Here is a 70,805-nt window from a genome sequence, read left to right on the forward strand (position 1 = left end):
GGATTGCAAATTTTCTGCAACATATTACTGACTACTTGAGCTATTTAAAATGCACTATTTAGTGTATTAAGTAATCCACACTGTTGGGTAGCCATCACCACTATTTCCAAAACTTCTCCATCTTCCTACACAGAGACTCTGCACCCATTAAACCCTGTACCTTTTCCATTACCCCCAACCATTGTACTAGCTTTCTCCTTAGCCTTGTCTATTCCAGATACCAAACATACAGGCACCTATACATTAGCTACTACGCCTGTGTAACTTGGTGCCACATTTTCAAGGACATTCCATGCTATTCTTTTCAATCCTTTCTCATGTTTTTGTTTTTCCCATAGAACATCATTCCCTTTTTAAAGGCTGGAGAATAGCCAACTGCACTTACATACCATATGTTGTTTATCCACTCATCTGCTGATGAACATCCGAGTTGTCTAAGTTTTGGCGAAAGTGAGTAGGCCCTGTGGATATTGATCCAGTAGTGTCTGTGAATTGCTGTTTTCAGTTCTTTCGATTATCTGCCACCAAGCAGAACTGCTGGATCACCATTTGATACTGTGCTTCTGTTTCAGAGGAACTGCCAAACTGTTTTGTCCAAAGTGGCTACATGATTTGATATTCCATCACGAAAGCCTTAAGGTTCATCAGTTTTCCCCACATCTTCAAGAAATCACTTTCCTTTTGCTTGAAATAGCCAATATAGTAAGTGTGAAGTCATGTCTGATTTTTACAATTTTTTTAAAAGATTTATTTATTTATCGGAAAGTCAGATATACAGAGAGGAGGAGAGAAAGAGAGGAAGATCTTCCATCCGATGATGCCGATCCAAAGCCAGGATCCAGGAACTTCTTCCGGGTCTCCCATAGGGGTGCAGGGTCCCAAGGCTATGGGCCGTCCTCGACTGCTTTCCCAGGCCACAAGCAGGGAGCTGGATGGGAAATGGAGCTACCAGGATTAGAACTGGCACCCATATGGGACCCTGGGGTGTTCAAGGTGATGACTTTAGCAGCTAGGCCACGCCGCCGGGCCCTTTTTTTTTTTTTAATTTGGGACACAAGGACAGAAGCCCTGGCCCCATCCTTCAAACACACATACCGCTACCCAAATCCTACAAAAGCCAAGAGCCCATCACTCCATACAGGTCTCCCAAGCGGGTGGCCGCAAACCCTAGTACTTGAGTCCCAAATTGTTCTCTACCAGGCAATGCATGAGCTGGAAGCTGGAACTCTACAAGCGCAGCAGGATTCCACGAGGCCTTCAGCCACAGGGACCCAGGTGACCCAAGCAACTAGTAACCACTGGGCCACAAGGCTTGGCCCCCTGTGCCTGTTCTCGGTTTGGTTTCTTTATTGTTACATTACGGGAGTTCTTTCTATACTCCGGGTATCAATCCTTTATCAAACAGATGACATGCCAGTATTTCTGTTATGCAATGAATTGTCTTACATGTGCACCGCTTTTAATTCTGTAAAAGCAGGCCTCTTCCAGTCACCTTTGTATCGCTGGGAATAACTTTGTAAAATGTCTACTGACTTGCAGAATAGAATACCAAAATTCAACCATGCTTGCAATCATTATCAATGTGAAGAGTAACAGAAGCGGCTTGAACAAGTACAAGACCCATGGGAAAATAGAAAGCAGAAATCCAGAGACTGCGATCACACGCCGAGCTCACAACGTGATATCGGAAGTCGCACTCCCACAAGTTCCAACCCACAACCCCAAAGCCGCCCCAATAGGATTCCCCAGCCCCGTTCCGGGCACTTCCGCCCCTGCTTGGCCAACCCCAAGTCGGCTTCCAGCCAGCTGGCGCGTGCGCCGTGAGGGCAGCACGGGCGGAGACTACGTGTTCCGGCGCGGAAGTGAGATTTCCCAATCCCCGGCGCTGAGCGGTGACGTCAGCTCCGGTTGCCGTGCGGAGTCGGAAGTGGGAACCTTTTGGCCCTAGAGACTGTCGTGTCGCTGCTGGCCCTCAGGCTCTGGTAAGAGAGAAGGCAGCTGGACGGGAGGGGTTGTTAAGTCTGCAGTGGGGTTTTTCTCCTGTGCCGTGCAGGCGTGTGCTGCCGTCCTTCCTCCAGATTCTTTATGCTTTCCCAGCCTGGCACCTACCTTCTAAACTTCCACCTGCCTCATTAGGAACCCCTGAGATGACTCCAGCTTCTGGGGTCCTCGCTTCCCTCCCCTGCTCTGTGCTGTGTACCCTCCTGGAAAGGCAAGGATACTGCATTGCTTGATCTTTGCACTTTCCTGGAACCTGCGCCTGGCTGGTGTGCCTCCCCCTTTCCCATGAATCCCTTCTGGGACCTAGAAAGATACAGTGTAGGAGGTAGACGACAAATCGGTAAACGCCAGAAAGATACAGTTGAGCACCAGACATGGTAGTCAGGCAACTGGATGCATGTGTTTGTGTACACGTTTCTTAAGGTGAGCAGTGGCTTCCCCACGCAAAGCTCGTGGTAGTCAGCTTCCTCTTCTCTTGGGTTTGAAAGACACTCTGTCTGGGATCTGGAGCGAAGACTCAATGGCTAAATCCTCACTTTGCAAGCATCGGGATCCCATATGGGCGCCGGTTCATATCCTGGTTGTTCCACTTCCCTTGCAGTTCCGTGTCTATGACCTGGGAAAGCAGTAGAGGATGGTCCAAAGCCTTGGGACCCTGCACTCGCGTGGGAGACCTGGAAGAAGCTCCTGGCTCTTGGCTTGGGACCGGCTCGGCTCCGGCTGTTGTGGCCACTTGGGAAGTGAACCAGTGGATGGAATATCTTTCTGTATCTCCCATTCTCTGTATGTCTTTCCACTAAAAACATAAATATTAAAATAAAAAAAACTAACCTGGCTGCTCCACAAACGTTTTCATCAAGTGATCAACCCTCTTTGTTCCTGTAACTTTTTTATGAGTGTACAGTTTTAGCTCTTCCTAATATATTTATTTTTGTAACTTTTTCCATTTGTTATTTAATACTTTTTAAAGGATTTATGTATTAATTTTAAAGACAGAATTATAGAAAGAGAAGGAAACTCTCTCTGTATGGAAAGACAGATCTTCCTTGCACTGGTTCACTCTGCAGATGGCCACAGCTGGGTTGATAGGAAACCAGGAGCCCGAAGCTTTGTACAGGTCTCCCATGTAGGTGCACAGATCCAGCTTGAGCTGTCCTCTGCTGCTTTCCCAGGCACATTAGCAGGGAGCTGAAAGTGGAGCAGTGGATTTTCAAACCAGTGACCATGTGGCATGCCAGCTCTGCTGGTAGCAGCTTTACCCATTACACCACAGCACTGGCCTGAGTCTGAGCTTTCTCTTTTCTATTCTTTCTTTCTTCTTCTTCTTCTTCTTTTTTTTTGAAGAGTTTATTTTTTATTTGAAAGTCAGAGTGATAGAGATCTTCCATCTGCTAGTTCACTCTTCAAATGGTCAGAGGGACCACAGCTGGGCCTGTCAGGAGCCAGGAGCTTCTTCCATATGTCCTATGTGGATGCACAGATTCATGCCCACTGCTTCCCAGGCCATTAGCAGGAAACTGGGTTGGAAGCATAGCAATTGATTGCCAGTGCCATGGGTTGATACTACTTGTTATGCCACTGTGCTAGACCTTAGCCTTTTCTATGAAAAGAATTTGTGTGCAGATGTGAAGTGAATATGAAAAAGATTATCCTGATGATAAAGAAAAAAAACCTGGAGGAGGCTTCTGGCTCCTGGGTTTGGATGGGCCAGGCTCTGGCCATTCCTGTCATTTGGAAAGTGAAGTGGCAGATGGAATCTTCTAATCTTGGAATCTCTTTCTCTCTCTCTCAGATTATAGGAAAAGATAGAATAGAATAAATCTTAAAAAAAAAAAAACTGGCTTCTGCACTTAAGGGAGTTTTATTGATTTATAACTGAAAAGTCCAAAAGATGTTCTCTATGTCGTAATATATTTTTTTTAACGTTGACTTAGTTTTGGGTTAGGTGTTTCTTCAAGGCTGTGAGGATGGCAAGTCTAGGTTTGTATCTTGCCAGCTAAGCAGTCTAAGCCGGAAAACAAATTTTGTTTTCTTTCTTTCTCTGTTATTATTTTTTCTTCTTCTTTTGAGCTTTATTTATTTACTTGAAAGGCAGAGTTACAGAAAGGAGGGGGAGAGAGACAGAAAGGTCTTCCAGGGTCTCGTGTAATGGATTGCCTTGGATGCCCGGGATCCGCTTCCAATCCAGCTCCCTGCCTGTGGTCTGGGAGGGCAGTCAGGGATGGCCCAAGGCTCTGGGACCCTGCACCCATTTGGGAGACCTGGAAGAGGCTCCTGGCTTCGAGTTGGCTCAGCTCTAGCCATTGCGACCATTTGGGAAGTGAACCATTAAACAGAGGATCATCCTCTCTGTCTTTCCTCTTCCTTGTATATCTGCCTTTCCAATAAAAAGAAATAAATCTTAAAAAAAAAAAAAAAAGAAAGAAAGATCTTCCATTCACTGGTTCAGTCCTCAAATGGTTGCATTGGCCAGAGCTGGATCAAAACAAAGCCGGGAGCCAGGAACGTCATCTAAGTATCTCATGGGAGTGCAGGGTTCCAAGGACATGAGCCACCTTTCACTGTTTCCGCAGCCTGCTAACAGGTAACCGGATTAGAAGTGGAGCAGACAACACCATAATCTGGCCTCTAGAGTTTTTTTTCTTTGGATCCAACCAAAGCCTTGAAGTCTTTGTGCATTAAGTCTCAAAGGCCTCAGTAGGGTCTTTTGCCCCATCCTGGTTTAGTTGCTTCAGCCAGAAAATGCTATACACTTTCTGATCAGGACAGAATCATTTGCCCATTCCTGGATCTAGTGAGTGAGATCACCCCTTCTGTACATGTGATCTCAGAGGAGTAGATATGCAAAGGAAAATGTAGGGTGTCATGTTGAAATAGCATGATGGTGTTTCAAAACAGAGCAATAGTCACTGCACATTCTGCATTCCTTGGATTCAGAACACCTTATGATAAAGGTTGGGTGGTGATCACCTGACAAGGAGACACTTGTTGCTGCCTCTAAGTGAGTTAGGGGCCATTAGTTAAGCTGATACAATAGTTACATGGGGGAAAGCCCTCTCAAGGATTATTGTTAATTTTTTTTAAGATTTATTTTTTATTTTTATTGGAAAGTAAGATTTACAGAGAGAAAGATCTTCCATCTGCTGATTCACTCCCTAGGTGGCTGCAATGGCCAGATCTGAGCCCGTCCAAAGCCAGAAGCCTGGAGCTTCTTCTGGGTTTCCCACATGGGTGCAGGGTCCCAAAGCTTTGGACCATCCTCAATTGCTTTCCCAGGCCACAAGCAGGGAGCTGGAAGGGAAGTGGAGCAGCCAGGACATGATCCAGTATCCACATGGGATCCCAGTGCATGTAAGGCTATTACTTCAGTCACTAAGCAATCGCACCAGGCTCAATTGCTATTAATTCTAACACCAAATAAAATGCTTTCCTTTTTATGCAGTATTAAATCCAAATATATGATAGATCAATAGGTTCATGGAAATTGAATTAAAAGATGTTATTTTTGTGCAAAGTATTTTTAAAATTTTTGTGTTTTTTTCTTAATGCATGTTGTCCATTCAGTTGTGAAAATCTAATATATAGCAAAAAATAAAAATACCATCTAAGAGTCCAATTGCTAGGATTAGTCTTTGGTACAGTAGTTAAGACAGTATGCCATGGCTGCCCACATGTTACATTGGAGAGTCTGGCTCATATCCTGGCTACTCTGCATGGAATCCAGCTTCCTGCTGATGGCATCCTGAGGGCAGCAGATGATGGTTCAAGTATTTGGAACTCTGCCATCCTCAGGAGAAACCTGGGTGGCATTCGAGGCTTGTGGCTTCAGCCTGGCTCAGCCCTGGATATTGTAAGTGAGGAGTTAGCCAATACAGGTGGAAGTCTCTCTCTCTCTCTCCCCTTTCCCATCTTTCAGATAAAACAAGAAATAAATAAGTTGCTCAAAGGATTTCTATTCCTTGAAGCAGTAAAGTGTTACACCACACTGAGAGGAGACCAGATGCTCTGCCCAAGACATTGGAACTATTGATTTTTAACCAGAAAATATAGTAGAGGAGTGTGAAATAACTGGTGCAGATGCCTCAGATTTATTAAGAAATGTTCTTGTCTCTTTAGCTTTTCCTGCTTGCACTTGGTTTTATTAATACTCTGTAAGGTAGATTGTTTTCTTGTTTGTTTTTCTTCTTTTGTATGCCTCTACTGTTTTTATGCAGTGGCTTTAAAAACCTCTGAAAGGGGAGAATGGCCTTTAGGGAGCTGCGTTTTTCTTGTTGTACCACTGAGTCTGGTTAGCTTTGAAAAACAGCACTGGAGCCACAAGAATGTAAATGCAGGCTCAGTCAGCTCCACTAAATACCTTGGAGCTATTTATTTGTTTTATTTTTTTGTGGTTGTTTTTGTTTTTATTTTTTATTTTTATTGCAAAGTCAGATATACAGAGAGAAGGAGACACAGAGAGAAATCTCTTCCATCCAATGATTCACTCCCCAAGTGACTGCAACGGCCAGTACTGCACCGATCCGAAGCCGGGAGCCTGGAGCTCTTCCAGGTCTCCCATGCAGGTGCAGGATCCCAAGGCTTTGGGCCATCCTTGATTGCTTTCCCAGGACACAAGCAGGGAACTGGATAGGAAGCGGCACTGCCAGGATTAGAACCAGTGCCCATATGGGATCCCGGCACATTCAAGGCGAGGATTTTAGCCGTGCCAGACCCTATTTATTTGTTTTATGTGAACATTTTGGGTCTGGCAGAATTTGTTTCTACAGTATTATTTTAAAAAATGAAAAGGAAAAATCCGAGACTTGATGAAATTTCAATTAGAATTAAGCAAAAGTCACTATGTTTTTGTTTTTTTTTTATTTTTTTATTTTTAATATTATTTACATAGTTCAGAGAGATACAGGCCCATGTGGGTCTTGATTAGGGGTGGGGAGGGTCCAGGTATGGATGAAGGTTAGGTGGGACAAATGTGGGGTTTTTTTGTTTGTTTTTGTTTTTTTTTAAACCTAATATACTTTAAAAAAAATTATTTATTTTTATTACAAAGTCAGACAGAGAGAAGAGACAGAGAAGAAGATCCTCTGTCTGATGATTCACTCCCCAAGTGAGTACAACGGCCAGTGCTGCGCCGATCCGAAGCCGGGACCCAGGAACCTCTTGTGGGTATCCCACGCAGGTGCAGGGTCCCAAAGCTTTGGGCCATACTCGACTGCTTTCCCAGGCCACAAGCACGGAGCTGGATGGGAAGTGTGGCTTCCGGGATAGAACCGGTGCCCGTATGGGATCCCGGCGTGCCCAAGGCGAGGACTTTAGCCGCTCGGCCACGCCACTGGGCCTGGGACAAATGTTTTCATTGCTTTTTTCTACTGTGTCTACAGTGAGTAAGAGAAGGGTGCCACTCCTTGCTGTCAAGTTATATGAGCATTAGGGCACAGGGAATAGTCCTTTGATAACACCTTAGAGACCCCAATATAGGATGAGTATTCTGAGGGTGTTGCTGGAGTAGTTTTGATAGTTCTGTTATTGGCTTCATTGCTCCTGGGTTGAGAATAACTTTCCGAGACCTATTGGCTGACCAAGTCCACCTTAGCACATCCACAGACCTAAATGCTTGCTTCAGAGCTTGGCCAGAAGAGTTGTCCAATCTGTTCTTGCCATCATCTGATGAGTCACTTGACATCCTAGATGAGCTTGTTGTCATGTCCCCCTTGTGAATGGGCATGCTGTCCACTGCACAGGCATCAGCAACTGAAGAGGCTAAGTCCTGACACATGCACTCTAAGGTCATACCACGTATTGTGATTTTCTCTGTGGCCAGAGATTAAGTTCAGTGGTCTAGTTGAGAATTACCCCAAGAAACCTCTCATCTGGGGGAATCCCAGACTTGACTTGCATGTGCCCGCCAGTAAAGGGTCAGGTTTGGTCCATCACCTGCACCAGCCCAGCATACATACTGGTGGATGCAGCTGCCTGGCCAGTTTCAATCCTATCTCTCAAATGAACTGATAGGTGTTGCAGCCTAGCCTAGCCCAGCCTGCCATAGGCCTTGTCTTCATGAACACCAGTGGGTGCCACAAGCTAATCAGAGAAACCCCCATTAGCCTCCCCCAGCCCTGGTTTTTGCAGGTACTGCAGTCCAACCCAATCTGTCCTACATCCCATCTAGCTCTCATGTGCAACGATGGATTACATGACTTAGCTCAGCCTGACCTGCCCACATTCCTGGCTCACATGCTCACCAGAGAGAACTGCAACCCACCAGAGGAGTGCCCACAGTTCTCCTACCATGCTACCCTGATCTGGATTTTGCCCTTGCCAGGGGATGCTGCATTCCAGCCTGACATGACTTACATCCAGTCCCAACACTTGCTAGAATGTGCTATGTCCTAGCCCTGCTGCACAATACCCATTCTGGCTCTCTGCACGCCACCAGGTACGGCATCCTAGCATAACCTGGCCTGCCCCAGAGCAGCCCTCCCCCAGTCCCAGTTCTCATACTTACCAATGGAAGCAGCAGCATCCAGGAAGGGAGTCTCTGAGGTTCCCCTACCAGGCCTACTTCCAGCCCCAGATCTCAGGCATTCTGACTGGTGTGACAGTCCTGCTTAATACAGTCTGCCCTCAGTCCTGGCCTTTGCATGTGCTGGTGGGCACTGCAGCCTGGCACAGCCTGGCCCTCTTCCAGCCCTGACTCCTGCAAGTGTCAGTTGAGTTCCATGGTATAACCTGGCTCCTCACCGCCCCCTAGCTCACCATGCAAACTGGCAGATCCTACAGTTCCACAGAGATAATCCTGTAAGTCCCCTAAGGAATCTTCCCCCAGATCTGGTTTTCTCATGTTCTAGTGAGTGCTATGGCCCAGCCTGACATGGCCCACCTCCTGTTCATATACTCATGGGCACATACTGTGGCCTAGCCCAGCTGGGCATGCCTCCCAGGCTCAGCTTTTGTGAGTGCCAGGAGGTGTTTGGTGATGCTACTTAACCCAGCCCAGGTCTCCCACGTGGGTCGATGCCTTGGCCTGAGCAAGAATGCCCTCTAGTTGCCCCCTCTAAACTAATCTGTCTCAGCTCCCTCTCCTACCTGCAAGTACAGTGATCCTTGGAAGACCCTAAAAGTCATTTCTCCCCTGTCAGATATGCCCTCAAGTGCTCCTACCTAGTACTCCCCTTCCCCAGGCAATCTACAACCCCCTACCTGGAGACCAGGGTGGTGTATCCTGGCCCTGCAATCCCTGCTTTCCCCACATGTCTTTAAAAAAAAAATAGAATAAGCTGGCACATTGGTATAGTTAACACAAATTTGGCATTAACTATACCCAGGCACAGGATGTCCACCAACTATTAGCTACTTATCTCCCAGCAGTATAATAACTTGCCTAATTATGAGGCAGCCTAGACAGTTGCCTACAACTGGGAGCACTTCATCTTACTTCAAAAAGTGTCAATAGTTTTAAGCCCGTAAATAGAGATAGATTATTTAATGTAGATTTTTTTAGAGTCTTTTTTTTTTAAGATATACTTATTTTTACTGGAAAGACAGATTTACAGAGAAGAGAGACGCAGAGAAATCTTCCATTCGTTGATTCACTCCCCAAGTGGCCACAATGGCTGGAGCTGAGCTGATTCAAAGCCAGGAGCCTGGAGCTTCTTCCAGGTCTCCATGGGAGTGGAGAGTCCCAAGATTTGGGCTGTCTTCAACTGCTTTCCCAGGCCACAAGCAGGGAGCTGAATGGGAAATGGAGCAGCTGGGATATGAACCGGCTCCCATATGGGATCCCAACATGTGCAAGGTGACGATTTAGTCATTAAGCCATTGTGCTGGGCCCTACTTAATATATGTTAAAGATACATACCATTGGGCCCGGCGCGGTGGCACAAGTGGTTAAAGGTCCTCGCCTTGCACGCCCGGGATCCCATATGGGCGCCGGTTCTAATCCCGGCAGCCCCGCTTCCCTTCCAGCTCCCTGCTTGTGGCCTGGGAAAGCAGTCGAGGACAGCCCAAAGCTTTGGGAACCTGCACCCGCGTGGGAGACCCGGAAGAGGCTCCTGGCTTCGGATCGGCATAGTATCGGCCCGTTGCGCTCACTTGGGGAGTGAATCATCGGACGGAAGATCTTCCTCTCTGTCTCTCCTCTCTGTATATCCGCCTTTCCAATGAAAAAATAATAAAAATAAATCTTTAAAAAAAAAAAAAAGATACATACCATATAGCTACTCTGGTTCTGGTTGTGGTTTGCTGTTCTGTAAGGGTCCAAAATCGCCCCTCCGTTGAATAGCAAAGAACCAGACGTGGATGCAATCAGCATGCAGAGTTTATTGAGCTGGCTAGCCAGGGTCAAGCTCCTCACACGGACACACAGGACCAGTAGATGAAGCAAGACCCCGAGGTAGGAACAAGCCAGATTCTTATAGGCCACTTTGGCCGTTACAGCAAGGCCCGCGCCTGCGAAAAGCACTCCAATCATTTTAAAGCAAATATGAAACACTCCAATCAACTAAAAGCCCGCGAAATGCCTCAAGTCTCTATTCATCATGACAAGACAAAACTGTTCTAAGGGGTTACAGATGCAAAGCAATAGGTAACATATCTGTGAAATACAGACCATGGGGCTATTTTACCCTTATCAAGGTCACTGACCCTTACTTGCATTCTGAGCCTGGGTGCAGTGGACAATGGGCTCTTATTCTTATCAGTGCCTGCAAAAGACCCACTGACCCTTACAGCCTAAGCCTGGGAGTGGGGCCCAAGTTATTTGTAGAAACTTCTTTTTACTTTAAATTCAAGTTGCTTTTGACTTACTCAACCCACTTCTAATATGTAGACCTTTTAACATCTTGGTTGCCTCTAACAGTTCTAAACCTAAACAGTGGAATTACAGTTCATCTTTATGAAGCTGAGGAAGTCTGAGCTCTAATCCTAGGTCATAAGAGTCTGAGCAGATGCCACTTTTCCCTCTGCACAGTGAGTAAAAGCAAGTGTGCCAGCTGAGAATCTTACAGGAGATGCATAGGTTTTTCTAAGTGCCACATTGTTGTGACAGTTAGTGGGTTCTTTATGCTTAACTTGCATTCTTGAAGGAATAGCCATAGAATATATTAGGGAGAAAAGAAACATGGCAACAGATAAATGTATTCCAACTAAATGCTCTTTTTAGGTTTTTTGGTGTTTTACTGTGTCCAAATTAGGTCCTTGTGTCTACTTGGTAGGTTTATATTGATTGTGCCAAAAAATTGTGTTAAGCTTTGAAGCAAAATTTGTGAAGTATTAACCCAAAGCCTTGTGACATGTTTTATGTCTGAGAAATGGGGAAAGAAATAGGTGTGGGTGCCTCATAGCTGTTTTCTGTTTGCCCTTCTGTATTTGATACCTGTCCCTTGTATAGCCCCTCACCCTAGGTCTGGATGGAGAATACTTTAAAGTGAAATGACAGACCAGGAGAATAACAACAACATCTCAAGTAACCCCTTTGCTGCTCTTTTTGGCTCCCTGGCTGATGCCAAGCAGTTTGCAGCAATCCAAAAAGAGCAGCTGAAGCAGCAATCTGGTAAGTATAAAAGCCAGTAGTAGCAGATGAGCTGACCTGGAATGGGGTCTTCCCAAATGAAGTATTTCTTGGGTTCTTAATTGCAATTGGAATCTAAGTGTGAGAAAAAAAATTGCTTTTGGTCATTTGGGGAAATTGTTTCTGTTGGTGATTTTTAACGTAGGCTTCTGTGTATGAAGAGACTGGATAGTGGGTGGTTCCATAGGAATGACTGTCAGTTGGGCCCTCAAAGCTGTCGAGCCATTTCATTTTTAAAAGAGGGGAAAAAAATCACTGAGCAAAAGACACATAAGTAAATATTTTTAACATAGTAAATTGAAGAGGTAAGTGAGGATATGGAAAGCAAGTCTTAGGCGGCTTTAGAAAGCATGTGTTAAAGGAAGATTACGAGAGCTTTTGACCTGAAGACAAATGGAATTTGTTCTTGTTAAGCTCAGAGCTTAAGAGGCTCTCGCCAGTAAAGTTCCTTCTCAGTGGCTTCTTCTGCAGCAAACTGATGTTTAAATCAACTTCTGGAAAAGTCTGCCCCTTATTAGCCTTAATGTGAAAAAAGAGTAATATTTCATTGATCAGAAAAACGATTGTCTTTATGTGGAACCAAGTTTAAGACAAGTCCCGCTTCCTCCAATCAGGAAACACATAGGCTAGAAGAATTCCAATATACAGACCCCAGGACATTCACAATGCTGAAAACTAAACATTGCACCCTTCCTCCTGTGTCCAAGAGAGAGGAGAGGAGTTTGTCTTTGAGAAATAGAAAAGTGTTTATGTTTTCGTTTTAAAAGGTATATGTATTTTTTAAATGCATTGCTGAGTTGTAATCTTGCTTTCTGGCTAAAATTAAATAGGGTGACAGAGCTAAGACAGAATAAACACAGTGCTGACTTTTTAATTGACTGTAAACAGATCTAAGCTTGGCTAGTGCTGGGAGAGTTGCAAGCAGCAGGAACATGCCCTTCTGTTTCTATTTTGGCACCTCACTGCCTTAGCTTGTTTACCCTGAGTTTAGCAGGACACCAGGTCCAACCTGTTTGCCTTTAGCAGTTAGTCCTCTGCCAAAACCTTTGGCCTCCTATACTGAGCTTTACTTTTACCAAACTCACCACAGGAAGCAACACTTTGTTCTGGCTATTATTTGGACTTTCAAAATAATCACCTTATCAATAGAGAAATGCAGGTAGCCTCGTGTGACTTACAGTGCATAATAGCATATTTGTAGTCATTATGTGAGTTCTGTTCTGAAAGAAACTACAGAAATTCAGTCAGTGGGTACAGAGTCCCAAGGCTTTGGGCTATCTTCTGCTGCTTTCCCAGGCGCATTAGCAGGGAGTTGGATCAGAAGTGGAGCAGGCACAGTGGTGTGATTACTCAATAGCTAAATCCTCACCTAGAGGTGATCCCATATGGGTGGCAGTTCATGTCCTGGCTATTTCACTTCCCATCTAGCTCCTGGCTCTTGACTTCGGATCCACTCAGCTCTAGCTATTGTGGCCATTTGGGGAATGAACCAATGGATGGAGAATCTCTGTCCCTTCTCTTTAAATCTGCCTTTCAGATAAAAATAGATATTGTTTTTTTAAAAAAAAAAAAACATTAAAAGTCAAGTAATGGAGCTCAGTGCAGTAGCTTAGTGGCTAAAGTCCTTGCCTTGCATGCGTACTGGTTTAGTTACCAACAGCCGCACTTCCCATCCAGCTAGCTCCCTGTTTTGGCCTAGGAATGCAGTAAAGAATGGCCCATTGGGACCTTGCACCCACGTGGGAGACCTGGAAGAAGCTCCTGGCTGCTGGCTTCAGATTGGCTGAGCTTTGCCATTGCAGCCACTTGGGGAGTGAATCAATGAGTGGGAGCTCTTCCTCTCTGTCTCTCCTCCTCTCTGTATATCTGACTTTCCAATACAGATAAAATAAATCTTTTTTAAAAACAATGAATGTTAGCGCTGGAATAAGAGGGGAGAAATTCTGGAACATCGAGAAAATAAGTGTTGCTTATAAGCAATTGGTTAGAGGAAACTTTCTGCACTATAGTTTCCTATAATTTGGAATTATTAAAACAAAAGTGCTCCAGATACACACACAAAAAAAACCGTGGAAACAATGGTCTTACCCACTTTCCTGTAACTGTTGACCCTTTGTGCCCTAATCAACTGTGTAAAGATTATCAAAATAAAAGAATAATTTTTTTAAAAAAAAGTGCTACCCAGGAGAAAGCTAAGGATTTTGACCTGCTAAGTAATTCTTTGTTTACTAGCTGTCTGTTTGGAAGAAAATTTGCTAGTTTTGGCAGTGTGGAGTACAATTAGAAGTAATAAAACTTCTGCCTTATAAAGAATGGTAAGATTATAGTCATGGATTTTGCAATCAAACACTGAACTGGCCTTACTTACGATGTTCACTAATTAGGTGTTTCACTTGTTTCACATTGAAATTATCCTCCCCTTGGTTACTTTTATCCATTTTGGTGACATGTTTGATTCTTTGTAAGAATGTAAGATTTAACAGCTTACATGTTCTGCAGATGAACTCCCAGGTAGCCCAGATGACTCAGATAATAGCGTGTCAGAGAGCCTGGATGAATTTGATTATTCTGTGGCAGAGATCAGCCGCTCATTCCGGTCACAGCAAGAAATATGTGAGCAACTCAACATCAATCACATGATTCAAAGAATCTTCCTCATCACTCTGGACAACAGTAAGTTTAGACTTGGGACTAACCTGATTATCATTTTACCTTTCCTACTTGGACTTGTTCTGGAAACTTGCTCTTAGAAAAAAGTTGCATCTGATGGTTAAAAAAGCCTATTTTGCCCCTCCCTGGAATACAGGGTTTGTATTTCAGTGAAGCTTAGGACTGACTTTTGATGCTGACTGGGCCATGTAGCTACTTGGCTTTACCACCTTAAATGGGAAATGTGAACGGTGGTCAAACCCAGTTTCTTCTCTGATGGAAGCCTTGAGAGATTTCTGTGTTTTCCCTGTGTACTCTCTCTGTGTAGTTAAATCCCAAAGTTAGAATAATGGCCAGGATTTGCTCTGAATGTTAAGATGTCAGAGCCATGCTCTGTGACTGAAGGGAAAATACTTACCTTTCCATAGTACTTTGTATATCAGTATCATCAGCCAAACTTGGGAGTTCAACAAAAATATTGGGGTTCTCATAAAATCCATTTTCTATATAATATAGACAGGAATGTTATCCTTAACTTACCTGATTATAATCATTTCCCAGGTGACCCAAGCTTGAAAAGTGGGAATGGTATCCCCAGCCGCTGTGTGTATTTGGAAGAAATGGCAGTAGAACTGGAAGATCAAGACTGGCTTGATATGAGCAATGTTGAGCAGGTGCCAATCTTCTGTTTCTAGTGTTGTGCCCTCAGCAAAAAATGAGCCCTCTCCGATGGCTGAACACTGCCCACCCTCTTCAGCTGTGGTTTTGCTGACCTCTTTCCCTCACAGTGTGTATGGTGTTCCTCTTTTGTAGTCTTCTCATCTACCTCATGTCTAAAGTCATCTGTCCTTTAAGAACCAGTTAAAGTTCCATCTGTGTACGAAGCTTTGGCAGGGAGAAGTTGGTACTCCCACCTGCAAGTTCTTACAGTAATTACAGGAATCGTCATTTTCTGTCTGATATTTTAGCTTTTTTTTTTTAATGTACCTGACTCATCTGCTTTATTACATTTTTGAACTTCTTTCTTTGTTTTTTTTTTGTGTGTGTGTTTGTTTGCTTGCTTGCTTGTTTTTAACTTATTGGAAAATCAAATTTACAGAGAAAAGGAGAGACAGGAAGATCCTCCATCCACTGACTCACTCCCCAAGTGACCACAACAGCCAGAGCTGAGCTAATCCAAAGTCAGGAGCTTCCTCTAGGTCTCCCACGCGGGTGCAGGGTCCCAAGGCTTTGGGCCGTCCTCTACTGTGTTCCCAGGCCACAAACAGGAAGCTAGATGGGAAGTGCAGCAGCCAGGATACAAACCATTGTCCATATGGGACCCCATTGCATGCAAGGCAAGGATTTTAGTAGCTAGGCTACTGTGCCAGGCCCTCTTGAGTTTCCTTAGGGCAAAGCCCATCTCTTTTCAGCTTTATATCCTTTCAAAATTTAGAGAAGTGCATTATTCCTTGCTGGTGCATCATTACAACTAAAGGAATAACAGCACGGAAGGGAAAACACATACCATCTTGCAGTTTAACATTATGCACTTAAAGTAACCGTAAGGGACCAGGAGATGAAAGAGTGGGCTGTGTCTGTCTTTTCCTGTCACTGTCCCTTGTAATTGAAGCTTGAGTTAGGATAGCTTTACATCTGTCTCCTGAAGTAATAAAATATTGGGTCCTCTGTTTTCCCTTCACTCTACACCCAGATCTTATTCTTGCAATAACCTGTGTCAGAATTGTACAATTAATGTTCTAAGATTACAATAGGTTTTTTTTTTTGTTTGCATGCTTTTCTTTAATAGGCCATCTTTGCTCGCTTGCTACTTCAAGATCCAGGCAACCATTTGATTAACATGACTTCTTCTACAACGTTAAACCTATCTGCTGATCGAGATGCAGGGGAGAAACATATATTCTGTTACCTGTATTCCTGCTTCCAAAGAGCCAAGGAGGAGGTAAAGAAATAATCTCATAGGAGGCTATATTATCCTCTTGGAGTTAACTTTAGTGTGTAAGCCAGAGTTGGCAGTTGCATCAGTTTATATACATTATATTCTATCTGGAACTGGAAATCACAGGCGCTTTTAGTTTGTCTTCTAATTAGAAACTTTAGTCTCTGTGGCTTGGAATCAGCCCTCTCCCACATGAACCAATGGCTCCTATTTTCTCTACAAACTTCTTTCAAAATCACATCTTTTAAAAAAAAGCCCAACTTCATTTTCATGGGGTGGGGGATGGTAAATGTTAGAGTAGGGTAAGCTTGATAATTTCAGGATTGGAATTTTATCAGATACATTCTTAGGCATAAGAGTAAACCCTATGGATTTTGATGGAGCCACAAGAACCCAGTATTACTTTGGAACTCAGTATGCACTATGTCTGCCCTTGCTCCCAGTTGTCACAGAGCTGGACTCTCCTCTCTTCCTTGTGCTGTTGCAGATCACCAAAGTCCCAGAGAATTTGCTGCCATTTGCAGTGCAGTGCAGGAACCTCACTGTGTCTAATACCAGGACAATTCTCCTTACCCCAGAGATCTATGTTGACCAAAACATCCATGAACAACTGGTAGAGTTGATGTTGGAAGCCATCCAAGGAGCCCGTGAGTAAATGAACAAAGAGTCATGAGTTTCTACCTCTGGATTTTCAGATTTTAAATTCCTTTAATTGCACTAGAAAGTCTGGAATCATTACAGTTCCAGTCTAAATTAGGACAGAGGGCTCACACTTTTACACTTGGGTTTAAATACCAAGAGATTTATCAGATACACCAGAAAAGTAAAAAGCCAGTGTATACAAGCATTTCAAAAATCCCAATGACCTCCTTTGTCTCTGCTCTGTCTTTGGTTAGATTTTGAAGATGTTACCGAGTTTCTGGAAGAGGTCATTCAGGCCCTGATATCAGATGAAGAAGTTCGAACGTTTCCAGAGGTCATGATTCCCGTATTTGATATTTTATTGGGTCGAATAAAAGATCTTGAGCTCTGCCAGATCTTGTTATATGCATATCTGGATATTCTCCTCTATTTCACCAGGCAAAAGGACTTGGCAAAGGTAGGTCTTGAAGGTGTTACAAATGCAGTTACACTGGAGATTTAACACTTGGTTTCCCTTTTCTGAGAATACTATTATGATGCCTTCACCTTCATCACACCAAACAGATCACTAAGTAAGGTTTGTCTTTACAGGTTTTTGTAGAATACATTCAGCCCAAGGATCCTAGCAATGGACAGATGTACCAGAAAACCTTGCTAGGAGTAATTCTGAATATTTCCTGCTTATTAAAGACTCCAGGTGTGGTAGAAAATCATGGCTACTTCCTGAATCCATCTCGCTCCAGTCCACAGGAGATCAAAGTCCAGGAGGCCAACATCCATCAGGTGGAACTGTTTACTGGGGTATCCTAGCCCCCTGAGCTTAGATTAAATAATTTCCTCAGGAACCAGGTACAGATGAGGCTGCTTGAGTCTATTTGGGAAAGCAAATGGATCTGGTTGGCATTTAGCATAATTATGGGGGAACACTAGCCTCTTTTTAGCATATGCTAAGAACAGAGGGTAAAGCTTTATGTAAGATAGAATCAACTGCCAAAACTCTGCCCTGGCTGTAACATCGCAACTTCCCTTAACCCCCCTAAACCTCACGACTCCTAAAGTCACGTGAACTCCATCGTATGCCCATATCCCATTTATTTTATCTATGCACTCTATTTGGGCTTTTTAGCCTAAGTTATAATAATTAGATGTCTGGGCCAACATAAGACATTTAAATGGTTGAAGCAAGGAAAGTTTCAATCTTTCATTCACCGCTTCAGCACAATTCTCTAAAGCAGGTGTTGGTAAATTACAGCAGTGGCCACATCTGGCCTGCCACCTGTTTTTGCAAATAACCTGTGATTAAATACAGCTATGTTTATTCATGTATTGGTTATGGCTTGACTTTATTCAGTGACCAAGTTGAATAATTACTTCAGAGACTTAAAATAAGCAAAGCCAAAAATAAGTATCAGCTAGCCCTTTGCAGAAGTTTGCTAACTACTGCTCTGAAACTCTAATACTAACTACAGTTTGGCAGCTGATCAGAAAAATCCCCTTCCTAAGTGCGCAGAAATGTAGTTTTTAGAAATCAGAAACAGAGCCTAAGGGGTAGGGACACCAAAGAGAAAGATTTGGATTAGTATATTTTTAGAAACTGCCAGTTGTTAAGGTTTAGAAGTGAAAAAATATTAGGATTGTGAAACTGGAATGTTCTGTGGTTGTGTTTTCTGGTTAAACAGTTCATGGCTCAGTTCCATGAAAAGATCTACCAGATGCTGAAGAACTTACTCCAGCTCTCTCCAGAAACCAAACACTGTATCTTGTCCTGGCTTGGAAACTGTTTGCATGCAAATGCAGGACGCACCAAGATTTGGGCCAATCAGATGCCAGAGATCTTCCTACAAATGTATGCCTCGGATGCCTTTTTTTTGAATTTGGGTGCTGCTCTCCTGAAGCTCTGCCAGCCATTTTGCAAGCCCAAATCTTCTCGGCTCCTCACCTTTAACCCCACTTACTGTGCCCTGAAGGAGTTGAATGATGAAGAACGAAAAATTAAAAATGTACACATGAGAGGTAGGGAGGTAGGGGAGAACTGGGCCTCTTAAACTGTGCGTGTGTGTATGTGTGTGTGTGTGTGTGTGTGTGTGTAATATGCAAGATGTTCACTTCCTTCTCTCTCTCTCTTTTTTTTTTTAGCAATACAATCTTTCTAAAAAATGATAAGGTAGAAAGAAGGGGGTTTGTTTTGTTTTATTGAAGAAGAGCTTTAAAGATAATTGAGACTTTAAAAAAAAGATTTTTTAAGGTGTTTTTGGGGTTTTTTTGTTTTTCTTATTGGAAAGTCAGATATACAAAGAGGAAGTTCTGCATACTGGTTCATTCCCCAAGTGGCCACAATGACCAGAACTGAGCCAGTCTGAAGCCAGGATCCTGGAGCTTCTTCTGGGCCTCCCATACAGGTGCAGGGTCCCAAGGCACAGTGCCATCCTTGACTGCTTTCCCAGACCACAAGCAGGGAGCTGGATGTGAAGTAAAGCAGCCGAAACACAAACCGGTGGATATATGGGATCCCAGTGCAGGCAAGGCAAGGCAAAGACTTTAGCCACTAGGCTAGCATCCCAGGGCTGACCTGTGCATTTAAACGTTTAAGACAATACCTGACAGTCCTCAGGGATCCAAGACTAATTGCCTTTCCATGCCATTAGTGGGGAGCTGCCAGGCTGCAAACCTTTGCCCACAGGGGATGCTGGCACCATGGACTGAATCTTAGCCTTAGATGCCACCACACCAGCTCCATTCACTCATTTTTTTATAAAAATGAATAAAGCATAGTCCCAGTTCATTTTTTAACTCAGAAGCTCCAGGAGAAGGCAGATATATTAGCTGATTATCATAATATGGCATGGGACTAAACTGAGAGAACAAAAAAGGGGTAAAGAGTTCTGCAGAAGGAGAAGGTTTTCTTTTTTTAAGAGCAAAGCTCTTTATAGAGAGGATAACAAATGAAAAGGTACAAGACCTAGAAAACTTTTGACTGAGCAATACTGAGAAGCTCAGTTTGGGTAGAACAGGAAGCAGATTGGGGTTGGAAGGTGGGAAATGGAGGAAATGGTTCTGGGAAGGAAGAAAACTGGAATCAGAACATAGATGCAAAATAGTGAAAGCAAATGACTCAGATCTACTCACAGTGAATCACTTTCAAAAATTGGATTGTATTACCTTCAAGCTTTTTTTCCTTAAAGATTTATTTTTATTGGAAAGGCAGATATACAGATGGGGGAGGGACAAAGAGGAAGTTCTTCCATCTGCCAATTCACTCCCCAAGTGGCCACAACAGCTGGAGCTAAGCCGATCCCAAGTCAGGAGCCAGGAGCCTCTTCCAGGTCTCCCAAGCAGGTGCAGGATCCCAAGGCTTTGGACTATCCTCCACTGCTTTCCCAGGCCACAAGCAGGGAGCTGGATGGGAAGCGTGTCTGCCAGGATTAGAACCAACACCCATATGGAATGCCGGCACGTTCAAGGAGAGGACTTTAACCACTATGCTCTCACACAGGGCCCTCCTTCAAGTTTTATAATTCTTTTTTTTTTTTTTTTGTCTGTTTGTTTTATTTAGTTGACGTGCAAAATGGCAGAGATCTTTCATCTGCTGGTTCAATCCCTAAGTAGCCACAGTGGTCTGGGATACATCAGACTGAAAACAGAAACCTGGAGCTCCATCTGGATCTCCCACGTGGGTGGCAGAGACCCAAGTCCTCTGCTCTCTTCCCAGGCGTATTAACAAGGAACTGAATCTGAAGCGTGGCAGCCAGGGTTTGAACCAGCACTCCAGTATTGGACACCTGCATTGCAAGTTTTGGCATAGCTCACCACAGCACAACACTAACCCCTGAACTCCTTCTAAGTGTGAAAGTGATAACTCTCAAAAACATATAGTCTTAAATATAGAAAGCCCAAAATAAAAGCAAACCCATTGCCTTTCACTTGAAAATCCTGGTTCTTGTGTTTGTAAGTTTGGTGATTTCATGATCAGGCAAAAGAAATATAGCTATTTCTGTAGACAAGGAAGTAATATGCTAAGATTTGTTAAAGAGAGATCACTGGGGGGCCCGGCGCGGTGGCGCAAGTGGTTAAAGGTCCTCGCCTTGCACCCCCGGGATCCCATATGGGCGCCGGTTCTAATCCCGGCAGCCCCGCTTCCCTTCCAGCTCCCTGCTTGTGGCCTGGGAAAGCAGTCGAGGACGGCCCAAAGCTTTGGGAACCTGCACCCGTGTGGGAGACCCGGAAGAGGCTCCTGGCTTCGGATCGGCATAGTATCGGCCCGTTGCGCTCACTTGGGGAGTGAATCATCGGACGGAAGATCTTCCTCTCTGTCTCTCCTCTCTGTATATCCGCCTTTCCAATGAAAAAATAATAATAAAAATAAATCTTTAAAAAAAAAAAAGAGAGATCACTGGGGCCCAGAGCGATAACCTAGTGGTTAAATCCTCACCTTACATGTTATATCTATGGGGTCTGGTGCAGTGGCTTAATTGGCTAATCCCCCACCTACACGTGCCAGTATCCCATATGGGTACTGATTCGTGTCCCAGCTGCTTCACTTCTCATCCAGCTTCTTGCTTGTGGCCTGAGAAAGCAGTAGAGGATGGCCCAAAGCCTTGAGACCCTGTCTCCACCTAGGAGACCTGGAAGAGGCTCCTGGCTCCTGACTTGGGATCGGCTTAGCTCCAGCTGTTGTGACCATTTGGGGAGTGAATTGGTGGATGGAAGATCCTCCTGTCTCTTCATCTCTATATAAATCTGCCTTTCAAATAAAAACAAAAATCTTAAAAAAAAAAAAAAAAGAATAGGGTGAGTGGAAATCATACTGTGGGACTTCCTCAGCTAAGTTAGAGAAAGCCATACAGTTTCTGCCTGATTCTTTCTCTCTCTCTCTCTCTTTTTCTCTCTCTTTAAATAAAAGAGATCACTGCTAGCAGTGGCAGTCTGAAAGCTGAATGAAAGGAAGAAGACACTAGAGACAGATGTCTATGACAAGCCCTTTACTATTTTTTTAACTTTTTGAGGTTTGGACAAGGAAACCTGTTTGATCCCAGCTGTGCAGGAGCCAGAGTTTCCCCAGAGCTACAACCTTGTGACAGAGAACCTTGCCCTGACAGAATACACCTTGTACTTGGGATTTCACAGGTAACTCTCCTGATGTCGTTAGGAAAGAACTCATTGTGCTGCTAACCAGAAGGTTAAAAGTGAGTCTTAGGAGAAGATTGCACTGTATTGTTAAGGCTCTCATTATTATCTAGTAGAAAAAAGGCATTGTATATATTTAGGTTTACATAATTCAGTTTCATCCAGATTACTTAAATTTGTTTTGAAATTTTAGCCTATGAACTTTAGAAAAGTATAAGATATCTAGTATTTTTCTCTACATTTGCAAATTTTTGATTCACCATCTTCCTGTTCTCATTTGGGAAAGTTATAATGTAGAGATGAAGTTGAAAAAAAATTAAGAAAATATAAAGTTTTGATGAGAGTAATAGGATCATTAAAAACAAAAACCTGTGCTCTGAAATAAGAGAGTTTTAAGAAATGTGTAGATTTGAGAATTCGAATGTATAGGTTCCAAAAAATGATTCTGGTTATGGCTAGCCCCATGTAGTCTGACAATATTTTTTTGTCTGCTTTAGCTGATGATGGCTACAAATATAGATGAAAGGGAAAAATATGTTGCTTCTCAGCCTTTGGATCAGATGAGTCTAAAAGGGAAAAACATAGCAATCCAGCCATAGTTATAGTCTATAGGAACATGTTAATACAGGAGGATTTTTATTCCCTTTCCCAGATACTTAAATGACACGGCATTTTTCACATCTCTTCAGTTAATAAATCAGTAAGGAAAAATGAAATTTGTCTTTATGAGAGAGTTTTCTAGAACCCTTGACATTTTAAGTGATACAGGAGATAAACATTCTCCATGCTGGTCAGTCATCTGGATCCAACACAGAAATGAATGTCACTTAGTTTCTGAACTAACTAACACTAGACAATATCCACAGAGCCAAAGGAGATGATATGGAACTGTGTACATGGAGAAAATTATCCATAACTTGAAATTATGGCCTTTCCTTTTAGTAGAGAATATTAGGATGACTTTTGGTGAAGAATAATTTTATACTGAACAACAGAAAGCTGGGAACTGCACTTAGCTTGCACTCCAGTGGGTCACTAGCTTATACCTGACCATTGCTAGCTGAAAGTCCCTTCGCACCAGCTTAGTTTTCTTCTAATCCTAGGAAGATCATCCAAATATCCCCACTGCACTTGTATGATGTAAAGCTGTCCTGAGGCCTTCTTGTACTTTGCCTAATAAATATTTGCTTTGTGTGATAACAGCCCACTGTACATGGTGCTCAGCTGTTTGTTGGGTGGTAGATTTCAGTTTTAAGGCTATTTGTAATTACCTTTACCATCTGTAGCGTCTTCCCCAGGGCCAAGCTCCCTGCTTCTGTCCCGTCTGAAACTTGTGTATGTGCCCTGTTTGTCATCACAATAGCTGCTCTCCACATCCTCACAGAGAATGTTAGAATAAGTAAAGGGAGATTTGTTTATCAGGAGCAAACTTTACGAGGTTGTCCTGTATGACCCTCCCTGACCCAATGTCTTCTGCTCTCTTGGGGCCAGGTTGCATGATCAGATGGTAAAAATCAACCAAAATCTGCATCGGCTACAGGTCGCCTGGCGGGATGCTCAGCAAAGTTCTAGCCCTGCTGCTGACAGTCTTCGTGAGCAGTTTGAGCGACTGATGACCATCTATCTTTCTACCAAGACAGCCATGACTGAGCCGCAGATGCTGCAAAATTGCCTCAATTTGCAGGTGTCCATGGCTGTTCTGTTGGTTCAGCTGGCCATAGGCAATGAGAGCTCACAGCCCGTAGAACTAACTTTTCCTTTGCCAGATGGCTACAACTCCTTGGCATATGTGCCAGGTAAGCATGTTCTCCCCTGAGGTACTTTCTATTTATAGCCATCTAAGTGTAACTGGGTCACTTTGCAAGTTTACTCTTCAAAACAGCCTTCTTTAATGATCATTCAGTTGTTTTTGGAAAAACAAACTTATATAGGATACCTACTGATCAAAATGTGGAGGGAACAAATGGTTTGTTCCTCACTCTTGTGGCGCCATTGCTGTGCATATCAGAAAATGAGTCTTCAGAGGATTAAATGCAGTTCAGGATTTCTATCAATAATATTGTTTATTTAACTTAGAAAATTTATGTGCTATAATTAGAAAAAAAATATTGTGTCAGTTAACCCAGAAGGGCAGTTGTATATGGATACGAATGTCAGCAAGGGGGCAGCAGGCATTATCCACTGAGTCAGTTTCCATGTCCCAGAACACTGGTTTGGTCATATATGGCTGTATAACAAATCACCCCAAAATATTACAGCCTAAGACAGCAAACATCTCCCCATTTCTGCACCTCAGGAATCCAGGTACACTCAGCTTCATGATTGAGTCAGAGTTGCAGCCAGGCTGTCCGTCAGGACACGGTTGAGCCTGGAAGATCCACCTACAAACATTGTCATGTGGTTGCTCACAGACAACACTTAACTCATGTTGCTGGCCAGCAGCCCCTTCACCAGTGCATATGCATCCCTCCTCAGTACTAGTCAGGATCTGACACTGGCTTCCCCCAGTACAGGTGACCAAAGGGCAAGCCTTTTACAGCATAATATGGGATGTGACATCCACCAGTCTCACTGCCCTCTGGGTATATCTTCTACCCTGGAAGAATGAGATAGGCCCACAAGGGTATGAATACAGGAGAAGGAACATCAGAGGATCCTCTTGGAGCCTCACTGCCCCAACCATCTAATGTAAAAATCTCATTAGCATGTCTACAAACACCTGAACCTTTGTTGGAATCACAGTTAACCTTGAAAGTGAGAAGCATCTTAGTATACTGGCATGTTAATCATCTTTTCTGTCATTAGAGTTCATGTATTTACCTTGATAAAAATAGAAATTGACTTATGTGTAAAAGAATATTTCCTAATTTGCCATCGTCCCTGACACTGATACTTTGCAGCTTTTTAACCTCACTGAGTGGAGTGAAAAGAAAGAATTGAAGTGTGGCACTGCTGGATGACTAATTTCAGGGAGTATCTTTCTTTCGCAGAATTCTTTGCAGATAACCTTGGTGATTTCCTCATTTTTCTCCGTCGCTTCGCCGATGACATCTTGGAGACATCAGCAGATTCCCTGGAACATGTCCTTCACTTTATCACTATTTTCACCGGAAGCATAGAAAGGTGAAGAGCTGAAAGCTTGGGTCTGTCACTGTTTAGAGCTGCAAAAACATTCAGGAAACTTCTATACCCAGAAATAAACAAGCCTGAATCATAAAGGGTTGCCTTCAGAAGTTATGTTTACATTAATGAATCACCTAACCATCCTTATGGATAGCCAGAAATCCCACTGTTGAGAGGCCTAATAAGCAAAGGACTTTGCCCACAGAGAATGTGAACCTGCAGATAAGGTACCTGATGGGGATTCTGTTAGTCCCTGGTCAAACTAGTTACAGTAGTGCCAGAAGCCTTGCCAGTTGCAGCCAGATGCTAATCAATGATCTTGTAATAATCATGTGACAACAAAGTTTGCTCTTCTTTTCCCAATGGGATAATCAGGAAACTTGGGTCACTTTATTTCTGATCTCAAGTCTTCTCACTCACAGCTTTTAATCCTCTTTTCCAAAGGAATATGCTATCATTTAAATATTTTGTGTGTATTGTGTATGTAGGCCAAAGAAAGCAGAAAGTTTTAAAAAGGGAATATTTGCTGCACAATAAAGACAATGACCCACAGTTTCCTAGGCCATGGCAGTGAGAAGTAGACAGGTTTGCAAACTGGATGAGAAGTCATCAGTCTACAGTTTCTTATTAGGCACACATTGTGTGCGTTACAGGTAATATACTTATAACCCAGTCTTGACCCCCAGAAAGTTTGGAAAGGCAAGTTTATCCAGGATGAAGCTACCAGAGAATAATAGCAAGCAGGAAACAATGGATTGTTACAAAATAGAAGAGAGAATGGCTAAACATTAAAGCTCACCCTCCTACTTTTGTAAGCTGTCATCTTAAAGGTTAAATGGTAAATCCTGAATCACCACCACCTTTTTAATCCATGAAATTAACAGCACAGTAGAAGTAGATCTGGTTTCACCTGTCATGATGGTGTAGGAAATATTGGTCCTCGCATGGAAAAAAACAAAGTTGTACATTTGGGAGGTAAGTACACTTACTTACCTCACTTTCTGCCCTATTTGCAGAATGAAGAATCCCCACCTAAGGGCCAAGCTGGCTGAGGTGTTGGAAGCAGTGATGCCCCACCTGGATCAGGCCCCAAATCCTCTGGTGTCCAGTGTGTTCCACCGGAAACGTGTGTTCTGCAACTTTGCACATGCACCACAGCTTGCAGAAGCGCTAATCAAGGTTTTTGTGGACATTGAGTTCACAGGTAAAGCAGCCAGGATCAGACCTGAGAGACTGATCTGGTGGGATCCATAGCTCAGTCTGTGAAGAGCAGAGAATTGTCAAGCCACCATTGGCCACGTACCTCCTCTAGACCAGACTTCTCACATCCCTCAGAGATTTGCCCATTTTACATTGGAGGACAGGGGTTTCCAAGAAGCTTATTTGTCTCTGTCTACAACTAATAAGCAATAGTGTGATAGAACCAGGTCAGTCTCACCTAAAATTATTTTTACTTCCTATATTGCATGACTTGGTCAAATCATACTGAAAAAAAATTAGGCTGTCCAATTAAACATGGACTGTCACTGGACTCCCAGAATAATGGATAATGAAACTGGGTACTGAGTACCTTAACCTTTACCTTTACCTTCCTTTATCTTAACCTCAACTAACTGTTTAACAATCAAGAGCCAGGATACCAACGAAGTTCCATTTCTCTCTAACCCTGAGCCCCTAGGCTTGATTAAACAGTGCTGTGACTCAGACAGAATAAGTTAAGCAGTTGTTAAGACTGCTTTTAAAGGAAATGTCTTACCATCCAATGGTAAGTACATTTGGTAACATTTACAGAGGCATTTAATATTTTGCCAGCTGCCTTTCCATATTTGGATTCTGGTTTTATCTGTTAGCTCTAACCTTTGGTTTCCTTACCTGTAAAATGATTGATGAGTAAGCAAAATAGTTCATAATACATAAAAAGATGTATAGTTAATCCCTGCAGTTGTCCCATTATGTGACCAGGAACCCAAGGGTTATCTTTAAGTACTTTTCCAGTAACTCTCAAGGAGTAGAAGTTGAACAAAGCTAGAAACCTGCGTGATGCAGAGCCAGAAAGTAAACCTTGTTCTGACTTAAGTCCTTTATTCTCCCTTGATTCTGCCCCTCCTGTGGCACGCTCGTGATGCCTTTAATATTTTAAAACTATATAAAGTCTCGGGTATTTTTGCTCCTGGCCTGGTTCTTCCAGAGTAATCAAGAACTATTTGGCTCTGCAGGGAGGTTGACTATGAAGAATGTGAGGACTTCTTAGTGTCCCCTTGGCCACAAAGCTTTCACTGCCAGGATGAGTAGCCCAGGAAGGCCTCGTTCATCTGCTGAGGATGCCACCTTTGGTTCTGGACACATTCATTTCCCTTGGCTTTCATTCCTTTTTCTTTGTTTGTTTTCCAAGTTTAGACCTTGCTGGACAAGGTATTATGTACTTCAGTCTCTCCAAGGTTCTCAGTAAAGAGCAGTGGACCAGTGTAGACTTTTTCCCCCAGTTTTTGTTTTGTTTTATTTTGTTTGTTTTTTAAATGACATATACTAATTGTACACATTTATGGAGTAAATTATGAAGTTTCAGTAAATGTATATATTGTGTAGTGGTACCCTCAAATGTTTGTGTCTTTGCTGATAATATTCCAGATCTTTTCCTAGCTGTTTGGAAATATATGACCCATCAGTGTGCACTGCAGACAGTCCCACTGTATGAGAGAGCACCAAAACCTGTTCTCTCTGTCTCACTACAACCTTGTTCCACTAACCTCTCTCCATCATCCCCCATCTTCCCAACCCTGACTTTAGAGGGCAGATTTTGCCAGTGGCTGTGTCATTCACAACAAAAAGATTACATACAGACATGAGCTCTTATTGTTTCCCTAAAAGCACTACCTTTCTGATATGCTTTTCTTACCTTTATTCCAGGAGACCCTCATCAATTTGAACAGAAGTTTAATTACCGCCGTCCCATGTATCCCATCCTGAGATACATGTGGGACACAGACAACTACCGGGAGAGCATTAAGGTAAGAATCTGTGTGAAGCCAGCTGCTTCAGATGGCCCAGCTAGCTGTGGTTCAGAACTCACGCTGGTCTCTCTTGGGCTGGCACTTACAGGACTTGGCTGACTATGCCTCCAAGAATTTAGAAGCAATGAACCCCCCACTTTTCCTTCGCTTTCTTAACCTGCTGATGAATGATGCCATCTTCCTTTTGGATGAAGCCATACAGGTAAAAAATACCTAATTACATAACATCAAATCATCATTAGTATTTGTCCATCTTTTGATCATAGTAAAGCAGTTGTTGTGCCTCTAGGTCTTGAATACCAAAACCTATGAATAGTAGTGTACCTCCAGGTTGCCATTCCAGAGCTTTCTACGTTAGTGTTCTGATAAACTAAAGTGTCTTACGCTAGAATGGATACTTTGACAAGAAGTGTATGGACAGAAGTAATCAGGCCAACACTACAGAAGAAATCAGAGGATACAGCTTTGTGGTTTTGCACTATTACTTTTTCTTGTTTTTATTTATTTGTCTTTACTTGAAAGACAGATACACAGAGAGAAAGAGAATCCGAGAGGTCTTCCACCTGCTGCCTCATTCCCCAAATGGTCACAATGGCTGGAGTTTAGCTGGTCTGAAGCCACGAGCTTCTTCGTTTCTCCCATGTGGGTGCAGGGCCTCAAGGACTTAAGTCATCCTCTGCTGCTTTCTGAAGCCATAAGCGGGGAGCTGGATGGGAAGTAGAGCAGTCAGGACACGAGCCAGTGCCCATATAGGACACTGGCACTACAGGTTTGGTGTGCTACACCACAGCATCAGCCCCTAGATTTAAGTTTAGCATGTTGTTTGGTACAACAGCAAGAAAGATGAGATTTAAAAATGTGTGGTTTTCCTTCTAGACATTGTGCATATTTGATATTTTGGGTGACTTTCTTTCAGTGGTGCTGGAGTGGTTTTGTGTTTCAGAGAGAATGTATTGGCATCAGTTTTTCACTGTAGCCTGCTGTTGTTGGCCTGGGTTTTCAGTATTACACTCTTTGTCCTAATTTCTATTCTACGGTGCTATACTCTTTCTAGAGAACCCGTGTGAATCTGCACAAGTTGAAACAAATCTGTATGAAAGAAGAACTTTTTTCCTTATAAAGTTCTTTCTGATCTTTACCCCTTTGCTGGCAGACCCAAGTCTCTCCCTCTGGTGTCTGATTTTCCAGGCTTAGTTAGCTGGATTTTAAATAGGACCTCTTAAGTATCATGTTCCTCCCACCTAGTCTTCTCTGATCTGTGCCCCCTCTGCTTTCTATAGTATTTGAGCAAGATAAAGATTCAGCAGATTGAAAAGGACCAGGGGGAATGGGACAGTCTGAGTCCAGAAGCCCGCCGAGAGAAGGAGGCTGGCCTGCAAATGTTTGGACAGCTGGCACGTTTCCACAACATCATGTCCAATGAAACCATCGGGACTCTGGCCTTCTTGACATCAGGTAAATAAATAAGGCACTGCCTCCCCAGAAGATCCATTTCATGTGAGCGACCCGCCAGCCGAACCAAAGAACTCGGACTCCAGTGGCAGCGCCCTTCCCATCTCAGGGAATTGACTCACTGGCTGAGCTTCCCGCTCTTGACATGGGGCTGAGGAAATGGCTCCACTCGCAGAACTCCCAGAAAGCATCAGTCACTCAGATCTTTTCTTGAGGACAGGTTAGCTGTATATGAGTGTGTGTGTGTGCGCGCACACGCATGCGTGTTCCTCTGAAACATAGTCAGGAATCCTGGTTAAATATAAAATCTTAGTAGTTTTTATATTAATCACATACTAAAATGATGATTTATAATGTCTCGGTTAAAAGATATCTGATTAGCTGTAATGTGAAACACAGATAATACATGAAAACTTATAATCTCAGGAGTGAGAGAAATAGAACACTTATATCACAAGACCGTAGAGGCTGAAAAATTAGGAAGAACCTGTGAATACTGAAAACAACATTCACCAGAAATTTAAACTGTTCGGGAGAATCTCAAAAAAACTGCTCCATGAAAGTAGAACAGAAGGAAAGGATGGAAATTAGAAGAATAAGAAAGGATAAGAAAATAAAAGATGGCCTAACTTGCAGAAATTCCTGTTCCTAGGTTCGGCCTTGTCCAGCCCTTGCCATTGTACCCAGTTCACCCAATTAAGTGTTGATCTCTCTCTCACTCTGCTGCCTTTCAAATAAAGCCTTTTTTTTTTTTTTCTTTCTTTCTTTATTGGAAAGTCAGAATTACAGAGAGGAGAGACAGAAAGATCTTTCATCCACTGGTTTACTCCCAAGTGGCTGCAATAACTGGAGCTGAGCCAATACAAAGCCAGGAGCCAGGAGCCTCTTCCAGGTCTCCCACACAGGAGCAGGGTCCCAAGGCTTTGGGCCATCCTCAGCTACTTTCCCAGTACTCAGACAGGGAGCTGGAAGGTTTGTGGAGCAGCCAGCATATGAACCGATCACGTCACATGCAAGGCAAGGACTTTAACCACCAGACTACACACTGGGCCCTCAAATCAATCTTTAATAAAATACAATACAATATACAAATAAATAAAATAAAGGAATAGGCCTAAGAAGGTCCCAAAAGAGAAAAATGGAGAGGAATTTATGAGATAATACCAAAAGTTTTCTCCCAGATTCAAAAACACTCTAAATCCAGTGCTAAGTGTCCTGCACAGCACCTTTTCTAAAGCTCACAGGAAGATGCATCATTGTGAGATGTCGGGAGGTCACGATGTCATGCTCAGCAGTGTCAGCTAAAGCTGGAAAATATTTCTGAAGGAAAATATTTTTTTCAGCTTAGAATCCTGCAGTCAGCCATCAGATGTGTTTGCTGGTAAAAATAAGGGCATTTTTTTGGCCATGAAGGTGTGAGATCTGTTGCTAATATACCATTTCTGGAGAAGCTGAAAATAAGAGTCACCCTCAAAATGAGACAATAAAGCTAGTAAGGGGCAGACCCTGTGCAGTAGCCTAGTGGCTAAAGTCCTCACTGTTTTAACGCACCAGAATCCCATGTGGGCACTGGTTTGTGTCCCGGCGGCCCCACTTCCCATCCAGCTTCCTGCTTGTGGCCTGGGAAAACAATCCGGGATGACGCAAAGCCTTGAGACCCTGCACATGCATGAGGAACCCTGAAGAGGCTCCTGGTTCCTGGCTTCAGATTAGTGCAGCTCTGGCCATTGTGGCCACTTGGGAAGTGAATCAGCAGACCGAAGACTTTCCTCTCTGTATATCTGACTTTCCAGTAAAAATAAATAAATGTTTAAATTAAAAAAAAAAAAAAAAAAGCTTTTGAGGAGTTACCAACACATTGCTGCTCACTCACTCTCCACCTCACAATTTTTAAAAAGGTATGTGGGGGAGCAGATTGGATCATCTGTTTGATAAAACTATTCTGAGCTGTCTAGTGTTGTAAGTACGTGTTACATGCATCCATTAAACACTGGAAATGTGGCTAGTACAATTACAGAACTGAATTTTTTAATTTTGCCAATTTAAATTTTAAAAGCTACATGTGACAAGAGGGTACTATTTTGGACAGCACCAGCTTATACATTTATTAAAATGGTAAAATAAAAGTAGTCCCCAGAGGTTTCTAGGAAAACTAGACGTAGCAAGTTAAAGATTGCAAAGCTGAGTTTAATAAGAGACTTTTTTTCCCCCAGAAATCAAATCCCTATTTGTACATCCTTTCCTGGCTGAGCGCATCATCTCCATGCTGAACTACTTCCTGCAGCACCTGGTGGGCCCCAAGATGGGTGCCTTGAAAGTCAAGGACTTCAGTGAATTTGACTTTAAACCCCAGCAGCTCGTTTCAGATATCTGCACCATCTACTTAAATCTTGGGTATGCGAGACTGGAATGGGGCAAGCCAGGGGGAAGCTTAATGTTTTGTTCCAGGGCTTTGAAGATTGAATGACTGTTTGGCATTGTGTGGAAATGGAAAAGAAAACATTGCGTTTCTAATTGGCTGTTGGAGGAATCTTCTGTAGTGTTAAGTAAGGAGATGTGGTGTGACTCAGGGGATATCGCTTAGGATTTCCAACATTCTGCTTTGATCTGTGCAAAGAGAAACTTTTCTGGTTGTACTGTTGCTGAACGAGTATTCTTTTACGGGTAAGGTATACCATATAGGCCTCATTCCCAGGACACGCACACACAGTCTTCCCAGATGAGAACACTGAGGGCTTGCAGGCAGTGAGAATGCTTGCTGGGCAGCATCTCTGTCGTCTCCTCCATTCACCTGCCTGCTTGGGCTCACTGACCTTCTGTGCTGGCCTTGCAGGGATGAGGAGAATTTCTGTGCCACTGTGCCCAAGGATGGACGCTCCTACTCCCCAACTCTCTTCGCACAGACAGTTCGAGTCCTGAAGAAAATAAATAAGCCTGGGAATATGATTGTGGCTTTTAGCAACTTGGCAGAGAAAGTCAAGGTAAGGAAGAGAGTTTATTTGCTAACATGTCCCTTAAAAAATCACATTATAAGGGTTGGGCATTGTGGCAAAGTGGGTTAAGCCACCACTTAGCATACCTACATCCCTTTTGAAGTGCCTAAGATTGAACCCTGACCCAGCTTCCTATGCTGGGTGGCAACAGATGATGGCCTGGGCACCAGGATTCCTACTGCCCACCTGGGAGACCTGGATAGAGTGCCTGGCTCCAGCCTGGCCTGGTTTGGACAGTTGTGGGCATTTAGGGAACAAACCAGCTGATGAAAGATCTCTGGTCTCTCTATCTCCCACTCTTTCGTTCTGTCTCATTTGCCTTTCAAATCAGTCAAACTTTAAAAATCATATGGTCATCTCAGCTGTGCTGCTTTTTAACCCTGTTTCAGGAAGTAAAGCAGCATTACCTTGAAAAATGCAGAAACAGGTGCTTCCTGGTTAGTTAGTAAATAAAACTAACATTCTTATTGCTAACACTACTTTTGGTATGATAGTGAGAACACACTTAAACTTCTACCAGAAGAGGGGAATATAAGCATTCAGTTAGGCCGTTTAAAAAAGAAAAAAAAAAAAAAAAACAAGCAAAGCTTACTCAACCTGCCATCAGTAGGTTTGAAAATTCAGAATGTAGGGCCCAGCGGCGTGGCCTAGCGGCTAAAGTCCTCGCCTTGAATGCCTCAGGATCCCATATGGGCTCCGGTTCTAATCCCGGCAGCTCCACTTCCCATCCAGCTCCCTGCTTGTGGCCTGGGAAAGCAGTCGAGGACGGCCCAAAGCCTTGGGACCCTGCACCTGTGTGGGATACCTGGAAGAAGTTCCTGGATCCTGGCTTCAGATCGGCATAGCATCGGCCATTGTGCTCACTTGGGGAGTGAATCATCAGACGGAAAATCTTCCTCTCTGTCTCTCTTCCTCTCTATATATCTGACTTTCCAACAAATAAAAAATAAATCTTTTAAAAAAAAAAAAAAAACAGAAAGAAAATTCAGAATGTTAGTCCAAAAGAAATTTTTAGAATTATATTCAAGATGACTCATTTTCATTTGTTGATTTTGGTAGTTATCTTATACTGGCATATGCATACAATTGAAAAATGCTGCATTGATATTTAGCTAATCCCTTTGGAGTTTGATAGCATTAGAAGAAGCAAAGGAGGAAAAAGTATGGCAAACAAGACTCATGAAAAATTCTCCCTATTGATAACAGTCTTCCCTGATTGCATTTTTTTTAATTGAACTGAGCTCCATCTTGGCCTGCAGCTTTGCAGACCCCTAGCGAGGCTAGAACTGCAAAGGAATCCAGTGTTGAAGTCACTTTTAAATGCCTATTCCTGTTTGGACCAAACACCGGAAACTGCTTTTCATACATAAGCTCATGATCTGACTGTGCCAGCAGTGCCCTCCTGCCCGGCTCAGCCTCACCCTGCTTGGAATGGTGGCATACACAGCAGAACTGCTGCCTGGAGAATGCTGTGTGTGTACTTTTACCTCTCTTCCTGCTAACACTGAGACACATTGCCAGTCCAGCCGGAAGTTTCAGATTTGGGGGGTAGCTGCTGCTAATTTTGCACCTGAAATATCTACCCTGTCTTACTCTTTAAAAAATAAAGCTAAGGTGGGGAGCCAAGGCAACCCCACACCCTACGGAATTATATCCTAAAAAATCAAAATAAAGAAAAAGAAAATAAAGCTAAGATCCTCACTCTTGTCAAGGGTTGTTAGTGACCAAGATGAAGAGGTCCTCTGTGAGGATTCTGAATGTAGCTGTTGTTTGTCACTGACACGCATGTGCTCAGTCCCTGGCAGACCTGCAGCAGCAGGAGGAGGAGACCTATGCAGATGCCTGTGACGAGTTCCTGGATCCCATCATGAGCACACTGATGTCTGACCCTGTGGTGCTGCCGTCTTCCAGAGTCACCGTGGATCGCTCCACCATTGCCAGACATTTGCTGAGGTATGCCAGTCCCCAGAGGTAACCTTCGACATGCAGGGCCATGCTCCTGGACCATGTTTTTTTTGTGTGTGTGGTTTTTTTGTTTGTTTTTTTCTCCCGGGTACCCACTACAGCAGTTTGCACACACTTAGTGCCTTGTAATTGTTAATTTATTGATATGTTGGAACATCACAGTTTGTAATTACTTGATTGTTAAAGGTTTAAATATTCAGAACATATCTTATATAATCTGTCAACATGGAGTAAATGTTGACATGACATGATTCTCATTTTATATTCACCCTGTGAGCTAACACATTTTGTTGTTTTCATTGTACTCAGCCACGGTAACCCTGGATTTGCCCCAAGTCTGCCTGCCCTTGGACAGTCAGCCTCCTGACTATCTACAGAAAACAAAGTAATACATCTGTAGGTGCAAAATAGTAATTAGTAGCTGATTTATTGCCTGAATAGCCCCCTTCACATTGAGGGGCAAAGGCTTGACCTAGTGGTTCAGACACTGGTTGGAAGACCTCCATCCCGTATTGCATTATCTGGGTTTGGGTCACAGCTCCTCACCTGGTTCTAGCTTCCTGCTCATGCACACCCTGAGATAACTCAAGTTCTGGGTCTCAGGGTTGAGTTCCTGGCTCCTGGCTTCAGTGAGGTACAGCCCAGGCTGATACAAGCATTTAGATGATCACCAGTACCCAGGAGCTCCGTGTGTCTATTTATCTTCGTCACTTTCTCTGCTTCTCAAATCATTTTTTAATCCTCTCAGTTGATCCAAACTTAAAATTTCTAATATTCAGAAAACAAATTTTCTGTCTCAGTGGTGTTTGGTATTAAACATTTGTTCAAAGCATGCTGCTGTGCTAGGTGGTATGTCTTTAAGGTGACAGTGAAATTCTGTGTTTTATATTGGCTATACCTTAGGGAAATCTACAAGTTGGTGACAGAAGAAGAGCACTTTAAGCCACGGAGAACAAATGCCATCTATCTGCTACGGTTGTTTGCTTGTTTGTTTGCTTGTTTAAGCTGCAGAGACACAGCTTTAAAAACACACACACACTCACTTTGAGTCATTCCTTTTCTCATTCTTTCTAATCCCTAAGTGACCATCTGGCATTTGGCTCAGAGCTGTAATGCACTCCAAGCTTGTCGTAAAGTGAGCTCCTCAGGTGTTCTATGTTTTGACTTAATATTTTAGAATTTACAGAAACAACGTTCTCTTTCTTTTCTTTGTCTCAGTGACCAAACAGATCCCTTTAACCGTAGTCCCCTCACCATGGACCAGATTCGGCCAAACACAGAACTAAAAGAAAAAATCCAGCGGTGGCTCGCAGAGCGAAAGCAGCAACAAAAGGAGCAGCTTGAATAGATGCCGTGGACTAAACAAGCCAAAACCAACCCCGGAATACAGATAAACAATTGTTTGTGGTTTCTCCTTCTGGTTCTGTTGCTTTCTTTTTCTCCTCCCTCCCCCCCTTTTTTTTCCTTCCCCTTTACTAAATTAGAGAACCGCTGTTGCTCAAATTATGATAATTAAGATTCCTAAGAACTTGACAATGCTCCCCTAGCTTGCAGGAAATTATACTTCATGTAACATCACCATGTTTAGACATAATCACTGATTTTCACTCTTTGGTTCTCTCGTCCTTTTCTTCCTTTTCCCTTTTCCTACTTTAAATTATATTAACTTTAAATACTAAAGCTTTCTGCCACCTTGCTACTTTTCTTGCAAGCATTGCTCAGATATTTCTGTCTAGTAGTAAGTTACATATTTTGGTCACAGCTAATGTTTTCAGAAAACCATGTTAATCCTTTATGTTCACTAGTTCTCATAATCTAAACATAAGCCTTTTCCTTTCGCATGAAAGCAGATGCCTTGATGTTTGTGTAGGCTTCTAAAATAATAGGTGAGGTTTTAAAGGAAAAAAAAGGCAAGAGGAATCTTATGTAACTTTTGTTGGTAACTCCAAATTGTGTTATCTTATAACTCAAAGATGGCATCACAGATGCTGTCCTCTGTGGTTTTCATCACTGAAAATTCAGCCCTATAGTCTTTTTCATTAAAATTAATAGTGCAAGCTTAGTTTTAGCACTTCAATCAGAAAAAATCTGGGGTGAAAAAATATAAAGGGGGCTATGAAATTTGTTGCTACAGAAACTAGGCCTGAGTAGAAGAGTTAAGCAACAAATATTGTAACCATGAAAAATGTCACTTTAAGGTACTAATATCAGCATTGTATGTCAGTGTGGGTATAGTTATGCACACTGCGTTTTTATACTGCTCTAGTGTAAACCAAGTACCACTTTATATTCCCTCTTCCACATAAGATGTAGGCAGTATACAGCCATATTTACTAACTCATTATAAATTAATAAAACTCCAAGGCTGTCAAATGTATATAATTAATGTTTGCTTGGGCTTGTGACTTAACTCCTGAGAGCTGTTTTGGACACAGCTTTGGGTCATCAATTAACAAAATAGGAATGTGAGCAAAATTCTGTGCACAAGCCTTTTTCAGTATAATATCCACTTAAACCTAAGTAGTTAGTAAATAGATGGACCTTACTTTTCTAAGTTGAGCTTAAGTGCCCTGCTCATTTGTCCAAGTTAATGTGCTGAGTGAGGCAGGGCACTGTCTCTATCTCCAGCCCTGTATGCCTAATGATAGCATAACTGAAAAAGGAGATATGATCTTTAAACAGGTGTCCCCTCAGAGGACAGTACATAGCCTCCTTATTAGGTGATAATAGTTTTAGGATATTGCAACACAGGGCTTTATAAGTCAGTCCTCGATTTTTGTTGATATCAACTAGGGAACCTCACATCAGTGAAAACCTCCCAGCCTGAATATAAACAGACATTGCCTAATGCTGTGCTTATAAGTAAAAGAAGCAAATCTAGGATACTTTTGCAAATGCTGGAATTTAAAATAATTTCATTGTGCCCCCCAGATTGTTGAGGCACAGATTGACAGAATTTGTCTATTTGCTGAAAATAAGCTTTACTTCATATTTATTATCCTTCTTTACCTGTCTGAGACCGAACTGTGTCTGAAATCTGCTTCTATCCACTTGCATTTATCTCCCAAGCCTAATCTAATAAGATGTTTTCATTTTAAAAAGAAAAGGGTAGGGGAGGCCAAAGTTTTGCAGCAAATGGGCATAGACCCTCCAAAGGTAGCTGTTCCCAGCAGCTTTCCAGTTAACGCACTATGCTGCCTCTATTGTCTGCATGTACTTCTATATTTAATCTTCAAAACTAGAAGCCTTTCCTGGCAATCTTTTTTTTTTTAAGCACTTTTCCTAAAACTCAATGAATGGCTGTGGCAGCAACAATGCCGCTGGCTCTCTCTACTCATCACAAAGTCCAGAGTGTAGCTGAAGGCCACTACTGCTGAAGAAACTAAGTGTCCTCTGTGCCTTTTTTTGTTTTTCTTTCTGTGAAATAATTTAAGGATATCCAAAAAATGAGCCTTGAAAAAATCCCCACCTTGGTACACCTGAATGTGGTTGTTTCGACTCAGAAGCAGCTCTGAATGTGTTAGAGAGACTTCCAATACACCCAGTGTTACACGTTGGCTCTTCAGGACAGTGGGATAAGTGAAGATTCCTGAAGCAGCCCTGGAGTGCTCCTAGCCTGCCAACAGGCTAACACTAAACTTGGAAAATTATTTAAGTAGGTTTTATCAAGCAGTCTGTTTTGTTTTCTGTTTTTTGTTTTTAAATAAAGTTGCTAATGGACGTGTAAAAACTAAAAGAAACTTTAAAGATTTTTTTTAATAGTACAAGTGAAGATGCCAGTTGCTATTTGGTATCACACTCTTAAGAAACATTTCGTTATCTGATGCTGGTTGCTAAGCAGCCACTCCACAGAGCTTAAATCTGCCGGGTACCTGACGAACCAGAGGCTGATGCTATGCTGCAGCTGTCCTGTGAGGAAACAACACATATGCTGCAATGGCCCAACAGCAAAAGAAGCCTAGAAATAAAGAAGATCAAAATAGAGAAGAGGTTGATTGAAATAAAACTTGATCAACATAATTATATTTTGAAACATTCCAGGAAGGTTACTTCTTGTCAAACTTGCCTGAGGGTGTTTGTTCAAAACTTGTATTTAATAAATGAACCACCTGACTTACAACTTTTGTTCTCATTTTATTGCAGTAGTGGACAGTTTGAAAAATCCCTCTGAAACATAGGGGTTTCTTGACTGACTTTTTGTTAATGGTTTCAAGGGTGTGAGTCAACTGAACTCTGTTTTATGCAGTAGGCCTCTGGAAGGGATCCTGGATTACCTTCAGAACATCAATCTCAGGACATGCTTCTTCCCTAACCTACTCCCTATTAGCATTACTTTTCTTCTTCAACTGGATTGAGCCTTATTTTGGTAATTTACTATTATGGTCCCATTTCTTGCCCCTAGCCATGCAAGACTTCGAGCCTAAAAAAGCCCAGCCGTTAACTTCAGCTCATGTCCAAGGTGGACACTGCTGTGGGGTTCAAAGCAGCACAGTCCTTAGAATGTTGCAGCCACAAACCAAGGACTATAGTATTGCCCACCACTTTTTCCATGCCCTTTTTTAAAGATTTATTTTATTTTTTTATTGGAAAGGCAGATATACAAAGAGGAGGAGCGTACAGAGTAAGATCTTCCGAGAAGTTTATCCCCAAGCAGCCATGATGGCAAGAGCTGAGCCAATCTGAAGACAGGACGCAAGAGCTTCTTCCAGGTCTCCCATGCAGGTGCAGGGTCCAAAGGCTTTGCTCCATGCTAGACTACTTTCCCCAGGCCACAAACAGGGAGCTGGATGGCAAGTGGAGCAGCCAGGATACAAACTAGCATCCACATGGTATCCCGGCGCATGCAATTTAAGGACTTTTAGGCTACCAAGCCAGGCCCAGATTTATTTTTATTGCAAAGGCATATTTACAGAGAGGAGAGACAGAAAGATCATCCATCTGCTGGTTCACTCCCCTAAGTGGCCACAATAGCTAGGGCTGAGCTGATCTGAAACCAGGAGCTTCCTCCAGGTCTCACACAGGTGCAGGGTCCCAAGGCTTTGGACCCTTGACTGCTTTCCCAGGCCACAAGCAGTTAGCTGGAAGAGAACTGGAGCAGCTGAGATACAAACTGGTGCCCATATTGGATCCTGGTGCATGCAAGGTAAGGACTTTGGCCACTAGGCCCTTTCCATGTGTTCTTAACCTCAACAGGTATTCCCAAAGCTTAACCCCTCTTCTCAGGTTCTCTCCTCCCCTCCCATTTTCCCTCCACACTAGGGTGGCTTTGCCTTCTACTTCACTGGGCAAAGAAAGACAAGAGCCTCTACGTGGAAACTTGTGCCATCACCTCAGGTGGAGAGAAGGCGCCACCCTTCCTCAGCAAGGCTCTTTTCAAACCCCCTTCTCCACCTTCACTGTCTCCCTGGAGCGCTGCATTCCCTTCCAGCTGCCTGACTTGTATTCCTTACAGCCATATTGGCTCACAGATTCGGTCTGACTTCTAGCCTAACTTTTTGAAGCTGCTCTAACTAATAATGCCAGGCTTTCACATTGATAGATTAACTTTTCCATCCATGATTTGCTTTCTGAAGCAGCTAGGGCAAATGAATCACTCCTCCTTGAAAAAATGCTCACAGTTGCTTTAAACTCTTTTAGTGTTTAAAGGCAGGGTTAGAGTCAGGAAAGATCGGGCATCCACTGGGCCACTCCCCTAATGGCTTCAACTGCCAGAAGCTGTATTTGGCCAAAGTTAAGAGACAGGGGCCCAATTACTTGGGTTGTTAGAGTCCGGGCTAAAGCCCCCGGACATCAGGGTGCGAGCTAGTCAATCCCCAGAGAAGGACAGAGTCTCACTGGTAATGCAAACAGAGTTTATTGCGCCAGCATGCTGGGGTCAGACCGCACTTTGGGCACGCAGGCCAGCCAAGCCTGGCATTCGGACCTCGAACGAATCCAAGACAGAAGCTTATATAAGGCCCTTTTGAGCTGGGAAATACATCAAAGGTAACATTAGACATGTTCATTTTTATGGCCTTCAGGCACAGGCAGCCTGTTCCCATACCCAGTATCTGTATGGCTCATCCCATTCTCACACCGTTATCTTCCTCCTGTTCCTGGGACCGGAGAAGAATTATGCCCTTACCCTCCTGCACCTGGGTTCACAAAGTTGCAGGACAGCAAAGAACAGATTTATCACTAAAGCAGAATCCTCCCAAAGTCCAGGCGCCTCCTGGCCTAGCAAAGTAACAGTTTTCTCTACACAAAGGAACCTCACACTGCCCAACAATAACATTTTACCCACACTCTAACAGGGTCACCTGCTGCTGCTTTTCCTGGGGACACTGGTAGGATCAGAAGTGGAGCAGCCAGGACGCTGATGCTCATACAGAATGCCATTGCAGGCTGTAGCCCACCCAACTTGCTGGGCCACAATGCGGTCCACTCCATGTAACTTCTCAAATTTCTTGCTGTCTCTAAGCTTTCTCTGAGTATTACTTTTGCTCAGTCTTCCCCCAAGATACATTACTTAGAGTTCTGTTATCAAATGCCACTTGGCAACAGACTCCCTTTCAGCCCGCTGTTCCTGACCATCAACTCGAGGATCTCTAAGGAACCATCGGGGATCAGCACCTTGATCCCATACTGACGACCTGCTCCCTGTCTACACTGAATCCTCCTCAGGTCCCAACTCGGCCACTCCGCACTCTAGCCTTTAGCCAGTCCCAGTCTCCATGGGGAATCCAGACCCCGCGCCCAGAGTGTCATTCAATTCCAAAACGTCCGAGGGCACTATAAGTGCGGTGTCCTCCCTCCCGTCTGCATGACTCCTGTGGCTGGCTAGAGAACTGGGCAATGGAGTCAAACACTGACAGGATGCTGGGGACACAGGGATTTAAATAAAAGCTCAAGAAAACGAGACAAATCGATTGACGGCGTTACTACGGTGCCAAGAGGCGGCACCTCATTTCACAGGCTATCCTTGGCCCTTTCGACCTCTAAAACGATCATGTTACATCACTAGAATTTCAGCTCCCTCAAACAAGCTCAGAAACAGCATTACACATTTAAAAAGAAAGAGGCCCAGGCCAGCAGAGGGCCAGAGGAGCCCGCGCACATGCGCATTTTGTTGCCATGCTGGTCTTCCGGGCTTCCACGAGTGGCTGCCCCAAGATATGCCTGTTTCTCTGTAGAAACAGATTGCTTCTCATCTATCCTCTGGTCTCATCTTTTGTTAGCCACTTTCTCTTCCGTGACTGAACAAAATAAGTGGAAAGACTAGATTTCACGGAGATGCTGGGACTCCCGAGGTATCGTGGACAGGCGCAGAAAGAGGCGACCGGACCTTGGAAATGGGACGGGGTCCTGTAGCGGGTCCTTCCGGGGGTGACATTCAGCCGGCCTTGGGGGCGACGGACTCCGCAGCTTGCCACCATGGCCCAGTTCGTCCGAAACCTCGCGGAGAAGGCCCCGGCGCTGGTGAACGGTGAGCGCGGGGGACACGGCCCACGAGGCAGGGCCGCGGGGAAGCGGCCGGGAGCCGGCCGGAGGCTGCGCAGCCGCCTGGGGTCTCTTCACAACCCCGCGGTCCCCGAGCGCTGCTGACCCTGGCCGTCGGGAAGGGTGGCTGTGGAAGGGGAGGCTGACGCGGGTCCGGCCTCTTATGGCAGCCTGGTTCTCGGAGGAGCCGAGGGGCAGCAGCAGCAGGAATGCTGAGGGACGTTCTTCCGTCCTGCCCCGTCGGCTGACTGGTAGGTGACCCTGGGCTTTGCGGTCCAGTAGCCCCGGGCGCAGTAAGCCTGGGACTGGGGTTTCTATCAGCAGTCATCCTTGTTACTGCAAACTAGCGTTCTCGGAATGTTTTTTTTTTCATAGCTCGGCGCTCCCCCGGAGAGGAACGGGGAGCCTGTTGATGCCTGCTCGGTCTCCGTTCCCTGCAGCAATCCAACAGGACCGTGGCAGGTCTTCAGGGCCCAGTGCCATTCCCCCCTCGTGCAGAACGCTGTCCAGAGTTTAGGTTTGCCACTTTGATTTTACTAGGATCCTAAGAGGCTCTTGTAAAGCCCTACAATTTCTCAGACATAAAAAAAAAAAAACTTCCATCTCTAGCTCCTACAGATGTTTTTAGGCCTTGCTTTAATATCTCAAAGTGACGTTTTTTCACAGTACGGCTTTCCCATCCCCTAAGTGATGCTGGTTGAGAAATTGTGGAATACTTTAAAAGAAAAAAGTAATAAACTTTTAAAAGATGTATTTATTTTGATTGGAACAGCAGATATGCAGAGAAGAGACAGAAAATTTCTGTTCACTGATTCATTCCCCAGGTGACCACTACGGCTGGAGCTGAACTGATCTGAAGGCAGGAGCCAGGAGCCTCTTCTTGGTCTCCCACACAGATGCAGGTTCCAATGCTTTGGGCAGTCCTTGACTGCTTTCCCAGGCCACAAGCAGGGAGCTGGAAGGGAAGTGGAGCAGCCAGGACATGAACCGTTGCCCATATGGGCTCCTGGCACACACTGATGGGAGTTTAGCCTGTTGAGCCATAGTGCCAGTCTCAAAAGAACAAAAAAAAATTTTTTTGTTAGGAAATGTATAAGCCTCCTCTGTTCAAGTGCTGCTCTTCCAAAAGTCCTAGGAAATGAGGAGTCTGTCAGGGCCACAGAGTTAATGTAAAAGTGTATTTTGCTTTGTGACATAAGTTTGTGCATTAAACAAATAATAAATGTTTGGTAAAAATTGTAGGTTGGATTCACTGGCCCCTCAGGGGATGAGGGAGGTTATAATAGTGTGTGATTTTGTCCTTAGACTTCTTTGAGGAGCTCAGAGTTGGATTTTTATTCTCCAAAACTAAATTCTAAATTTTGTTTGAACTTCCATTTTTTTAATTTTCTATTAATCTGTTTCAGTTGCAGAATTCAAACCAGGGCAGCCCATTTACTTGTGTTTAGTTCTTAGATTTATCTCAGCTCTTAATCTGTGGCAATTTTCCAATCTTTTCTTGTTTCTCATGAACTTGATTATCGTGAGACATCTAAGGATCTACTCAAGAGAATCCTAGAAAACAATGTTCCTCATGCTGAGCTTTCCTGATGCTTTCCTCGTGGTTAGTCTGTAAAGAGATGTGGTACCTAGTCACATATCAGGTCAGTGATAGCCATGTGACAGGACATCACTAGTGCTTCAAGCTTCACCTCCAACACCCAGTATTAAGTTATGTTGATCAAATTACTCCAGTCTAGGCCCTTGGGGGCTCTGGCCATTTAACGTGCCTCCTTCATTTTTGTATTTTTCCTACTCCACGCTTAGAATTAATCAGCCACTCCTACAGAGCCCTAGTTCCTTTTATTGGACAATGGAATTTAGAAAGCAAGATGTAAACCTGCTGAGTCGGTTCCTTGCTACTAGAATAACTTGTGCTTTTAGTCCCTCTTTGGTGTACAGAGATGAGGAGGGGTGTATGTGTGTTGTGTGTCATACTAATGCATTTATATACATGCAGATGTGTAATTTATCCATATAGTAAGTTCAATAGGAGGTCATTGTGATATCTCCAACTCTAACCAGTACTGTGGGGCTTATTTATCTTGTTAGTCTCTTCTTCTATGAGAAAACAGGCTCCACTCCACTCCATCATTTACATCCCTGTGTACATGTAAAGCAACTTCCGCTTTTTAACTTGTATACCCCCAAGAAAAAAATAACCAACTAAAGTAATGTTTATGTACAGTGTACTGATTCTCTTAAAGAGGTACAGAAGAGACGTCTTCCATAAACTGGTTCAGAGCTGAACTGGTCTGAAACTTAACTGGGAACTGGATCAGAAGAGGAGCAGCTAGGACTGGAACCAGCACCCTTGTGGGATGCCATGCCACATGTGGAAGAATAGCTTGCCACTCCATCATACCAGCCCCGATCCTTTTTTCTTTTAAATGATCTGCTGTTAGTTTCAAAGATAATTGACATTTTTTTCTTTGTCCTGTGTTGGAGACATTAGCAGTTGTGTTTATTTTTCAAAGCTATGGGTGAGGTTTTGTTTTGTTTTTAAGATTTATTTTTATTGGAAAGACAGTTTTACAGATGAAAGGAGACAGAAAGCTATTCTGTCTGCTGGTTCACTCTCCAACTGGCTGCAGCAGCCAAAAATGAACCAATCCAAAGTCAGGATCTTCTTCCAGATCTTCCACATAAGTGCAGTATCCCAAGGCTTTGAGCCATCCTCTATTGCTTTCCCAGGTCAGAGGCAGGGAGCTGGATAAGAAGTGGGGCAACCAGGACCCAAACCAGCACCCATATGGGACCCGGCACATGCAAAGTAAGGATTTAGCCAGTGAACCATGTCACCAAGTACATACGGTGAAATGGGTAACTCTAATAACCAGACCTCTAAATACAGGCAATTAATGATAAGATAGCCACTGAAAGGCTTTGGATAATCCATCTTTGAATAGGCATTTAGCGGATGGTTTGGCTTCTGAATGTTTTGTTTGTTTCATTTACTAAGATTCACCTGTTTGAAAAGCAGAATGACAGAGAGGTCTTCCATAAATCATTGATTGACTCCCCACATGATCATAACAGCTAGACCTAGGCCAGGTCAAACCCTGGAGCCAGGCAGTTACCTGGGTCTGCCACCTAAGTGACAGGGTCCTCAAGTACCTGGCCAGAAGTGTACTGCTATCTCTGGTATCTTAGCAGGAAATTGTATCAGAAGTGAAGCAGGGCCCGGCATGGTAGCCTGGTGGCTGAGGTCCCATGTAGGTAGCAATTAGTATCCTGGTGGCCCCATTTCCCATCCAGCTCCCTGCTTGCGGCCTGGGAAAGCAATTGAGGACAGTCCAAAGCCTTGGGATGCTGCATCCGCATGGGGGACCCAGAAGAAGCTCCAGGCTCCAGGCTTCAGATTGGGTCAACTCTAGCCATTGTGGCCACTTGGGGAGTGAATCAGCAGACGGAAGATCTTCCTCTGTATCTCCTCCTCTCTATATATCTACCTTTCCAATAAAGATAAATAAATCTTTTTTTTTTTTTTTAAGTGAAGCAGCTAGGATTCAAACTAGCACTCTGATGTTATAATCACACACAGTGGGTGAGCCACAATACCAGCCACTGTGCTATTTTTATTACATTCTCCTTTTTTTTTTTTTTTTTTTTTGTAAGACTATTTTGCTAAAGTCACGTTTTTCTGCCGTTTATTAAGATTCTTGTCTGGGTGTAGTAAATACCTTGAGGAAAATAAGTAATACACACTGCTCTGAATCATGCACTGGGGTTTTGCTGTCTTTGCGGTGCTTTTGAAAGAGGGACACTTTATCCTGCAGAAACTGATGAGGATACCAAAAATGGATGCTGTCTGAACTGCATCTGAATCATGTTTTCAACCTCATTCTTCAGGTTTGCTGCTCTACATAGCTCCTTCTGTCCCCTTCTACACCTCTGCCATCCCAAGTTTGTGGCGTCTGTACCGAGAAAGTGAATAAATCCCTGCAGGTTTCTTGTCATTGAATCCAAATTCTAGTAACTTTAACTGGAGTTGCCGTTCGTAAATGCAGTCATATACTGGCAGGCCACGGGGAAGCCTTGGCATCCCCGAGTGCGCTTCTAGCTCCCTGCTGCTGGGATGCCCTGTGACACAGGTGCTGTGCATCTCAAAAAGCCTCTTGTGACCAGGGAACAGCTTTGACTTTTCACACCGGCTGCACATTTGGTACGAGCAGTGAATGAATGCAATGCATGAATAAATATTTGTGTCCAGCCCACACATCTGCTTCTTTTGGTCTCTGGTGAGTTCATCCTAGGTTTTTTGTTTTGTTTTGTTTTCCAGCTGCTGTGACTTACTCGAAGCCTCGATTGGCCACATTTTGGCACTATGCCAAGGTTGAGCTGGTTCCTCCAACCCCTGCTGAGATCCCTACAGCGATTCAAAGCCTGAAAAAAATAATCCACAGTGCTCAGACTGGTAGCTTCAAACAGCTCACAGTTAAGGTAACCATGGGCTAAAATGAAAACGTCTGTGCATAACAGAAAATGTGTGCCCTTGGGATTTTTCTGATTGTTTTGATTAATGCATGCATTTTCCACTGAGGCTGGATCCCATGGAATGAGAGATAAGTCTTCCAAACTGCTGAGGGAGAAACCCGCTGTTCTGATTTGGTCCTGCTGGGTAGCAATAATTTGCCTGTTTTATGCCTTAGCCTCCTAGTAGTCTTACACTGTAGCAAAAAAAAAAAAAAAAGTAAGCATTTTTACCAGGAAAATGTTCTGCTCCGTTTATTTTAGCTAGTATGGTAAAACAAGACAGCTTATTTTGCTAGATCTGTGCTTTTATTCTTCGGTAGTCTACTTCAGCCATGTGATCTCAAACAGTAGCAGCATCAGAAAATTAGTGCTTATTGTGGAAGATAAAAGTACCAAAGCTGGGGTTATTGAATTTCCTGAAGATAAGATCAAACAACGATAAGAATCATTGCATGGTTTTTATGTTTACTTAATTCAAGCACAAGATACAATAAGTTCTGGTCTGTTTTGAAGGGGAAAACCCACTTCCAGAAGTGCTAAATGACGAAAGCCTGGATTTGTTATGGAAAAGTCTTTTTTCAACTAAAATTTCAAGACCCTAATTTGTGCTTGTGTAACATAATGCTCCCTGGACTCATTTGTGTGGGTTTTGTTTTAAAGGCCCTTATATATCAAGTGCTGAGTACTAGGGAAGAATTAAACTAAATTATTGTAAATGAATAAAAATTGTCTACAGAGGAGGATAGTGCCCTTCATTTTGGAACAGATTTTGGGGTGGGGGGCAGACATAGCCTTCCTGTAGCCATCCTTTCATATGAATGCTCTAACTCTGTCAGCTATTTCCAGGATGTGGGTGGTTTTAGGGCCTATAAAGTGTCTCATAAACTATAATGAAAGGGTTAAGTCAGTTTAGGCCTTTAAAGAATGCTTTGAAAGAATTTATAAGCTCTGGACTACTTACCTTACAAAATTGAAAGTTAAAGTGTTCTCAGCAGTTGAACAAACTCAACTTCAGTAAAACTCAACTTTGTTATCCACTGGTTTCAAATAGCATCCTTATACTCTGTCGTTTAATTGTGGGAAAAAAAAATCATTTTACATAGCTAAGAAAAAAAGAAAGGACCTTAAAATTTGAGCTTCTGTTTTTTTTTTTTTTTTTTAGGAAGCTATGCTGAATGGCTTGGTGGCCACTGAGGTGTGGATGTGGTTTTATATCGGAGAGATCATAGGCAAGCGTGGCATCGTTGGCTATAATGTTTAAAGACCAATCTTTAACATTGATTTATTATTTGTATGGTTTTGGACCATGTGTGTTGAAACTGTTATCTGAATAAAATATGTCAAAAATAAATTTCTCTCTTCAGATGCTACATGCGGAGTCACAATTTCTCCTGATGTTAGATTGTGTTCTTTTGCTCTGACACGATAATACCCCTCCATGCATGCAGGGTTTAAGCTGGAACGGATGTATGTAAATATATCAACTTGATATATGGACATAGGAGGATAACATTTTTCATTTGGAGGTTTGCCATTTATGATGTTTAAGTTTTATTTCCAGCAAAATCAAAGAAAAGGCTTTTGGAAAAATCAGAATTTGGTATTAATAAAGTTCCTTGAACAATGGCTTTGTCTATAAATGTTGAGATACTTAATGTCAAATAGCCTCCCTAAGAGAATAGCAGAGCAGTAATCTAAGAAGTAAGCTTGTAACATCTCTAACAGTAGGACACAGTGGATGAGAGCCGTGATCTACATTTTATTTCTCATGTTAATATGTTATTAACCTGGTTTACCAATTTTAGTAGCTGTCTTTACAAAAATAAAGTAGCCTGCAGCTGTTTGAAAGGGCAATGACCAAGTGTCCTCCATGGGTCTCAAATAGTACATTATGTCCTGAAATGAGTAGAAGTGATTAATTCCAATTTGTGGTCTTGAAACTTTGTCCAAGATAAAAGAGACTGATCATTGGCTTTTTCTGGGACTCTGTCATCGGTGGCTGGCTCATGGGTACATTGGTAAATTAATTCATCATTAACTCTTCAGCCTCAGCAAAACGTGCAGTGCCAGCTGCTGATCACCAGAAGGGAGTCGATTTCCATTCTGTTACAAATGTATTGGGCCCGGCGCGGTGGCGCAAGTGGTTAAAAGGTCCTCGCCTTGCACGCCCGGGATCCCATATGGGCGCCGGTTCTAATCCCGGCAGCCCCGCTTCCCTTCCAGCTCCCTGCCTGTGGCCTGGGAAAGCAGTCAAGGACAGCCCAAAGCTTTGGGAACCTGCACCCGCGTGGGAGACCTGGAAGAGGCTCCTGGCTTCGGATCGGCATAGTACCGGCCCGTTGCGCTCACTTGGGGAGTGAATCATCAGATGGAAGATCTTTCTCTCTGTCTCTCCTCTCTGTATATCCGCCTTTCCAATGAAAAAATAATAAAAATAAATCTAAAAAAAAAAAAACAAATGTATTATAACACACAGAATGGTAATCCTTTAATAAGTTTGAACCTTATCAGTCCCAAATTATCCTGTGTGTTTATACAACTAATGCATTGCTTGTTTTTTATTTGAGAAACAGACCGAGAAGAGAGGAAGGCTGCTGGTTCATTTCTCAAGTGCCTGCAATGGCCAGAATGCGGCTGGGCTTCAGCTAGGACTTGGAAATTCAATCCTGACCTCCCAGACGGGCAGCAGGAACACTGTTACTGGAGCCAGAGCCAAGAATGGAATCTAGGGACCTGATGGAGGATTCCATTTGAGCATGCTGCTCTAGCATAGTGGAGGGCAAGGAGGTCTCTATAGCGTCTGCTGCTGCTCTGAAATAGGAAATAGTCCCAGCTTACTGCTTCTGCTGTAAACACAGGTGATCAAAACTGAAACCAGGTCTTTGCAGAAGGTTAAGATCAGCCTGTACAAGTTAGAACCTACAGACACCTAGTTGGTTGATACTATGTGATGTGACTATTTTAAACCACATAGTCACACCAGAAGTGCTAAAATAAGCAGTGCTCACTTGACTGCTCCTTCCTCCTCTGCCATGCAGCACACCTCTACTCTCCCGTGTGGTTAATGGTGCGTGTACAAACTTTTCTTAGGATATGAAAATAGCGGTGGACCACATGAAGAGGCCACTTTACCAGCCTTGTTTCTTTCTGTCTTTGCCAACCCAAGATGGCTTGTCTGCTCTCACAGAACTCTTGGGGCCTTCTCATTAAATTTCAGGGTGCCAGTGTTTGCTGTTAGCTTCGTCAGTATAGATTAGATATCTCTTGTGCACATCCTAAGTTCCAGTCATTTATTAAACTGGAAACATTCAGAAACAAGAATGCTACCCGCTTCACAGGATTTGGTGTGTCTGATAAACATGCAATTGCAATCATGTGAGAAATGTTGAACTGAAGGAAAGTTAAATAGGAAAGAAGCCAGCCTAGACTTGAGAAGTGGGTTCAAGAGAGATTGTCCGAAGAGGGAATTATGTAGTGAACCGGGGGAGATGTGGCCAGGAAGACTAAGATAAGGTATCCCAGGCAAATGCAAACCGCCACTATGCAGGCTGTTCACTTGGCTTATGTTTGGCACATGGGAGATCCTGGAACAGTCAAAGAGTCGTTGGGTAGAGAATAGTGAGGTGAGGGGTAAAGCCAGAAATGGTAAGGAGCAGAACGGGAGGTGCCCTTTATGCCTCAAGAGTGGGATAGACTTAAAGCACATAGAATGCCATTGTATGATTTTGACAAGTTCCTTCAACAACTTGCTTAGTCTGCCTGACAAAAGGCAAATTTATGTAACAAGTGCTAGGATAGGAACGTGCATGGGGTGCAGCTAAGAACACCAGTTGCGCTGCGTTTTTCTCAGGTGAGGTACCAGGCAATCATGGTAGTAGGTGTGGGGAAAGGGGAGATTACAATTGCTGAAGTACAGGCAGTTAGACAAATATCAGCCACTAGGTTCCAAAGGGATGAATCCTAAGGAAATCACCACTGTGGAAGCTAAGTTCTGGGGTGGGCATTGTGGCACAGTAGGTAAGAGGTTCCCTGGGACAGACATCCCATATTGAAATGCCTGGGTTTGAGTCCCACCTCCACTTCTGATTCTGCTCTCTGCTAAAACACACCCTGGGAAGCACAAGTGGGGACTCAGGTAATTGAGTTCCTGCCACCTACATAGGAGAACCACCTGGAGTTCCTGGCTCCCCGCTCCCAGCTGGCCTAGCCCCAGATCTTACATACATGTCAGAAATGAATTGCTGCATGAAGCTCTCTCCCATCCCCATAGCTCACTCTGCCTGTCAAATAAAAGTAAGTTGTTCAACATAAATGTCAAACAGTGAAGGTTTGCTGGGCTTTCATCATGACAAAACAAATGTGAAAGTGCTTGCGTGTTCAGTCCTTTGTATATCTCTGCATTCCTTTCCTTGGAGACCAGGTTCTCCTTCCTTTTTCAGTCCTCTCTTGTCACTTCAAAGTATTTCTTCAGCCCTGATTTGTAAGAATAACTCAATCTGTTTTTGAATACGTCATTTTTTTATTTGGTTTGTTTTTTTTTTAAGATTTATTTTTATTGGAAAAGCAGATTTACAAGGAGGAGAGACAGAAAAGAATTTCATCCACTGGTTCGCTACCTAAATGGCCACAACAGTTGAAGCTGAGCTGATCTGAAGCCAGGAACCAGGAGCATCCTCCTGGTCTCCCATGCAGGTGCAGAATCCCAAGGCTTTGAGCCATTCTCTGGTGCTTTCTCAGGCCACAAGTAGGGGGCTGGATGGGAGGTAGGGTGGTTGAGACACTAACAGAGCTCATGGGTTACCAATGCTTGAAGGTGGAGGATTAGCCAGCTGAACCAACACACTGTCCCAAAAATACTTATTTGTACAGTAGTTTGCATTTTCAAAGCAGTTGTTTTATCTCAGTTTAGCCCTCAGCTTTCCTCTGGTACAAACGATCTGCCCGTTTAGTCATTGGAAAGCTGAGCAGCAAAAGCATGAAATGGTTTGGCTAGAATCCCATCAGTAGTAACAAGTGATGGAAGTATACCTTGGGCTCAGGTAATGCTTGCATGTAGTGTTCTGTACCCCGTCTTCACCAGTCTCCACCCTGGATGCCTCCCTGCTTGGATTTCTGCAGTTTGGCTACTAATCCTCTCAGTCCTGCTTGGCTGTTCTCTGGAAGTTATATGAGATTTCCTGGTCCATTGGGTGTCAGCCTCCCCACTCTCACATAAGGTGACACGTACTTTATAGGACTTTTAAAAGATTTATTTTTATTGGAAAGTCAGATATACAGAGAGGAGGAAAGACAGAGTGGAAGATCTTCTGTCCGATGATTCACTCCCCAGGTGACTGCAATGGCCAGTGCTGCACCAATCTGAAGCCAGGAGCCAGGGGTTTCTTCCAAGTCTCCCACATGGGTGCAGGAAGCCAAGGCTTTGGGCTGTCCTCGACTGTTTGCCCAGGGCACAAGCAGGGAGCTGGATGGGAAGCAGGGCCCCAGTATTAGAACCAGCACCCATATGGACCCGGCACATTCAAGGCGAGGACTTAAGCCACTAGGCCACTATGCCGGGCTCTGGCTTTTTAATATTTTTAAACTGGGACATGAGTGATGATTGTGGCCACTCTTAAAGTGAATGCAATAACAGTTGAGCCAGATATAATATATTAGATAGGGAACTGAACATGCCCTGCTTAGCAAACAAAAGGCCCCTGATAGTAATAAAATACTGGCACAGCAGGTTAAGTCAGGTCACTGCTTGGGACACCCCCGTCACATAGAGGAGTGCCAGTTCAAGCCCCAGCTACTCTGCCTCACATCCAGCTTCCTGCTAATGCACTGGGGAAGGTGGCTTAGACACTTACTGCCCTGCTACCCACTTGAGTACCCAATGAAGTTCCAGGCTCCTGGCTTTGGTATAACCCAGCCCTGGCTACTTTTGGAATTTGGGTAGTGAAGTGGCAAAGGAAAGATACATTTTGTCTCTGTCACTCTTAAGTTCCAAGTAGATGAATATTAGTAAGTAAACGAAATACTGGCATGCAAGCCCCTTGGGAGACTTGCCTCTCACTTTACATTAGCCTCATTTGCTCTTAGCTGTTGGAGCCACACAACTCTAACTAGCACCTATAAAATTCAGCTTTAAATGTCATGTCATTAGATTATGCAGTTCACTGGCCCTGATTATTAAAGGCTCTTGCGGGGGGAGGGGGCACTTGTTTTGTAGGATGTATTTATTTACTTGAAAGGCAGAATTGCAGAGAAGGAGAAATAATCTTCCATCCATTGATTCATTTTCCAAGTGACCCCCAACAACCAAGGTTGGGCCAGGCACAAGCTCAGAGCCATAGCTGCTTTCAGATCTCCCACATGGGTGCAGGGGCCCTGGTACTTGTGCCATCCTTTGCTACTTTCCAAGTCACATTAGCAGGAAGCTGGATTGGAAGTGGAGCAGCAGGTCTCAAGCCAGCACCCATATGGGATGCCAGCATCAGGGCAGCAGCTTCACCCATAACACCATAGCTCCTGCCCCATTTTGTTGCAGCTTTCTACTGGTCACTGGGTTGCTACCCTTTATTTCTTGGTAATTATGTCTCCTGGCTCACTGCCATACAATTATACTACTAGAGCTTTTCATCTGTGTTTTATTCGGCTCTCATGGTTCTTTTTTAAAAAAGAGAAAGGACCCAGCGCGATAGCGTAGTGGTTAAAGTCCTCACCTTGCATGTGTCAGGATCCCATACGGGCTCTGGTTCTAATCCCGGCAGCCCTGCTTCCCATCCAGCTCCCTGCAACAGTCAGAACTGATCCGATCCAAAGCCAGGAGCCAGGAGCTCCTTCCAGGTCTTGGATGTGGGTGCAGGGTCCCCAGGCTTTGGGCCATCCTCCACTGCTATCCCAGGCCACAAGCAGGGAGCTGGATGGGAAGCAGGGCTGCTAGGATTAGAATCATTGGTTATATGGGATCCTGGAGCAATCAAGGCAAGGACTTTAGCCACTAGACCTCCACGCTGGGCCCGATTCCCATGTTCTTCCAACAAATTTAATTACTCTAATTTCAATTTCATGCATCCCTCTCTCTGTTCACTTACTTTCCAGCCCATATCCTTTGAGGAACTCACAGTTACCATGATCATCAAATTGATAATCACTCCAGCTCTCTCATTCCCTTGATAGTATTGTTTCCCACTTTACAAAATTTATATTCTTTTTTAAAAAGTTCTTTTTTTAGGGCCCAACATAGTAGCCTAGAGGCTTAAGTCCTCACCTTGAACGCACCGGGATTCCATATGGGTGCTGGTTCTAATACTGGCAGCCCCGCTTCCCATCCAGTTCCCTGCTTGTGCCCTGGGCAAACAGTCATGGATGGCAAAAAACTTTGGGACACTGCACCTGCATAGAAGACCCAGAAGAAGCTCCTGGCTCCTGGCTTCAGATTGGTGCAGCACTGGCCATTGCAGTCACTTGGGGAGTGAATCATCGGCCAGAAGATCTTCCACTCTGTCTTTCCTCCTCTCTGTATATCTGACATTCCAATTTTTTTAAAAATGTAATAAGAAAAGTTATTTTTTTAGAGCCTGGTGTGATGGCCTGGTGGCTGAATCCTTGCCTTGCATGGGCTGGAATCCTGTGTGGGCACCAGTTCTAATCCCCGCAGCCCCGCTTCCCATCTAGCTCCCTGCTGTGGCTTGGGAAAGTAGTCCAGGACGGCCCAAAGCCTTGGGACCCTCACTCACGTGGGAGACCGAGAGGAAGCTCCTATTTCCTGGCTTTAGGTCAGCTCAGCTCTGGCTGTTGTGGCTTCTTGGGGAGTAAACCAGTGGCCGGAATTTCTTCCTCTGTCTCTCCTCTGTAGATTTGACTTTCCAATAAAAAAAATTAAATTTGTTTTTTTTTTTCAAAGATTTACTTATTTATTGGAAAGTCTATCAGATATACAGAGAGGAAGATCTTCCGTCCGATGATTCACTCCCCAAGTGAGTGCAACGGCCGATGCTATCGGGATCCGAAGCCAGGATCCAGGAACTTCTTCCGGGTCTCCCACACGGGTGCAGGGTCCCAAAGCTTTGGGCCGTTCTCAACTTCTTTCCCAGGCCACAAGCAGGGAGCTGGATAGGAAGTGGAGCTGCCGGGATTAGAACCAGTGCGTTCAAGGCGAGGACTTTAGCTGCTAGGCCGTGCCGCCGGACCCCAAAAAATAAATTTGTTTAAAAATTTTATCTGAAAGGCAGAGAGAAAAATCTCCCATCCAAGGTTCAAGTAACTGCAAAAGCCAGGGCTGAGCCAGGCTGAAGCCAGATGCCAGGTATTTAATCCAGTCTCCTGGGTCGGTGATGGCAGCCCGAGTACATGGGGCATTCCCTCTGCTTCTTTAGGCACATTAGCTGGGAGCTGTAGCAGAGGTGGAGCAGCTGGAATGCAAATGAGGAGCCCATATGACATGCTAGCATTGCTGGTGAGGGCTTTAACTTGCTGTGCCACAAATACCACTCCCTCAATTTATGTTTCATAGTCAATCATGATCATTCTCTTGAATACACTTGAACTTACTTGACTCCTCTCACTTTGCTGTAATCATTTCCCAAACCACATCCTTGCTTAACATAGCTGTGTACCTGCTCTGTGCTTGTATCCACATAGCTGAGTTTAGCCTGAGAAAACAAGGTCTTGCTTTTCTATTCAAGATCAGAATCTTAAAGGAATACTGAATACCGCCTGGCAGTCATACTGTATTTCCATGGGTATTGCTTATTTCCATCAACAGATAACCCTACTTCCTACTTGACTAAGAAAATCTAAGCCACTGGTGTACTTCTATATGTCCACCACATTTATTTATTATTTCCACTATTTGTGCACACCCAAAACCATGCATATACATTCCACCTTGCCTATACTAGTGATGGCTCTCCTCCTAAGCTCTAAGGGCAAAAAATTCACTCAGTACAAGTGTGACAAATAAGACTAACATATTCATGAATAAATCTGTATTTTCATAAATATTGTTTCCTTTGCCTATATTTCTGGCCCCTTCTACCTGGCTGGCTTTTTTGCTTGTTTCTCTTATTTTTTAAATTTAGTCTGTTTATTTGAAAGGCAAGTTACAGAGAGAGGAGAGAGAGCTTCCATGCGAAGATTCACTCCTCAAGTTATCACAGTGGTCAGGTCTGGGCCAGACTGAAGCCAAGAGCTGGAAGCTTTATCCAGGTCTCCCATGTGGGTAGCAGGGGCCCAAACACTTGGGCCATCTACTGCCTTCTCAGGCACATTAGCAGGGAGCTGTGCTCACTATACTAAAACTGAAACAATATATGGAAGCAATATAACCAGGATTCAAAACAGGTGCCATATGAGATGCTGGCACTGCAGGCACTTGGGTTACCACTTCCACGGGAGGGCACGAAACCCAGGACAGGGGCTGGGGTGGGATGGGGTGTGGGACAGACTGGACTACTGCTACACATACTGGCAAACCAGGGTAGGGGGAGGGCCTGGTGGGGGTTATTGCGGGTCGCTCCAACTAGGCTGCAGCTCCCACTGGTTTATTCAAGGGCTGAGTATGTGCTAAGCAGAACCAGGCTGGACTCTAACACCCATTGATTCCAGTGGAAGTCGGGGCTGAAAACCAACCCAGCGAATGCAATCACCAGCTGATCAGGGCGATGGACTGTGCCAGGCCCTGTACTTGCTAGTACATACAAGAATCTGGTCTGAGAACACTTCAGACAAAGTTTCTTTGGAGATCTCCCCAATCGAAATGCTGGACTCAGAACCCTAACCAAGAAAAGAGAGAAGACAGAACAGGTCAATCAACCATCTCAGCTATATGTTGGCAGTGAAATACAGGGCAAACGGAGACTCTACAATGGACTATGTCAATCAGTGGATTCTTCAAAGACCTCATAGTGCTTGGAGTGGCAAGATTGGCAGCGATTCATAACTGTTGAACTATCAAAACCACTTGAGCAAGAACCTCGGAGCATACCCTACATCCGGGACCTGGGGAGAATGGGAAATTGGGTGGGCCTTCTCCTTTAATACCCCCCTTTAAACATGAAGGCAACAATATGGAAATAATAGTCTTACCCATTTTCCTATAGCCCTTGAACCTTTTACCCTAATTAACTATGTAAAAATTGTCAAAAATACAATTAAAAAGAGAGAGAGAGATGCTGGCACTGCAGGCAGCAGTTTAAGCCTCTGTGCCATGGTACTGGCTCCTGGCACAATTTTTGTTGTTGTTGTTTACATAGTTAACAAGAATGTACGCCCATGAGGACCACTAAATATGATGGGGAAAGTAAAGGTATGGGGGGGAGGTGAGTGGGAGAAATGTTTCTAATTTTTCCTTTCTCCTGTATCTGGTGGGGTGGGGAGAACAAAGGAGAGAAAGGGGGCTGCTTCCAGCTGCCCAACTATATCAGTACCCAGAGATGGGGATGTCCACTTGATGATACTTGATACCATCTTAGAAACCCCAATGTGGAAAAGAATGTTCCAAGGGGATTGATAGAGTGATTTTGATAGTTCCAAGACACTATTGGTTTTGCTGCTCCAAGACAGTTGAGAAAATCCTTCCAAGGTCCATTGGTTGACAGAGTGCATTCACCAGACACTTGCTGCCAAAGCTTGGCCAGGAGAATTGTCCAACCTGTTCTTCTCACCCTCTTCTTACATGACACTCCACATCTCTACAGGCCCAGATGAGCTGGCTGTCATGTCCCCCATGTGCACCTAGACACGCCATGTACTACACAGGCATCAGCAATCAAGGAGGCCCAGACCCATAATATTCCAAGAGCCGACTACAAATCCTATGATTCTCCCTATGGCTGGAGTTTTGAGTCCAGTGTTCTAGTTGGGAAGTTCCCCAAGAAACTCCTCTCCTGGGATGACCCCAGACCCGACTCTTGTATGTGCCAGTCAGTACAATGTCCATTTCAGTCCATCACCTGTATCAGCCTATGCACACACTGGTGACTGTAGTTGCCTGGTTATGTCAATTCAATCACCAGCCCCACGTCCCATGCAAACCAATGGGGGCTACAGCCCAGCCCAGCCCAGCCCAGCCCACCTTAGTGCTGGCATAAATTTCAAAGCCCATGCATCACCTCTTTGAAGAAGTCCTCCCTGATTTTCCTCATACCACCCTTCCTGCGATACCTCTTCCAACACACTCATCATTGCGGTACAGTGTTGTGCTTCATTTACATGTTATTTCCCTTGCTAAAGGTAAGCTTCTTAAAGGAAGGTAGGGTTTCTCATTTGCCTTCACAACCCTAACCTATCACATTCCCTGACTTTTCAGTGATAGGCTTTCAATGCAATTGACTCCACTGCCTCTGCATGAGGCTGGGAAGATAAATAGCAGAGGTAGTGGCAGCTTGCCACTGAGGGAGTCGGAGTCACAGGCCTGGGGGACTCACTTCCAGGAGGCCTGCAGGCTGAGACTGCCACAGGGCAAATGCCAGCACAGTCACTCCCGTCCACCCACCAGCTGGAGCAGAGATGCGGATATCCGAGTTGCCCCACTTCTCCCCCTGAGCACGGTCAGCGCAGGGGCTGCTTTTGCATAAGGGCTAAGAAAGGAGGGCCAGAGGTGGGCAACCCCAGCTTCTCCATTGAATATGGGGCCTGAAATCTGGAAATCCCAGAAATCCTTTAGGAACTGCTCCTCTTCACTCCCTGCTTCTTTGCCAAACCTGCATTTTGGGATTTATGTCCCCACGACCGCTGAAGGAAGTACATCATCAATAGCCCTGCCCTTGCCCTTATCGAATTGTATATATATATGTAACTCATGGATGGGTTTTTATTTTAAAAATTATATCTTGGACTTTTTAAAGATTTATTTCATTTTTATCACAAAGTAAGATATACAGAGAGGAGGAGAGAAAGAGAGGAAGATCTGTTCAATGATTCACTCCCCAAGCAGCCGCAACAGCCGGAGCTGAGCTGATCCGAAGCCAGGAACCAGCAAACTCTTCTGAGTCTCCCACATGGGTGCAGGGTCCTAAGACTTTGGGCCATCCTTGACTGCTTGCCCAGACCACAAGCAGAGAGCTGGATGGGAAGTGGAGCTGCCAGGATTAGAACCAGTGCCCAAAAGAGATCCCAGCACATTCAAGGTGAGGACTTCAGCTGCTGGGCCATTGTACCGGGCCCAGACCTTTTTTTTTTTTTTTTTTTTTTTAAGAATGATTGATTGCTATGAAAGGCAAAATCAAAGTGAGATTTTCCATCCACTGGTTCACTCCCCAAGTGGTCACAATGACCAGGAGTGGGCTAGGCTGAAGTCAGGAGCCAGGGATTCCATCAGGGTCACGCTCATAGGTACTGATGGCCAAGCACTTTGGCCATCCTCTGCTGCTTTCTCAGGAACATTAGCAAGGATTTGAACCTGAAATGGAGCAGTAGGAACTTGAACTGCTGCCCAGATGGAATGCCAGGGCCACAGGCAATGGTTTTATCCACTACATTACAGCACTGGCCTGCATCTTGAATTTGATACATGAAAGAAAGATTTTCTTCAGAGACTTCAAGTTTTGACGAATTTCAGTGTTCTCAAATCCAAAAGCAGTTGAAATGCTTCTGTTAAATGATAGCTTATTTGTTAAAATGGCTGTCTACCAACCCTTTCCCTCAAGACAGCTGATTTTTACTTTGTCACCTCACATTGGTTCTCAGCAAGGTAGGGAACCTGGACTGGCATTGCGATGTAGCGGGCAAAGCTACTACCTGTGACACCAGCATCCTGTTTAGGTGTCAGTTCATGTGGGGTTGCTCCACTTCTGATCCAACTTCCTGCTAATGGCCTGAGAAAGCATTATAAAGGGCCACCCTGCCACCAACATGGGAGAGCCTGAGGAAGCCCTTGGCTTCAGCCTGGCTGAAACCCAGCGATTGTGGTCATCTGGGGAGTGGACCAGCAGCTAGGACACCTGTCTGTTTTTACCCTTCTCTCTCTGTAATTCTTTCAAATGAATCAATCAGGCTTAGAGAAAAGTGGGGTTTGGGGAGGGTGGGAGACAGGAAACTTGGGAGGAATAGTGAATAAATGTAATTAGCTCTTAGATTGAAGTACAAGGTGATGAAGGAAAAGAAGTTACCAAAGTTAATGACCTTCAAAAAAAGTAAAGCAGGGCCCAGCGCAATAGTCTAGCAGCTAAAGTCTTCACATTGCACACTGTGGAATCCCATATGGGCGCCAGTTCACGTCCCAGAGGCCCTGCTTCAAATCCACCTCCCTACTTGTGGCCTGAGAAAGCAGTCAAGGATGGCCCAAAGAATTAAGACACTGCACCCCCACCCCCCACCACCCCGCGAGCCCCCAGCGTGGAAGACCCAGAATAAGCTCCTGGCTTTATATCAGTTCCACTCCAATTGTTACAGTCACTTGGGGAGGGAATCAGCAAATGGAAGATCTCTGTCTCTCCTCTCTGTATATCCGATTTTCCAATAAAAATAAATAAATCTAAAGAAAAAAGTAAAGGAAAGAAAGTCATGTACACTTAGGATTGGTGAAAAAATAGTGGAAGTTGCAATGACCAAGCTAACATTAAGTCCAGAACCGTCTGCTCGTGGTTGCTTTGCCTTGAGTCCTGTTACAATCACCTGCCATAAATGTGCCAGTAGAGTCATGCTAGAGGCTCTGCTAGCTAAGTTAATTCCCAGGTTCTGCAACAGGAGGCCAGTTGCCACTCCACCCTGGCCCGCTGGAGTTTGGCCCCACAGTGCCAAAGATGAACATCAAAACCAAAGGACCCTTGATTCAGAAGCCAGGAGCTTCCTCGAGGTGTCCCACGTGGGTACAGGGTCCCAAGGCTCTGAGCAATCCTCTGTTGTTTCCCAAACCACAATCATGGGGCTGAAATGGAATGGAGCAGCCAGAACTAGAACGGCAGCCAAGTGGGATCCTGGCCCTTGGAAGATGAGGATTTAGTCACAGAGTCATCACACTAGCTTCCCCTCTCCCCTACCAAAAATAATAATAATAAAAATGCTATCTTTAGCACCATCTTTACCTTATTTGTGCATCCGAACTGCAACAAAGGCTTCTTGCAGGTGAGCCAAAGCCACTCCCCTAGGAAAACTGCAAACGAAACATTTTTCTGCTCACTTTTTGGTGCAAAATGAAATGAAGGGAAACCATTTGCCTGAGGGGAGTGAGTCAGAGGGAGAGGACTGGAATGTAGATTCTGACTCCTGTTTCCTAACTCTGACCACATCCTCTCAACACTGCGATATTTATGCTGGTTCCTGCACTGTGAAAGCCAGGAGTGGGAAAGAGGGGATTTGCTTCTGATGTTTTGATTCAGAAACGTAGCTGTGAACTCTAACTCACATGTAAAACACTCCATCTCCACGTCAGCAGGAGCAAGTCATGATTCATAGTTAGGATTTGCGTCACAGTCCTGGGTGCCATGCCATTTCCTGAGGCTTAAAGCAATCGGATTGGCTCTAGGTTAATGGGGAGAAGAGAGAAGAAATTAGGGCAAAAGAGTGGAGGGTAGGGCCAAATCTGAAATGTGTTAGAACTCAGTTAACGAATGATCCTTTAACTACCTGGTCTCAAAATTAGTTTTCAGTTTTTAAGCTTGCTATTAGAGGCACCTATAACTTCTCATATAAGGAACATTAAGAGGAGCCTGTGCGACAATCTGCAGCCTGCATCTCTGGCATCTCATATGGTCTCTGGTTCTAGTCCCAGCAGTTTACTTCTGATCCAGCTCCCTACCAACAGCCTGGGAAAGCAGCAAAGTATAGCCTGTGTCCTTGGGCCTCTGCACCCACGTGGGAGACCTGTGAGAAGCTCCTGACTGCCAGCTTTAGACTGGCCCAGCTCTGGCAGTTGCAGCATTTGGGAAATGAAACAGTAGATTGGGGGCCCGGCGTGGTGGCACAGTGGTTAAGGTCCTTGCCTTGCACGCCGGGATCCCATATGGGCGCCAGTTCTAATCCCAGCGGCCCCTCTTCCCATCCAGCTCCCCGCTTGTGGCCTGGGAAAGCAGTCGAGGACAGCCCAAAGCTTTGGGACCCTGCACCCGCGCGTGGGAGACCTGGAAGAGGCTCCTGGCTTCAGATCGGCATAGCGTCGGCTGTTGCGCTCACTTGGGGAGTGAATCATCAGATGGAAGATCTTCCTCTCTGTATATCCGCCTTTCCAATAAAAATAAAATAAATCTTAAAAAAAAGGAAGAAACAGTAGATTGAAGATATCAGTCTCTAGCACACTATAACCCTGACTTTCAAGTAACATATATAATCTCTTTTTTTCTTTTAAATAGAGACATTAAGAAATGTTGCTTTGGACCAGCCATTGCAATCATTTGGGAAATGAACCAAAAGATGGAAGATATTTCTCTTTATCTCTCCTTCTCTCTGTAAATCTGCCTTTCCAATAAAAATAAATAAATCTTTAAAAAAAGAAATACTGTTTTTGGAGGGCCGGTGCCATATGACATAGCAGGTAAAACCACCACTTATGGCAATGGGGCTCCAGATTGAGTCCTGACTGTTCCAGTCCAGATCCACCTCCCTGTGTCGTAGGGTTTTTTGACCCCGAGTACAGCAACAACCTCAATTCTTGTCTCGCAGGAAAGAAGAATTTTTGTGCGGACACAGTTTTAGTTTTAAAGCAAGATTTATTAGAAAAGTTGAGAAAGGAGACTCCCGTCCTAGTGATGGGAGGGGGCTCTGAGATAGAAAGGACCCTTACCCCTTGCCATAGTGGCAGGAGGAAAAGTGGAGGCAAAAAGAGACCCGTATTAATGGTGGGGAACATACCTTTTAAAGGTTTACTTCAAAGGGGCTCTCCAAGGACAAAAGGAAATTCCTGGTCTCCCTGGTATCTGGCTTTGGGGCAAAAGACCAGACAAGTGTCAGACATTGGACATTCCTGGCCTTGGGAATATGAGTACTACACCTGCTAAATGTACTTGGGTGAAAACAGCCTTACCAACAGGTCTCATGGAAAAGAAACACAACGTGCACAATCTCAAGGAACTCTAAGATCAGCCACGATTGTTGGGGAGAAACTAACCAAATGCTTTCTCAAGTAACATGTTCCTCTTAGGATTTCCAGCCCTTTCAATAGCTTTAGTTGTGGAAATTCATCTCATAATTCAGGAATTGGTAGTTTCTAGTTCCTCTGAGAATATTTCTCAATCAAGTTGTCTACCTAGTGAAGGGACAGCTTCCTGGAATTAAGACGGCAGAACCTAGGTTATAATTAACTCAGACTTCCTCCTCCTCTTGTACCTTGGCCATGACCTTAATCCTCACCTAGATTTTCCATCCCTTCTACGGATAAAAATTTGTTCTAAATTAGATCAACTGAACTCTAGTCCTGTTAACGTGAGATAAGTTGGCATTGGTGACTAAAAGGAATCCTAACCCAATTTTAAAACATATAGTTAACCATGACTTCAAAAAGCAAAGCTAGACATCACAGTAGGGGAATAACATTGCTGAGTTTCAACCTTTTTCTCCCTGTAATAAAAAAAAAAAAAAATTACTTGGTAATGGTAGGTCTAGTGAATTTTTGTCAAAGTAATTTGAAGACAAACAAAATGTTTCTAATTCTTGGAGCTGCAGCATTGAGAACATACAGAAAGAATTGAATGATAAAGTGGGAGGAGCTTTGGGATTTAGTCACTTTCATCTGCATGGGTTTACTGTTGGAATTAAACGATTATCTTTAGGTAAAAATTGCTTTTTACCTAAAGCATGGAGAGCCCTATCCCATATGATCTCCTTGATTCTTACATTTTGGCAAGAGATAAAGTTGATGCATTAGAGGGAAGAATTAAAAGTTGCGGGTGAGGGCAGGCATCATAGCACAACAGGCTAAGCCACTGTTTGGGATGACCACATCTCACATCAGAATGGCTGGGACTGAGTGCCTTGTCCTGTTCAATTCCAGCTTCCTGTTAGTGCATCCTCAGAAAGAGAAGATGATGGTTCCAGCACTCAGGTACCTGCCACCCATATGGGAGACCTGGATGAAGTCCCTTGCTCCTGGCTTCGTCGAGTCAGTTCCCTGTTACTGTGGGCATTTGAGGATTAAAAAAAAAAAAAAATCACTTTCTGTGGCTCTGTTCTTTAACTAAACAAACTTAAGAAGAGAAGTTAGAAGATGTGAAAGTTGAGATTCCAGGTCCAGCTAAATCATCACATTGCAAGTTCTGGGATCCCATATGTGTGTCAGTTTTTTCTCCTGGATGCTTCATTCCATCCAGGTCCATGCTTATGGCCTGGGGAAACAGTCGAGGATGGCCCAAAGCCTTGGGACCCTGTACCTGCTTAGGAGACCTGGAAGAAGCTCATGGCTCCTGGCTTTGGATTGGCCCAACTTTGGCCATTGTTGCCATTTGGGGAGTGAACCGGTGGATGAAAGATCTTTCTTTCTCTCCTTTTCTCTTTAAACTGATTTGCCTTTCCAATAAAAAGAAATAAATCTTAAAAAAAAAAAAAAGAAAAAAAAAAAGGAAAAGTGAGATCCCAAGAAGCTGTTATGTCATTTCACTGATGCCCAATGTCTGCTCTGCCTTTTCCTGTTACTCTGGGGAGAAGCCAAAACCTACCCCGCAGGGGTCTGGACCTTGTCCCTTTCACTTAGGATGATGATCCATGTTAGAGTGAACACTCCTCCTGCCCCTTCCCTCTCTTCTTCAGTCCCAGAGGAACACCACACAGTCTGTGCAAGATTGTCCTTTTTTTACTTGAGATTTACTTTATTAATTTCACAACAGTTATGAAAGGATAGAGAGATCATCCATCCTCTGTTTCACTCCCCCAGTGACTGCAGTGGCAGGAGTTGAGCCAAGGCCCAGTCAGGAACCTGAAATTCCATGTGGGTTTCCCACATAGGTTTTAGCAGCTGGAAGTTCCTTCTCCCTGTCTCTCTTTCTCTCTGGAAATTTGCCTTTTCAACAAAAGATATATATCAATTTTTCTGGAAATCTGCATTTCCAGTAAAAATAAATAAATATTTTTAAAGGACCTAGTTTTTAAAGATAATCCACTCTTTTAAAATGATTTATTTATTCTTATTGGAAGGCTGACAAACAGAGAGAAAGATCTTCCATCTGCTAATTCACTGCCCAAGTGGCCACAACGGCTGGAGCTAGGCTGATCTGAGGCCAGAAACCAGGAGCTTCTTCCAGGTCTCCCACATGATGCAGGGTCCCAAAGCATTGGGCCGTCCTGCCTGCTTTCCCAGACCACAAGCAGAAAGCTGGATGGAAAATGGAACAGCTGGGACATTAAACAGAATCTGTGTGGGATCCTGCCACCTGCAAGGTAAAGACTTGAGCCACTACACTACCACGCTGGACCCCTGGCTTTAAATTTAAAGCAACCTTCCCTTTACTTCACTTAAGTTCCCAATCTTTCTTTCTTTGTTTCTCTCTTTCTTTCATTATCCTCATTCCTGCCAATGAAATGTGTGATTTTTGAGTCCTAGGTCTTAGGCAACCAGGTGATGTAATGCTGTGGCCTCAAGACATCTCCTATTGATTCTTATCATATCTGTTTACTTGTTTACCTGCCCATTCATCACCTCCTCTGGGCCTCTCACATCCTATACTTAGTACCCATGGGCAAATCCTTTTTACTTTACCTTCAAAGTGCATCCTTAAACTCACTATTTCTTATCACTTGCTCGCTGCCTAAGGCTAGGACATCATCATTTCTCACCTGGGCTGCTTCTGTCTCACCTCACTACCTTCCTTGCCTTTCTAGCATCTCTTATTAATTCATGTGGGGCGTAAGCCAGCAAATGAAAGCTCTCTCTTCTCTCTCTCTTTCAAATAAAAATAAAATCTTACATTTTTAAAATTTTATTTGTTTGAAAAGCAGAGTAATAGAGTAAGGAAGAGACAAAAAGATCTTCCTTCCACTGGTTTACTATCAGGATGACCTCAGTGGTTGGAGATGGGTTAGGCTGAAGCCAGGAACAAGGAGCCTAAAACTCTACCAAGTGTTCCACATGCATGGTAGGGCCCCAAGGATGTAGGCCATCTTCTGCTGCCTTCCCAGGTACTTTAGCAGGCAGCTGGATCAGAAGCTGAGCAGCCGGGACTCAAAAGCGATGCGTGGATACACAATGCCAGTGTTGTAAGTGGGAGCTAAACCTGCGATGTTCCCCTCCTCCAGTGGGCTCATCTCTAAGTCCTGCATGACCTGAAAGCACCGTTGCCAACACCCTTAAACCTCGCACACCTCATTTCCTCTCGCTGCTCCCATCATTTATCTTCTGCAGGTATGCTGGGCTCTCCACTGTGCCCAGACACCCTGCACCTCAGAGTGGGTGCTCCAGTGCTTTATGCTCCTGACTCATCATCTGGGTTAGCCTCATCTCCACTGATCAGTTCAGACAGCCCCTTAATGTAAAAGTCTGGCCATCCTTTTTCAGCTGGCACCTCTCAGCTTCTCCTGGCTCTCTTACTAGCTCTCTCTCCTTTTTCTTTTTTCCTTTAGATTTATTTTTGTAATTGGAAATACAGATTTGCAGAGAGAAGGAGAGACAGAGAAGGATCCTCCATCCACTGGTTCATACCCCAAATGGTCACCACAATTGGAGCTGAGGTGATCCAAAGCCAGGAGCTAGGAGCTTCTTGCAGGTCTCCCATGTGGGTGCAGGGTCCCAATGATATGGGCCATCCTTTACTGCTTTCTCAGGCCACACAGTCAGACTACAAACTGGCACCTATATAGGATGCCAGTGCTTAAAGGGGGAGGATTAGCTAGCTTAGCCATCATGCCAGTCCAATCTTTCTTTTTTATTAAGATAGATTTAGTTGTTTAAAAGTGAAATTTGGAAGTGGAACTGCTGGGACTCAGGTTGACATCAGGCAGCAGTGTGACCCACTAGGGCACAAGGAAGGCAGCAGCTCTCTGACCTTTTATCCTTCTCACAGAGCACTCATCAGCATTGCCCTGTTCTAGTTACTCATTCGTTGTTTGTCAGCCTTTGGCTGTGAGAACTCACAAAGCCCGCCTACCCAGAGCACCTGCCCTGGGGAGCAGAGATAAAGATAACCAAGAAACCACCTGCCCTGGAGGAGCTCTCCCTCCAGGGAGTCAGATTACCTAACAAGCCATTAGCAGGGAAGGGTTGGCAACTGTTGGATATCCAGGTCTGAGGCCTCAGGGTGTGTTTGGGAGGGGGCAGCAGCAATGACACTCTTCAGCCCAGTGCAATGGCTCAATTGACTAATCTTCCCCAAGCCCCAGTGAACTGGACTTTTTGGCCTGATCCACTTTCCATCCAGCTCCCTGCTTGTGGCCTGGAAAAGAAATAGAGAATGATCCAACACTCTGGGACCTTGCACCCACGTGGGAGACCCTGAAGAAACTCCTGGCTTCCTGTGAGCTCAGCTCCAGCTGTTACAACCATTTGGGAAGTGAACCAGAGGATGGAAGGATGGAAGTTCATAGTCTCTCCCTCTCTCTGTAAATTTGCCTTTCCAATAAAAATAAAATAAATCTTTAAAAAAAAAAAAAACCTTGAGATTGCTGTAGGAAAATGTGAAAAATATGTAACCCTCTGGAGGCACCCTTGCTCAAGGGAGAGGACAGAGAGGAGGAAGGTAAGGAAGAAGCAATAGGAGGAGGGGAGCTGAAGGAGGGAAGCCACAGAAGACACATCTGCTTAGATGCCTTACAGGAAACTGCCAGTGTGACAGTGCAAGAAACTCTACTGACAACTACCTCCATGTCAGCGACTGTGCCACAAGGGAGACTTATATTCCATATTAATCCTTACAACAACCTCATTGTACAAATGCAGAGAACCATTCACTTGCCCAAGTACACACCCCCACTCACACACAAGCATTTGTTGTTGTTTTAAAGATTTATTTACTTTTTAATTTTTTATCAGAAAGGAAGATCAAATTTACAGACAGAAGGAGAAACAGAAACATCTTCCACCCAGTGGTTCACTTCCTGAACTGATCTGAAGCCAGGAGCTAAGAACTTCCTCCAGGTTTCCCATGTGGGTGCAGGGTCCCAAGGCTTTGAGTCACCTTCTACTGCTTTCCTAGGATGCAAGCAGGGAGCTGGATGGGAAGTGGAGCAGCCTGGACTAGAACAGATGTCCATATGGGATCCTGTTGCATACAAGGCAAGGATTTAACCACTGAGCCACCGGAACACACACGAGCATTGATGCCAAGTGTTTTGAGCTTGTACTCCTATTCACTATGTGCTCATGCGGGAGTCCATACGTTGCCTGTTCTCAGTCCTATCCCCTTCATTACTAAGAACCTGCTACGGATCACACATTGTTCTGGGCTCTGAGTGTACAGCAGGGAAGCAGACAAAACTCCTCCCCTCCTCTGCTTGTGTGGAGACTGACATTAAACAAGTAAACAAATCCATGGCAATAAGCACTGAGATGAAAATGAAGTTGCCTAAGGTGTCCTACATGAATAGCGATGGCAGAGGTGACATTTAAGCAGAGCTCTGAAGGAAGTGAGAGAGAGTGCCAAGAGGATATCTGAAGGAAGAATGTTCCAGGCAGAGGGAACAGCAAGTGCATAAGCCTGAAGGCCTAAGTGTGACCGGCAGGTTCCAGGAATTGTAAAGAGGTCGAAGCATTAATGACATAATGGAGCAGGGAGAAGGAGGTAGGAGTTGGGGTCAGAGAGAGGGAAGAGGGTCTCTAGGACACACCTGTTAAGGGACCAAGCAGAGTGGTGTGTGTTATAATCACATTGTTCAAGAAGACATGTGCTGGGCATTTCTTGTTGCAGTGAAGATGCTACTTAGGGTGCCCGCCTCCCCTAATTGAAGTCCCTGGGTCCAACTGAGTCCCAGCTTCGCTAACCATCCCAGCTTCCTGCTGATAGGCACCCTAGGACAGCAGGTGATAATGGCTCAACTGCTTGGGTCCACGCCCCAGCAACTGCAGGCATTTGGGGAGTAAGCCAGCAGGTGGGAGATGAATCCCACTTTTTCAAATAAATAAATGTTTACAGATATATGTGCCCAAACACACACATATATGTATCTATACACATACAGATATGTGTGTACAACCACATACTTGCCTACGTATTCTGAAATATCCGATATCAAACAGCAATGACTAATATCTGGGAAAAATATCAGTTAAGATTTATTTTGTATTGTCCATGTTATTTGAAATTCATACTAACTTTTATAATAAAAACATTTGAAACATTTTTTAAATATTTATTTTTTTATTGGAAAGTCAGATTTATAGAGAGAAGGTGGGACAGAGAGAAAGATTCTCTATCTGCTGGCTCATTAACTAAGAGGGCTGCATAACTGGAGCTGAGCTGATTTGAGCCAGGAACCTGAAGTTTCCTCTAGGTTTCTCATACCAGTAGAGGCTTCCAAGGCCTAGCAGGGAACTGGATAGGAAGTGGAGCAGCCAGGTCACAAACCAGCCCATCTAGGATCCCGGTGCATGAGGGGCAAGGGTTTTAGTTACTGAGCAATTGCACCAGGCCCAAAAACAGTTTTAAGAAATGAAATCAGGGCCCGGCGCGGTGGCGCAGTGGTTAAGGTCCTCACCTTGCACGCCCGGGATCCTATATGGGCACCGGTTCTAATCCCGGCAGCCCCTCTTCCCTTCCAGCTCCTCGCTTGTGGCCTGGGAAAGCAGTCGAGGACAGCCCAAGGCTTTGGGACCCTGCACCCGCATGGGAGACCCAGAAGAGGCTCCTGGCTTTGGACCGGCATAGCATCAGCCGTTGCGCTCACTTGGGGAGTGAATCATCAGACGGAAGATCTTCCTCTCTGTCTCTCCTCTCTGTATATCCGCCTTTCCAATAAAAATAAAAAAATAATAAAAATAAATCTTTTAAAAAAATAAAAGAAATGAAATCGGGCCTGGCACAGTAGCCTAGTGGCTAAAGTCCTGGCCTTGAATGTAGGATCCCATATGGGTGCCAGTTTGTATCCTGGTTGCTCCACTTCACGTCCTGCTGCTTGCCTGTGGCCTGGGAAAGCAGTTGAAGACAGCCCAAAGCTTTGGGAGCTTGCACCCATGTGGGAGACCCAGAAGAAGTTCCTACCTCCTGGTTTCAGACTGGCTCAGCTCTGGCCATTATAGCCACTTGGGAGTGAGTCAATGGACTCAATCTTTCCTTCCTGTCTCTCCTTCTGCCTGTAAATCTGACTTTCCAATTAAAAAATAAGTAAATAAATTTAAAACGAAAAAAAATACAGAAAGAAAGAAATGAACTCTTTTGGACTGCCATAGTGTCTTTTACAAGCTAATCCTCTACCTGCAATGCCAGCATCATAATATGTGTGTTAGTTCAGTCCCAGCTACTCTGCCCTGTGCAGCTCCCTGCTTGTGCCCTGGGAAAGCAGTGGAGGAAGGCTTAAGGCATTGAGCACCTGCACATATGTGGGAGACCTTCTATGTGGGAGACACATAGAAGAGGCCTCTGGCTCCCAGCTTTGGACTAACCCAGCTCTAGTCGTTGCAATTATTTGGGGAGTGATCCAGGGAATGGAAGATCTCTTTCTCTCTGTCCCCCACCCTCCCTCTCTCTGTGTAACTTTTTCAAGTAAAATAAATAAATCTTTTTAAAAAAAAATACAAAAGAAATTAATTCTCAACCTTATGCTAAGGGGATATGCTTCTTGTTCCTTACACAGCTGAACCTCAAAGTTGCCCCTCTTGATCCCCCATACCTTCCTTCCCCATATCCTTCTTAACCAAATGCAATCTGAGTTTAAGTTTTCCCCTCCAACTGCTCTTACTAAGATCACCCGCAGCTTCTCTCTGACTACGGTGAGTACCTGCAGTTCTTTCGCCTCTGTCCTCTGCTGCATCTGACTCTGGTTACAGGGTCTCTGAATCCCTTTCTCCGATGGTGTCCTTCTTGTCCCCTATCTCTGATTTAATGTCCTTTTTATTTAAGAAGCCAAGAGACAGAGAGAGACAGAAAAGCAGCTCCCATCAACTAACTGGCTCACTACCCAAATGTCTGTGACGGCTGGGAATGTGCTTGGGCTGAAGTCTAGAGCTGGGAATTAAACCTAAGTCTCGGATCCTGCACTATGGCTCAGCGGCTAAATCCTTGCCTTGCATTCACTGGGATTCCGTATGGGTGCCGGTTTGTGTCCCAGATGCTGCACTTTCCATTCAGCTCCCTGCTTGTGACCTGGGAAAGTGGTAGAGGATGGTCCAAAGCCATGGGACCCTGCACCCGTGTGGGGGACCCTGCAGCCGCATGGGAGACCCAGAAGAAGCTCCTGGCTCCTGGCTTTGGATCAGCTCAGCTCTGGCTGTTATGGTCACTTGGGGAGTAGACTGGTGGATAGATGATCTTTCACTCTGCCTTTCCTTCTCTCTGTAAATCTGCCTTTCCAAT

The 70,805-nt window shown here is 44.2% G+C and overlaps 2 protein-coding genes across 3 annotated transcripts; both read left to right on the top strand.

The window, feature by feature from the left end:
• Positions 1–1,841: 1,841 nt before the first annotated feature.
• On the top strand, positions 1,842–38,584 carry UBE4A (ubiquitination factor E4A). Of its 2 annotated transcripts, XM_040977021.1 has the most exons (20): positions 1,842–1,982; positions 11,387–11,548; positions 14,066–14,239; positions 14,777–14,889; positions 16,005–16,157; positions 16,642–16,801; positions 17,051–17,253; positions 17,388–17,579; positions 18,476–18,809; positions 21,800–21,920; positions 23,412–23,716; positions 24,911–25,043; positions 26,060–26,247; positions 27,951–28,051; positions 28,143–28,256; positions 29,335–29,509; positions 31,720–31,900; positions 32,340–32,487; positions 34,295–34,452; positions 35,683–38,584. In XM_040977021.1, exons 2-20 carry the CDS (start codon positions 11,428–11,430, stop codon positions 35,810–35,812), a joined length of 3,204 nt encoding a protein of 1,067 aa, XP_040832955.1. In that variant the 5' UTR covers positions 1,842–1,982; positions 11,387–11,427; the 3' UTR covers positions 35,813–38,584. The 2 variants fall into 2 exon arrangements, with proteins under 2 accessions (XP_040832955.1, XP_040832956.1); XM_040977022.1 differs by lacking the exons at positions 21,800–21,920; positions 23,412–23,716; positions 24,911–25,043; ... (6 more) ...; positions 34,295–34,452; positions 35,683–38,584 and having other exon boundaries at positions 1,843–1,982; positions 17,388–17,645; positions 18,476–18,554.
• A 3,199-nt stretch (positions 38,585–41,783) lies between these two features.
• ATP5MG (ATP synthase membrane subunit g) lies at positions 41,784–47,805 on the top strand. The gene is made up of 3 exons (XM_040977045.1): positions 41,784–41,929; positions 46,265–46,425; positions 47,621–47,805. The coding sequence occupies exons 1-3, from the start codon at positions 41,878–41,880 to the stop codon at positions 47,717–47,719; spliced, it is 312 nt and encodes a 103-aa protein (XP_040832979.1). The 5' UTR covers positions 41,784–41,877; the 3' UTR covers positions 47,720–47,805.
• Positions 47,806–70,805: the final 23,000 nt, after the last annotated feature.

The sequence above is a fragment of the Ochotona curzoniae genome, unplaced genomic scaffold, assembly GCF_017591425.1.
Source record: "Ochotona curzoniae isolate NIBS_2020 unplaced genomic scaffold, NIBS_Ocur_1.0 contig_2723, whole genome shotgun sequence".
NCBI lineage: Eukaryota > Metazoa > Chordata > Mammalia > Lagomorpha > Ochotonidae > Ochotona > Ochotona curzoniae.

Bases quoted from the DNA above. Each gene is read 5' to 3' on its own strand.
- UBE4A (XM_040977021.1), top strand. From the start codon at position 11,428: ATGACAGACCAGGAGAATAACAACAACATCTCAAGTAACCCCTTTGCT. The intron at 17,254-17,387 runs GTAGGTCTTGAA...TTGTCTTTACAG, and splicing joins GGCAAAAGGACTTGGCAAAG to GTTTTTGTAGAATACATTCA. The intron at 18,810-21,799 runs GTAGGGAGGTAG...TAACTTTTTGAG, and splicing joins TAAAAATGTACACATGAGAG to GTTTGGACAAGGAAACCTGT.
- ATP5MG (XM_040977045.1), top strand. From the start codon at position 41,878: ATGGCCCAGTTCGTCCGAAACCTCGCGGAGAAGGCCCCGGCGCTGGTG. The intron at 41,930-46,264 runs GTGAGCGCGGGG...TTTGTTTTCCAG, and splicing joins GGCCCCGGCGCTGGTGAACG to CTGCTGTGACTTACTCGAAG. The intron at 46,426-47,620 runs GTAACCATGGGC...TTTTTTTTTTAG, and splicing joins TCAAACAGCTCACAGTTAAG to GAAGCTATGCTGAATGGCTT.